The following is a 72,089-nucleotide window of genomic DNA, read 5'->3' on the forward strand; positions in this document are numbered from 1 at the left end:
AGAGTAGTATTAGATGTACTCCTTTTGTAGATGAAAGATTACCTTTGCACAATCTATTTTGGTGCATGATGTGGATTATAACAATTTCTTCTATATATTGATCAGCTACTGTTAATTTGATCATTTTTTATTTCAGTTTTAGCATATATACAATGCATTGAATCATTCTATTAGGACAACAATAACCACAAAAAAACTGTTGTATGTGCACAATAGTCACAATGACCCAAAAATAAAAACTGTCGTCTGAATGTAAAATAGATAATGGATATTTTGAAAAACTGTTGTCTGAATGAAAGTCACACAACGGGCATAAAATAAAGCGACCTCTGAATTGCAATCACACAACAGTTTCTAAAGTCGCCCGATGTCTGAATAATAGTCACGCAATAGCTAATGCTGTCGACAGGCTGCCGACATGCTGCCGACATGCTGCCGATCCCTTCACACGACGGTTCCCTACAATCGACCTTCATCAGACGGCGCCTCGATATACGACGGTCAGCCTGCATATCAGACGACAGTTTTTGCCCGTCGTCTGTTTCAATTTCTGTAGTAGTGCTGCTTTTTCTTTGGAGGCATTTCTATGTGGTCGATTGTGATCGGAGATTGGTTAAAGGACGATGAGTGCTTCTTGTATGTTTGGTTGGTGAGACATAAAAGGAAAATGAGATGGAGATAAACAGAAGGAGAAGATAGAACTGGAAGAAGAAGAGGTAAAAAGAAAAAGGACTAAATTCTGCTTACTACCCTGTACTTTCAAGGGTTCATCAGTTCAGTCCCTGCACTTCTAATTTAATCAGAAAAGTCCTTGCACTCTCCAATTTCATCAAATCGATCCAATCCACCACCACTCGGTCAATTTTCAGGGAAAATTTCCAAACTACCCATCTGCATTCACAACACTGACGCATCGGCGGGCTGCCTAGCGATGGGTAGTTTGGGAATTTTCCCTGTGAGAATGTCCCACATCAGCATTTTAACAGCGAAAATTGATGGAATAGTGATGGATTGGATCGATTTGATGAAATTAGAGAGTGCAAAGACTTTTCTGATTAAATTAGAAGTGCATGGACTGAATTGATGAACCCTTGAAAGTACAAGGTAATAAGCAGAATTTAATCCAAAGAAAAAATAAAAAAGAGAGAAAAATAAATAAATTAACAAAAAACTAAGTGAGGGTATAATAGATATTTTGGCGTGCAGGAAGTGATGCCACGTCAGCGATTTGATGGAGATTTTGATGGAGAGTTAACGGCTAGGACCTGCTGCGTGAGATTTGAGAGTCCCAGCAGTATTTGGTTGAAATTAGAAAGTGAGAGACTGAAATGTCGAGATATAAGAAGTATAGGGAGTAAACAGTATTTAGTCATTGTTTCTGTTGAAGAATACGGGACCTAAAGTAAGAAGCATGATGGGGAGAGAGAGAGAGAGGGACACAAGCATGTATAGTGGTTCACCTTGCCCTTGAGGCAAGGCTACGTCCACTTAGATATTTTACTATGAGGTCAAGTGACCTTTGTAGTGATACAAGTGTGGGGATCATGGATCCATCCCTTCTAAGAAGGGGAGGACTTCCCTTTATAGCTAAGGGAAGTCCCCATCTATTCTATATTTCCGATGTGGGATACAATGTACATATTGCTTCTCTTGAAGCCTCTTGGAGAGCATGGGAGGGTGGCCTCCTAGCAAGGTACCGGCCGACCTCCACCATAGCGAGGTAGCTCGGGTGTCGGACTACCGGATGCATGTTGTAGGCGGGACTAGCCATGCCGCGGGGCCCACCTATGAGGTCGTTGATTATGCTTGGCGGTATGTAATATAGGTGGTATGTACAGTCATATTCCAAATGTATGATATTTAGTGATGTCAATGGGTATAAGGTAGGTTGTTATATGCTATGAGTTTTTTCCGATACCTTGTCAAGAGGTATATAGTAGATACCTTGTTGCTTTGTAATTTATTATTTACCTATTGTATAGGTATATATTTATGGCACGTTTACTTACTTGGAATGGAAAATAATCATGAATCGGAGATAAGTGGAATGAGAGAAGAAAGGAATCGATATTGATTCCGGAGAATTGATTCCTAAACCCATCTCCCCCCTTCGTAATCAAATTCCTGAGTATTCGGGAATCGATTCCTGATAAGGAGGTGGGACCTACACCCATTCTGATTCCTTCATGTGTTAGTAAATGCAGCAATTCTTTTACCCGGAATCATTCCGATTCCTTTATATGTTAGTAAACGCATGAATGTTTTTACCCCGTAATCATTCCTTCCCATTCCAAGTAAGTAAATGTGCCCTTAATGTCATGGCTATAAGATATGTTTAATGTTGTGGCTATAAGGTAATAGACTATGAGGTAGGTTGTTTTATATATGCTATGAGTTTTTTCCGATACCTTGTCAGGAGGTATATAGTTTTAGATACCTACATTGCTATGTGATTTATTAGTTACTATTCTTGATGTATGTTATTTAATGTCTATAAGGTATGTTAATCTTATTTAATGTCATAGCTATGAGATATGTTTAACGTCATGGCTATAAGGTACTAGGCGTATTTCAAAAAAAAAATGTAGTAGGAGTGAGTTTCAAGTTCTAAAAATTTAATGTGTACTGACTTTTTTATTTTAATTTATGTTTTATATGCTATAAGTTTTATTGGTTACTTACTCTAAATGTATGATATTTAGTGATTGTCACACCCCGAATTTTTTATAAAGAAATTCAAAACCAAAAACACGATAACTCAATCATATGCCCAGAAAACATATGAACTTTTTTCAATTTAATCTAAGCAATAAACAATGAGGGACTGAAATGTCAAGACATAGGAAGTATAGGGTATAAACAGTATTTAATCCTTTGGAAAAATAACCAATGAAATTCAAAGCACAAAAAATAAAATAAAATAGAAAGTCAGTAGACATTAAATTTTTAAAACATGGAAGTCACGCCAACTACTTTATAGCCATGATGACTTAAACATATCTTATAGCCATAACATTAAATAATACACCTCTAGAATAGTTAACCAATAAATCACATAGCAATGAGATATCATAAACTATAGGGAGGTTCTAGTTGGACCTCCAAATTTGCTATTTGGACCTCACCTACTTAGTACACCTCTAATCTACTTTTTAGAATACTAGAAAAGCTAAGTGGACCTCTTTATTTTTACCAAAATATCCTTGAACATTAGATAGTAACTTCGCGTTTAGCAAAGGATTTCCAGGGTTTGGGTTGGGAGATGGAGGACGGTAAGGCGGCCTTGAGGAGAGACCTTGTGGTGAAGACGGCGGCGCTAGGATTTCGGGGTAGCGAGTTATTGCGGTGCTTGATTTCGTTCTCGGTTATGGCCGCTAATAAAACTCAGGGCTGGATTGGCTACTCCTTTGATCGCTACTAGGAATACAGGTTTCCATCTATCTCTCAATTTTGAATTTCGAATCTTGGCAAACAATTTCAATTAAATTTGGATTCTTTTGAATACATGTTCTGGGTACCTTGAGTATGCAATGAGCATGGAACCTGATCAAAATGGTGTTCTTTTAGAAGATGGGCAACAAGTAATGCTTCTATGATTTCATGAAAGAGACTTTAATCGGAAAGAATAACAATTTTAAAATTTCTACAAATGTATCATCTCGAATCCAAGCATGAGAGATTGAAGGGAGACTGTACATTGAAAGTGAAAAGAAAAACTGAAGAGATTTGTCATGGAAGTAAGATATTTTTTTTTTCTTTTTTCTCTATCTCTTTGTCCTTATCTGTCTTTTCATATGAGTTGACAAAGTCAAAGAAAAATTGAAAAAAAGATGGAGGTCCAAATAGCAGATTTGGAGGTCCAACTAGAATCTCCCTAAACTATATACCTCTTTACAAGGTATTGGAAAAAACGCATAGCATAAAACAACCTACCTCATATCCATAAACATCACTAAATATCATACCTTTGGAATAGGTAACAAATGAAACTGATGGCACAAAAGATAAATAAATAAAAAGTCGGTAGGTGAGACATAAAAGGAAAATGAGATGGAGATAAACAAAAAGAGGGGAGAGAGCTAGAAAAAGAAGAGGTAAAAAGAAAAAATAAAAAAAGAGAGAGAAAAATATATTAAAAAAAAGTAAGTGAGGGTATAATAGATATTTTGGCATGGAAAGGATGCCATGTCAGCGATTTAACTGAGATTTTGGCGGAGAATTAACGGCTATGACGTATTGCATGAGATCTGAGAGTCCGAGGAGTATTTGGTTGAAACTGGAAAGTGAGGGACTGAAATGTCGAGACATAGGAAGTATAGGGTATAAACAGTATTTAGTCCTTTGGAAAAATAACCAATGAAATTCAAAGCACAAAAAATAAAATAAAATAGAAAGTCAGTAGACATTAAATTTTTAAAACATGGAAGTCACGCCAACTACTTTATTGCCATGATGACTTAAACATATCTTATAGCCATGACATTAAATAATACACCTCTAGAATAGTTAACCAATAAATCACATAGCAATGAGATATCATAAACTATATACCTCTTTACAAGGTATTGGAAAAAACGCATAGCATAAAACAACCTACCTCATATCCATAAACATCACTAAATATCATACATTTGGAATAGGTAACAAATGAAACTGATGGCACAAAAGATAAATAAATAAACACTCTAAGGAGGTCTTCCCTTAATGAGTCTTTTTTTTTTTTTTTAAGACTATTTTTTTACCCTCACCCCCTTGTTACATAGAGAGAGAGAGAGAGAGAGAGAGAGAGAATGGAAGAGAGAGAAACCATAGGAGACTTCGCCGGAGTCCCGTCACCGGCCGCCGCCCACCGGATTTTTCTGAAAACCTCGCCGGAGGTCCCTAAAGAGGTTGTCGGAAATCTCATAGGTCGCCAGAAAGGTTTATTGCACCTCAATAGACCTCTATTGCCCCCTAATAGAACTTTTATTAAAGAAAAAAAAAAAGATTACATCAATTCAAAACATCTATTGCCCCCCAATAGAACTTTCGGTCGCCGGAATGGGAACTAATCTCCCTAAATTTAGACAAATAAAACTTTGATGAAAGAAAAAAATGATGAGATTACATCAATTCAAAACATTTATTATCCCCCAATAGACGTCTATTGCCTCCTTAGTAGTTTTTTATTGTCCCCCGATAAAACCTTTTTTTTTTCTTTTCTTCTGAGCTTCTACCCTCATTTTGATACAAAAAAAAAAAAATTAAAAAAAAATTTGGGCACCCAGATGCAGACTCATTCGCAAAATTGTAAATAAGAAACAAGGTTGCTGGGAATATGATTATGTCTTTGCATCGTGGCCAACATGCAAGCCCCTTCTGAATTCTCAAATATGTAAAAAGACACAACTTGTAGGCAAATTATAAAGGTCACAGGATGAGACTTCCATACTTTGCAGACATGTAGATTTACTCAAATTATTCATTCACTACCTATGATACAACGAATAGAAAAGCTAAAGCTAAGGCTAGCCATCATATTGCTAAGAGCAACTCCAACAGCTTCCCTATAATTTTTGTATAATAGGGAAGCAAAAGTCAAAACTTTAGCATTTTTTTCTTCTCCAACTCCAACAGATTCCCTATTTTGCAGCAATCTCTAAAATCTCCATATTCTTCCTTAAAATTTTAGAGATTGCTGTAAATATAGGGAATTTGGTTTTCTCTTTCCTCACTTTCTCTAAAATAGAGATAGTTATAGGGAATCTGTTGGAGCAAAAGATGCTCATTTTTCCCTAAAGTAGAGAAAAATCAAAATATAGGGAAGCTGTTGGAGTTGCTCTAAAAGAAGGAAAGTCTAGAGAGATGGAGCTGAAATCTTTCTGAAGCTGCACAGCAGCAACAATCTCATGACAAGTACCAACTAATGAAAAACCATAATTGTAGAAAGAATGTCCAAACAATAGCAATTGTTGGTGAGAGGCCACTAGAATAATCAATCTCAAAATTAGACCAATATATCCCATTATTACTTGAAAACTGAACCCATTATAGGGACCCCCTGTATCTCATTCATGATCATATGCTTAAAAATTATTCCCATTTGAGTCCATTACAATCTGGGAATCGATTATTGTCAATAGTGGTGCCAGGTATCCAACATGACGGGCCCTGCAATCTTGAAACAAACCAAGTCCAAAACTGCAACAAAGCCAATGCATAATAATTCAATGGTAACCAGATCACTGGAGGCGAGGAATCAAACCACTACAATGAAGAACTCAACCCCAGATCTCCACCACAGAACCACCAAAACCCCTATTATCAACGCAATTGAAGTCGTCGCAATCAGCACCGTCGTGTCTGTCATTGAGCCTCCAAACGAAATCGCAAGCGCCAACTCCAGCTTCCGCACCAAATCCGAATTCGAACTCATCGTGATCTTCGTTGGAAAATCTCTGGCTTCCTACGATGCTCCGACTCCGATGAAGAGAGAGAGAGAGAGAGAGTGCAGATCAGAGGACAGAGAGAGAGTGTGTGTGTGGCTGTGTGCAGATCGGAGGAATGAGAGACACATGGGTAATTGTTTAATTTGGTTGAGGATAAAATTGTCTTTTTACATTAGATTGGATTGGTGAGAATAAAAATCTATTACTAGAGTAAGTGAGATAATTTTGGTTCATTTTGGTACTTTGGGTCAAAGACCCTTATTTATTCTTTAGTTGATAGGTTTTTACTCTATTGTTGTATAATTAGATCTTTTCAATTCCCAAAGATCTGTCTTCTTAATTTTCTTCAAGTTTTCTTGCAAGTGGTTATGAATTATGAATATAACAAAATGGATTATGAATATAACAAAAACCATATCGACCAATTCAATAAACTTCGTGCGCAACTCTTCACCTGTATTAAGCAGTACCAGTCGTTATTTAAGAAGTCTTCACAACAAGAAATCAGATTTGATACTGCAAGATAATGTGACTACAAATAATTTTCACCCACTCATAATTTCCAATTTTCCATAGTGAAATTCGCAAGTCTTATATGTGGGTCACATACTTGGACAAAAATAAAATAGTAATTCAATTATGAATTATGCAGATGGTGTGCTTGCTCAGTTAGGACTTGGGAGCAGCAGCTCTTATATATACAAGACCGACATAGAAATTAAGAAACATCAAGGTAATCACTAAAGCTCCGTTAATGGCTGACAAGACCCTCCTACTAATCTTATGGATTCCATTTCTCCTCCTTCTCCCTTTACTACTGCTTTTACTGAGAAAGCAGATCAATAAGCCACAAAAGCACTTCCCACCAAGCCCTCCTAAGCTTCCCATTATAGGCAACCTCCACCAGTTTACTCAATCTGGTTCATCTCTTCATCAAAACCTATGGAGACTATCACAGAAATACGGACCACTCATGCTCTTACACATGGGTCGCAGACCGACCCTCATAATCTCATCAGCTGAAGCAGCAAAACAGACCTTGAAAGATAATGATCTCCACTGTTGCAGTAGACCGGCCTCCTCGGGATCTCGCAGACTCACATTTAACTATCTAGACATAGGATTTTCGCCTTACGGTGAATATTGGCGAGAGATAAGAAAGATATGTGTGCTTGAGATTTTCAGTGCGAAAAGGGTTCAGTCGTATAGGTCTATTAGAGAAGAAGAAGTCATGAAGATGATTGATTCAATCTCTGACGCATCAGCTTCATCTTCTCCTGTTAACCTTACTGAGAAGTTGTTTGCTCTCATGGGCAGTATAATTTTCAGGATTGTTTTCGGGACAAGTTTCCAAGGGAGCGATTTGGAGCATGAAAGATTTCTTCGAGTGCTTCATGATAGTGGAGATATGCTTACAGGCTTCTCATCATGCGCAGCTGATTTCTTTCCTCCATGTATCGGGTGGATCATGGACAGGATCTCCGGTAAACATAGAGAGTTTGACAGAGTTTCCAGGGAAGTTCATCGCTTTTTTCAGCAGGCGATTGATGATCATCTCAGGCCTGGGAGGACACAACAGGAGCATGAAGATATAGTTGATGTGCTGCTTAAAATGGTCAAGAAGCAAACTGGGATTGGAGCTGCTCAGCTTGGTCATAATAACATCAAGGCAGTTCTCTTGGTAAGCTGCGAACTAATTCAAATCACGGCCTCTTAATTTTTAATTAATGACGAAATAGAATCGTCTGTATGTTGTCATGTGTAATCCAAAACTAAATGATTTAATTTGTTTTAAACATCGTACTAGTGTGGACAAGTATTTGCGTCCTAATTATTAGATCCAATTTGAACCCATATGTCCAATATAACTCACTTTGTACTATATAAAACTCGGGCGTCCCAATCGAATCTATTTGATTATCTAAAAAAAAATAATTAAAAAAATTATAAAAAAAAATCGAATCTATTTGTTTGCCTTTTTTTTTATTGCACAACAATTAGCTAGTTGTCCATAAGTAGACTAAACTCAAGATCACGTACACTTGACTAGACCAATATGATTATGAACCCTTTAATGTTGATCACTAAGAGCCATGTATACTTTTCAATAAATTTTTACTTAGCTGAACTTAATTGTTATTCTATTTTAATTCAAAATTAGAGAATAATGAGGAAGTTGGAATTAGTTTAACTGAGTAGGCCCGGTGAACGAGATTTTATCACTAATGATCTCTATATAGTCATCTGCATGATGGTTTTTCTAGTCGGACCAAACCATGCCATACTCTATGTTAAAAGTTGTCTTCATGCCGATTGATTTTGAGTTGAATGTTATTTCAACTTTAATAGATTTAATATTTTAATAATTAATTAGTTAATTACTATGATATTTGTGAATCAGGATTTGTTTATAGGAGGAGTAGCCACCAGTGCAATTGCCATGGTTTGGGCAATGGCAGAGCTGGCTACGAATACAAGAGTGATGAAGAAAGCACAGGAAGAAATTAGAAACTGCATTGGAAATAAAGGAAAAGCCACTGAAATTGATACAGAGCAGCTGCACTACCTCAAGATGATAGTGAAAGAAACACTTCGACTACATCCACCAGGTCCCCTACTTCTTCCGAGAGAAACCATGTCCCACTTCAAAGTCCTCGGCTATGATGTTGACCCCAAAACAACAATCCTTGTTAATGATTGGGCAATCTCACGAGATCCAGAATTTTGGAACGACCCAGAAAAGTTCATTCCGGAAAGATTTGATGATAGGTCTGTTGATTTTAAAGGGCAACACTTTGACTTCTTGCCGTTTGGAGCTGGTCGAAGAATCTGTCCAGGGATTTATATGGCAGCGACGACAATGGAGCTTGCACTTGCCAAATTGTTGTGCTGCTTTGATTGGAAAGTGCCTGATGGAATGAATGAGGAAGATATCAAGATGGAAGAAACAACCCATGGGGTAACTATTTGCTTGAAAAATCCTCTCAACCTTGTCCCTATGAGATATTCCTGTTAGGAATTATGGTCATGACTTTTCTGCTCGGGTTGATTATCGTTCTGCTTCGCTGGTTTGGATCATTGTTATTTGTTTTATTGTTCAGGCTAGCAAGCCTACTAGAATGCTGTTTTTTTCTTTTGTATTGTTTCTTCAGGGAGGTGGTTTTGGCCTAGTCCCCCACCTCTTGTTATGTAATCTGATTGTTGCTGTTTATTAGTAATATATCTAGCAAGGGACGGGAGGTGGGCTCCCGGTTGTAGCGGTTCTCCTAGAGGATTTGCGGATGTCTCGGCACCCCTTTCAGACTACAACAGAGGAGTTAATATCGTCTAATCCTCGTTAGTAGTTAAAAAAAAAAAAAAAAGTGGGGCTTCCTTTTATCTGAGTTTTCAACACTTTCTTTCATATTGAGAGTTCACCATCAGCTCCAATTCACCACCCACATTCTCTCCTACCACCAACATCCATGTTTTCTGCCTCCTTATTCCTTTCCAAATGCCCCTTACCCTCACCCATGATTCCTAGCCCCTTGTACACCGTCCGTGGTGGTTGCACACCCAATGTGGCGTTCATATATAGACGATCTAATTACTCCTTGCTTGATTTCTTGTCTTTTCCTTATCAATTTACCCGAACTTTTTCAGATCTTTACCCTCCATGACCCAACACCTCATATCATTTCTCCACTACCTCAGATTGCTTCCATGAAAGTTCTCATGGCTACCTTTTAAAAGTGAAAATAAATTACTTAGGCAAATATGGTTGCTCACGCATGGGTTTCACAACCACTATTCTCCATTGTAATAATTCTTTGCTTTTAACTTATGTTCTCATTCAATGGCCACGACTCCTTCAAGGATGGTGCATCTCTAGCTGGTGAAGAAGAGAAAGTTAGTTTAAGGTTCATCCCCTCTTTCAGATATGTCTTTCGGGGTATTTTGGTTACGGAGTTACTCGGCGGATTATGACAACTTGGTGCGGCCTGTGACGGCTTCAAACGGTTTGTGATGGCTCTATGCTGTTTTTCTCAATTACTTGGTGTTTCTCTCTATTGAATTCAATTGGAAATTGAATTTCCTATGTGTTTATCCTTATGTATGGGCTTATTCATCAGATCTAGTTTAATGTATCTTTTTTAGCCCCTTGGGTTTACAACGGGGTGGCTTAAAAAAAATAATAAATAAATAAATTAGTAATGTGATATCTCTAAGTTCTAAAATTCTGTTTCTCATGTGGGTATATGTATCACATGGAGTGTTTGATCATATGAGTGAACACCACCAAATTCTCAGCCCACTTACAAAATGAATAATGAGGTTCTGTTCAACTGTTGGCATGGATCTAAATCTAATATATAGTAGAGAACAATGAGATAGATAGAAATTTAGAATGGTTCTATTTACCTCAATATTCTCCACCATTTGATTTAGATCTAACAACAATCGAGCACAACTATATAGATTTTTTTTCTTTTTTTGAATAAGTATAGAAAATTTATGAAGTACGAAAAAAACGCTCTTAGTCAGATTTGTGTTTTGTTTAAATGACCTGAAATTTAGTATTATATGGTCTAGTGGGATTAGTTTTCAAGAGTTGGGCTCCCCTAAATCCAATACTTAGTATCCAAAAGTCAAATAAATGATTATATTTTTAATAATATTCTATAAATTACTATATAGAGCCTAAGTAACACGATAAAATATTAGTCTTAGAATAACACTGATGTAATTTAATTTGGAACAACAAAATACATCATGTGCAATACATTCTTAACGAGTACACTTTCTTGACAAATTTCGAAAGAAAAACCCTAAGAGAACGCACCTCATGCGCACCCTAACCTATCCCAACCCTTCTCTGCATTCTTGCTCGTCCAGTTGTTGCTCCGTGCCTGCGTTGGTCTCTAGAGTCGTCGACATGTGACGAGCGTGGCCGAACAAGACTTGTGTTCATGGGCGACTCAATGGTTGAGTAGAGGGTTCAAATGATGTGGAAGAAACCAGGAACAGGTTGGTGGAATGACTGTTGGTGGTCCCACCTGCTAAGATTCGTGCTACCCTCGTGCGGTCACTCCCTGCCAAGGAGAATGCTCGTCCAGATACGTGGACAGACGCAATCCTCTGAAGTCAATAGCTGGCATGAACCCTAGTACACCCTGGCACCTATATGAAGGGGGGGGGGACCTCACTCCACGCTCGAGGTGACTCTTATTTCCTCTATTTCTACTCATACTGAGATTGGCTTCCGCTTTACTCATTCCTTACTTAGGCATCGGAGGAGTGAAGTTTGGAACACTGCAGACTTTCTCTTAACGATTCTTCTCTGTTGACAGATCTCAACCGAAGGATTTAGGAGCGGAGATAGTCTCAAGTTACACTCGTTCATTCTCGGCGCATCCAGATTCGTGCACTAGATTTGGTGCATCTGTGCTATTCTGGACTAAAAGCCAAGGTGCTTTATGGCTAAAGACGCACCAACTCTCACGCCCTCCCTCCTCCGTCGGATAACGAGACACCAACCCTGCAACGTAGGCTCTTCCTCGATCACTTTGGAAGATCAAATCACACACTTTGGAAGCAAACAATTGATACAATGATCTGCTGGAGAAATACAACCACTACTAGAATTTTGCTCTTAGACATCACGACAATTACATCGGTGAGGAATTCACGCGATGTAAAAAAATATCATTAACATGGATTCCTCAAATTCCGATTTATATGCATATCGTCAATAGCTGGCATGAACCCTAGTACACCCTGGCACCTATATGAAGGGGGGGGGGACCTCACTCCACGCTCGAGGTGACTCTTATTTCCTCTATTTCTACTCATACTGAGATTGGCTTCCGCTTTACTCATTCCTTACTTAGGCATCGGAGGAGTGAAGTTTGGAACACTGCAGACTTTCTCTTAACGATTCTTCTCTGTTGACAGATCTCAACCGAAGGATTTAGGAGCGGAGATAGTCTCAAGTTACACTCGTTCATTCTCGGCGCATCCAGATTCGTGCACTAGATTTGGTGCATCTGTGCTATTCTGGACTAAAAGCCAAGGTGCTTTATGGCTAAAGACGCACCAACTCTCACGCCCTCCCTCCTCCGTCGGATAACGAGACACCAACCCTGCAACGTAGGCTCTTCCTCGATCACTTTGGAAGATCAAATCACACACTTTGGAAGCAAACAATTGATACAATGATCTGCTGGAGAAATACAACCACTACTAGAATTTTGCTCTTAGACATCACGACAATTACATCGGTGAGGAATTCACGCGATGTAAAAAAATATCATTAACATGGATTCCTCAAATTCCGATTTATATGCATATCGTCAATAGCTGGCATGAACCCTAGTACACCCTGGCACCTATATAAAGGGGGGGGGGATCTCACTCCACGCTCGAGGTGACTCTTATTTCCTCTATTTCTACTCATACTGAGATTGGCTTCCGCTTTACTCATTCCTTACTTAGGCATCGGAGGAGTGAAGTTTGGAACACTGCAGACTTTCTCTTAACGATTCTTCTCTGTTGACAGATCTCAACCGAAGGATTTAGGAGCGGAGATAGTCTCAAGTTACACTCGTTCATTCTCGGCGCATCCAGATTCGTGCACTAGATTTGGTGCATCTGTGCTATTCTGGACTAAAAGCCAAGGTGCTTTATGGCTAAAGACGCACCAACTCTCACGCCCTCCCTCCTCCGTCGGATAACGAGACACCAACCCTGCAACGTAGGCTCTTCCTCGATCACTTTGGAAGATCAAATCACACACTTTGGAAGCAAACAATTGATACAATGATCTGCTGGAGAAATACAACCACTACTAGAATTTTGCTCTTAGACATCACGACAATTACATCGGTGAGGAATTCACGCGATGTAAAAAAATATCATTAACATGGATTCCTCAAATTCCGATTTATATGCATATCGTTTATTACTGTTGACCGATGTCTATATTTTGATTCAAAAATTTACAAAAACGCGGAAAGACTAAGTTAAAAACTTTCGGGAACGCGGGAGCAAAATTTTCATTCCCCACACACTTTGTTATTTTTCCTACTTTTACCTCACTCACTTTCATCATTCTCTCTCTCACTCTTGCCCGAAACCCTATCCCTCCCCTCCTTCCTCTCCATCCCTCTCTCCACGGCCACCATCGCCTTCCTCTCCGCTCACTCCCGCTACTATCTCTCTCTCATTAACCACCTCCACCACCTCGCCGTCGCTATCACCTGTACCCGCAAGCTCTCTCTCTCTCTCTCTAGCTCTCGAGCTCTCTAAGATCTCGGAAGATTTCAATCTGGCAACGCATCCTCTACAACAGGTTTTAATCTGAATTAATCGCGTTAATGGTGAGTCACTACGACTGAATTTTTTGTTTTCTGTTTGGGTCCTAAGAATTTTGGGGGTTTTCAATTTTAGGGTTTTAATTATAGATGGGTGGAGATTTGGGGATACCTGTCACTACTAGAAATCTGTTCATAGACATCGCATGTTTTAAATCGGTCAGACTTGTACACGATGTAAAAAAGTAATCTAACATCGTTTTACGAAAATACCGATTTAAATGTATATTATTAACATCGGGTCTTAAAATGACCGGTGTTAAAAGTTTTGTTTGAAAATTTGCGGGAACCTACTTTTGCAAAACGCGCTAAGTCTTTTAAGTGAATTGAAGAAGCGGGTACTAAATCTAAAAACTTTCACACTTAGGGGGGTGTATTGTATATGGAATTAGTGGAACTTTTAAAGAAATCTATGGAATTTAAAAGTCTGGGTGTATTCAATATAGACTTTTAACAGTCCATGAAAGTCTTGAGGTATTCAATTAGGATTTTTAAAGACTTCATGAATTCCACCAAAATCTAGGGGTATTCAATTAGGACTTTTAAAAATGAATAAAAGTACAGAGGTATTCAAAATATCATTCATACTTATGGAATTAGAAAATCATGGATAATCATGGACTTTATAGTGTTAACTATACATACCAAACTCCAATAATTTTCCAGCCTCCAGACCAAAGATTTCAAAAAATCTATCAAAGTTTCCTCTTCAAAAAAAAATAAAATAAATGGTCTATCAAAGTTCTTCTCTCTACGCACGAACAAGTTTGTCCTTCATCATCTCTCTTTCTTAATTTTTAATCTTTTATGATATCAACTTTTTTTGATACCCAACATGTTCATTGTAGTTGTTGAATGTGATTTTTGTTTTTTTGTTTTTATTTTTATATTTTTTTTTTCAATTGTGATACTTCGAACCCTAATAGCAATAAAAATGATTTATGAAATCCTAAAACTCAAATATTGTGGTCTAACCCTAAGACCTTGAACCATACTAAATTTTATCTTATTAATTAATTATTCTCATTAATTTGAATTTATATTATGGTTCAAAAAAAGGTTGAACAATTGAATATCAATTGATTGATTATAGATCAAGACATTGACCAATATTGCTACAATATATGTTAATCGGCAAAAACAAAATTGATGAGAATAATTAACTATAAACATCAAGTGATCTATATTGTATATTTATGTTGTTGGGAGATTAGGAATGAGAACAAACTCGCTAAACAGATTAACAATAATTTATTTGAGTCAATTTCTATTAGAAGATACTGGAGCATTGAAGAGACAACAAGTTATTATTTTGTTTTGTGTTTGGGTTGCATTTGTTTTATTTTTTTTTGTTTTTTGTTTTTTATATATTTTGTACATCCTAGGAAATCTGTAGAAGTCATTCATAATAAAGTATATAGATTTTCATGAATCAATAAAAGTCTGTTGCTAAAATCAATGGTTTTTAAAGAGTCTGTGGACTTTTCAAAAAGTCTGTCATTTAAAAAAAGTCTGCACAAATCCAAATACAATACACCCCCCTTAGAAAAAAAAATTAAAGCCCGATCCCAAAAGTAAAACAGAAACTAAGCTCTCGCCCGACTCCTTCATTGTGAACTCACCCCAAACTGGATCTCCTCCCAAACCCGACCTCCATCTCACTCGAACTCGCCGTCATTATTACCCTCCTTCCTTCCTTCATCTACGTCCTCAGATTCTTCGGCATCGACTTCGTCCAGTCTGTCTTCAACTCCCGTTGCTGCCCTCCCCTTGCCAAACCCATACAGCGCCGTTCCGTCTTAGCCTCTGGAATCGAAGCAAGAGAGCGGCGGCCAGTCGGCGCGACTCACTTCAGAGAACGACTCCGTTGTGGGATTCGAAGGATTTGCCTGTCGAAGGATTCTAGGAGTCGCCGGTCGGAGACGAAGTAATCTTAGTACGTATGATTGTTTTTGTGGTCTATTGTTTTCATTTGGGCGAAAATTATTGTATGGATTTGTGGGCTATTGTTTCTTTTCAAAATTGAATGCGTTTTATGTTTGAGGATTATTGATTAGAGGTGTTTATTGTGGATTAGGTGGTCCGGCCGTCGGAGATACACAGTCCAGATGCTTGAGATTGGCCGGTAAAAGTCCCTCCGAGGCGGTCGCCGTCCGGCAATTGCTTGGTCATCGCTTACCACTTGATGCACGGCAAGCCAAATCTGAATGGTCATCGCTTACCACTTGATACTTGGAATCACTAATCGTTAAGCCTTACATTACATGCTTAATCGATATTGTTTTTCTTATTATTCATTTATCTCGTCTCAGATCTGAGAATTGTCTTTGATGATTTTTCTTGGTTTTCGTTTATGAATTGAATTGATTTCATAACCACCAGGGAAGAGAGTTTGCCTCAGGGTCTTCTTCTTTTTCTGTCTTGCTTATATAATAATGTTTGTTAGCTGCAGATGAAAATTTTAATGGCATTGTGAATAATAGGTGTCTCTTGAAGCCTTAGTAATCTTTCTTTCCTTTTTTTTTTTGGTTAATTGTGTGTTGGTTAATTGTGTAGGTGCCGGTAGAAGTGCCTGATCAGAATCAAGTGTTCAGGGATCCAACATTGCCGCTCATGGTGGACATTGGAAGTGGTACCGTTCTTATTACTGATGGACTCTTTCTCATGTTTATCTGTAGCTGTAGTCCTAGTGCTTCTTGATTATGAGCAATTTCTTACTTTGAGCCTGTCATTTATGTTTCCACATTAATTATGTCCCTCTGTTTATTCTTATTAATAGTTAGAAGTGATTTTGTAGGTTCAACAAGGCATGGAATTGAGTTAATAGTTAATACAAGTTTACTGGTCCTCTATCTTGCCTCCCTTAGGAGGATGTTAGGCAGACACTTGTTTGATTACATAGTATTTTGGTAACACAGTTCTAACACATGTTATGTTGACAGGATATGATGGATGAATGTGGTATGGCTCTTGTTTTGATTGGACCCGGTAGCATTGATCAGGTCTGCCAAAAGAAATGATACATATATATACAATTGTTATACTTTTTGGTTTGAAAAACTTTGTGCACAAAGATTTACCAAGGCTCGTTAGTCTAGACTTTGCCAACTATTTCATATTTTGATATACTATTTTATGTAAATGCAATCAATCTTTTATATGTAATTGCTCTTTTCTATATGTAATTGCTGTCATTTTGGCTTTAGTAACTTCTCCTTTGCCTTCACCAATTATGTCTCTTTACGTTAATTTATATATTGAATTTGATGGGTTTGCATAGACTCTAAGATGGACACTTATGGGTGGATTGGTCTTGCCTTCATTATCCATTTTGCACAACTAGCAGGTGATGAAATCCTTGTAGTGAGGGGTGGACAAGGAGGGGTGAGGCATCATGCATCTTAATTGGAGTGGAAATTTTCAGTATTTTCTGTGCAGATTTAGAACTGTTTGAGTATTATCGAGACTATCTTTGCATAATACTTTTGAATATTGATGTGCATTTGCATTTGCATTTGGTTCTCTTGGGTTTCGTGCAGATTAGCTTGGTAGAAATGCCAGAGCGTAGCAAGAAAAAGTTGATGGCTTTGACCACTAATGTGATGAGAGATGATAGTGATAAGGTAAAGTGGTCATGCTTATTCTCACTTGGTATTCCGATGATTATTATCTGTATTGAGATTCATTTCCTTTTTAGTACCTTTTAAGCTCAGTCATGTCGGTATTTCTTTTTGTTGAGTTTAGTAATACCAGAAATCACTGTCATTAGGTTTATGTTGCACTGTGAAACTGACTTTGTCATTCTCTTGCAGGGCCTTGGATTACAAGTTGTGAAATATTTGGCTGCCAAATATGAAGAGCTAGGGTGTGGAGTGAAATGGATGGGCAAGCCTGATAAGGTGATCTAGTCACATTGGTTTGGTTACCGCTGTTAACTTCACTTCATGTGAACCTTTAGCTTAATACATATTTCTCTTGCACTTGACTACCAAGATGAATTTTGAGCAAGGCTAGTTTTTGCTTTGAAGCTAAGTTTGGTGTAGAAATTTTGTAGATTGTTACTCATATGTTTCTAGGCTATGCTTTGTAGGTTTTGGGGTTTTCTTTTGTGACATATGTTCAATTATGAATTTGGAAAGAAAATTAATGGAAAGCCCCAATTTTTGGATGATTATGAAATGCATTTCTTGTCCCAGTAGCAGCTAGATGCAAACTTAGCTCATCACTCTTGTCAAAATGAAGTGAAGTATATAAAAGCATAACAAAACAGTAATGCCAAGGAAAACGAAGTCACTTGAGAGATTAGAAATCAGTATCAAAATGAAAATCGATGTCTTATGATTATTAATGTATCGAGTCGTGTCTGCAGAACCGATGTACTCAAAACCAGTGCACATCGATTTTACAAAACAAAAGCGATGTCTACAATGAAACAACACATCGGTTCTAGAAAAAGCAAGCGATGTACATAAAACCATTGAACATCGTTTTGCTTGAATGAAAACGATGTGCTGTGTTAAATGAAACATCAGTCCTTAAAAAAAACTGATGACGGCTAAAGATACAGACATCGTTCCTAAGAAAATAATGTGCCAAGCTACATGTAAAAATGGCCACGAACAAACAATAATCATGGGAACTGTTGTCTAGAAGTGTACTAGACATCGGTTCTGAAAATAGAAATCGACGCAAATGTTCACGTAGGTATTGTTCGACATATACTTTATTAAGCATAAAATGTGAAAATATGAAGAATTAGACATAGCTAACATACAAAAATATGATGATTATAACGATTATACATCGATTTGTTTTTTAGAATCGATGTTGGTTGTTGTCTGGGACATCGGTTAAAAATGCGCTTATACTGATGTCTATATCTTTCTCTACACCCACTAAGACATCGGTCGAAAATTAGTGGGGAAATTACTGGTCCCTCCTTTAACTTTTGGTGTGTCGACAGTTCAGTCCCTGTTATTCCAATTTTAACAGATAACTCCCCAAACATTCAAATTTCACACAATTTGATCCAAAATTACCATTTTACCCCTCACTTTCTTTTTTCACATACACACACACATATATACATATATCTACATATACATACATACATACATACATACATATATATATATACACACACACACACACATATACATTATATATATACACACACATATGTATAAAATTATACATATATTTATATATCTACATATACATATACATACATATATATATAGATATACACACACACATTAGATATATAAAAGTTGTGAATTTTTTTTATAATATGAAACATAAACATAGTATATAGACTTACCAAATACATAAACACATTAGATATATATGTATACATACATATACATATATATATATACACATACACACACACACACACACACACACACACACACACACACACACATATATATATATGTGTGTGTGTGTGTGTGTGTGTATGTATATATCTGCATATGTATATGTACACACACATATATACATATAAATATATATAAAAAGAGAGAGAGAAGAATAAAAATATACACACACATATACATACATATATACATACATACATATATACTCACACACACACACACATACATATATATATAAAGAGAGAGAGAAGAATAAAAAATATATATACATACACACACACACACACATATATATTCATATGTATAAAAGAGAGAGAGAGAAGAATAAAACAAAAAAAAAAAAAAATAAGTGAGGGGTAAAATTGTAATTTTGGATCAAATTGTGTGAAATTTGAATGTTTGGGGAGTTATCTGTTAAAATTGGAATAACAGGGACTGAACTGTCGACGCACCAAAAGTTAAAGGGGGGACCAGTAATTTTCCCAAAATTAGTTTAACATCAGTTCTGGACTGATGTCTATGAACAAAATTCTAGTAGTGTGTGTTCCCTGAAGAAGACTGCATTCTTCAAGAGTGAGATTCAGAGGAGGTTGTTTGTGATGGCAGTACTGATCGATTGTGATTAGTCGTGTTGGTTTTTTTATTCCTCTGCCTGGGTTTGATAGAAGGTTAATACCTCAGGATTATCTCAGCTTTGTCGCGGGATCAGTTGGTGAGTAATTAATGCTCATAGTATAGTCAGACTTTGATTTTTGATATCTTATATTCATACATGTTCACTAGTTCTTATTGCTAAGTTATTCCTTTTGTCCCTTTCATAAGAGTGAGTTGGGTTTGATGTTAAGTCTGTTATAGGGTCATCCATGTTGTTTATTTGCAGATGAGCTCGGTGATTTTACAGAAGAGCTTAAAATGTCCTTGTTCCAGCTTGGAATCAGTCCTCAAATTATAGCATCAATTATAATCACTCCTCCCTCTCTCTCTCGTCTGTGCTTTTCTCTCTTGTCTAATGAACTAGACGAATGCAATAGCTAAACAAGGTTGGTTTGGATGCAGATTTGAGATGTAAAGGAGGTTGATTTTCTTTAATTTTGCCCCAAATTGAGGGTTTTTGACTTGGGTGATTTGATTTTACAGGTTCTTTCGCGAAAGGCTAGGAACCAGTATACTTGGAAAGGGTTTGGGGCAATCCAAATGCTTTACAAGAGCTAAAGGTATTTGATTTTTTACTGTTTATGAAGATTCAGATTTGATATGTTGATTTTTTGTTATACATTTTCTGGGAAATGTGGAACTGATTTTGGGTTTGGTGGTGTAATAGGAAGAGGGTCTGAAAGAGAACTTCAATTCTTTCCACAGCAATTTCCAGGGCAATAATGATCCAAAAGTAAGTGGAAGGATTGTTCTTTTAATTGTGAAAATGTGAAGTAAGGTTTTTGGTTTGGTTTTGTTTTATTTTTTAATTGTGAAGTAAGGTTTTTGGTTTGGTTTTTGGTTCTGTGAAGTAAGGATTGTTCTTTTAATTGTTGTTTCTTGTTTTGCAGTGTTCGCAGGGTTCAAATGATGAGGAAGGTGATGAGAGTGGTCATGCAACCGGGAGTCAGAATGAGAACCCCAGTACGTGTCAATCCCAAATCTTCAGGAAGCTCGAAAAATGGTAAATCTTTATTGTCAGTGCTCAATTCGCCAACGGCACAATGACAAAGCCACTACTCAATTCGCCTACAGAGCTCAATCTTAACCCCCATCCTAGTGGAAGATAATCCACCTTGAGTATTCGCTCAACCCAAAGGAACTGTGGAACAAGGGTGCTGCTCCTCTTTTTAAACGTGTGGACAAGAGCGAGCAAGTAGCAGACTCAGAACAAATAGTTCATTCACAACGTAAATGGCCAACCCAATTTACAAACGTTCAAACCACACTTTGCTTACAATGGATGCAAGATCTAGAGGAAAGGATACATCGCACAGAGGTAGCACCACAGTTTACCAGACCCAAACCTCAATTCACCAGGAGTCCAACTCCTTTCACTTAGTGGATTCTACAACCTGTCGGTGTTCCCGCCCCAAAACCTCTTAAAATAGCGCCATACGTCTGAAATTAGGATCTTTACACCTACTTGGAGTACTTCGAGTCAGCCATCCAGGGAAAATATCATGTGATGCAGTCATCTTTCACCTATTCCAGGAAACTCTATCCAAAGAGCCCATGGGTTGGTTCCATGAACTTCCCTTGGATCAATCAATTCCTTTCAGCAATTAGAAGACGCTTTCCTGACGCAGTTCGAGTTGATGGCATATGGCTTCCAAGACTCAAACCAATTATTCAAAATCCTACAAGCAGACGATGAGTCCATCCGCTCTTATGTCACACGATGGCGGAAGGCGACGTCTCAAGTCAAAAATCTGGACAAGGGGGTGGCAGCAATTGTCTTCAAGCAGGGCCTGCAGAAAGTACTTTCCTATATCATCTAAATGTGGAAATAGCAACACTTACTTATGATGAGCTTATGGAACGGGCCATCATACACGCAAAAGCAGAACATAACACCTATAGCTACAACCTTCCACTACCTTTCCTAGCCACACAGGTTGCACAACCAACTCCTGGTTATACTTCCACCCAGAGAAATGATAAAAAGCACGAGTGGTAGCAGGACAAACGTGACAACTACCAAAATAAGTATATGCGCAACAAATACTATGGGGAAGATAAGCCACAACATAATAGCAAATAGAGAGATGAGCCACAAGAACTACCCACTCCTAGATACGAAGTATTCACAATAATAAACACAACCTATGAAAACATATATGATCAATGCAAGGCTGAGATTCCCCCACCACCACCTAGAAAATATGTGAAGTAGGGTAAGCCAAAAAACTCTAGAAAATGGGGCAAATACCATAAGAACGATGGTCATGAAACCAACAAGTACATTGCACTCAAGGACATGGTCGAGTCCTTAATCCGTGAAGGCAAACATCAGTAGTTCAAAACACAGCAACAGGAGGCACTAGCAGTACCCTGAGGAAGAATAAATATAATCGAGGGCGGCGCCCAGTCCATACTACTTCCGCTCAAGCTCAGAGAAAACTCTCTAGAAGATACAATTGGTGTGAGGTAGCTAACATCTGATCCGATAGGCCAGCCGAGACCCCTAAAAGCGGTTGGGAACCCATCATATTCTCTAAGGAGGAAGAGAGAGGCATACAATTATACGATGACAAACTATTCCTAATCGATGCCGTTATAGACAAATGGGAATTCAGCTGGGTATAATGAAACCGATCAGTAGTCAATGTCATCTTTAGTAATGCATATAAGTAACATCAGCGGCCAAGCAGCAGATTGATCCAAGACCATGAACCCCTCCTCAGTTTTTTTAGAGATACTACGCATTCGCTTGGCTCTGACTCCATGAGCCTGAGGCTTGGACAAGGGGCCAGGTCCGCAGAGATCTATGCCAACTTTATCATGGTAGACTGTCCCCAATTCTTACAATGCTATCCTCGACCACCCATCGTTAAACAAAATGTGTGTAATCACCGTTGGATTCATATTGCTCCTGAAATTTCCCACCCCAACTGGAACACGCACCATCCGGGGAAACCAGTAGATAGCCAGGGAGTGTTATTCCACAACTATAGCTCGCTCATGAGCCCAAACAGAGATAATGTCAATAAAGGACCTCCCCAAACCAATGGACAAGCTGGAAGACCCACGAGACAAAGCTTAAACCCAATCAGTATTGGATTCAGAGGCAACTATGATTAGCATACTAATATCAGATGAGCATCAGAGCGAAAATTTGTCATTGGGGCATAACTAGATCCGAATGTCCGAGATTGAGTACTTCAAGGTCTTTGTATGGTCTTACACGGATATGCCAGGAATTTCCCCAGACATCATCTGTCACAAGCTAAGCATCAAACCATCATCATATCCGGTCAAGCAGAAACGCAAGGTGTTCGACGAAGTGAAATATCAAGCCATCCAGGCTGAGGTAAAAAAACTCCAAGACATTGGTTTCATTCGTAAAACCAACTATCCACAATGGATCTCTAATGTCTTCATGGTTAAGAAGGCAAATGAAAAATGGGGAATGTGTGTTGATTTTATGAACTTGAATAATGCCTGCCCCAAAGATAACTTTCCTTTGTGACGAATCGACCAACTCTTCAACGCCACAGCTGGACACGAACTTCTCCATATAATGGATGCATACTACGGATATAACCAAATAAAGATGTACCCGGACGATGAGGAAGCGACCACTTTCATCACGGACAAAGTTCTATACTGTTATCAAGTCATTCAGGAGCCACTTATCAGCGACTCATGAACATGATGTTCGCGAAGCACATTGGCAAAATCATCGTCATATATATGGACGACGTGTTGGTGAAGAGTATTAAGGCCAGCAGACGCATCAAGAATCTCCTAATCATCTTGGAAATGTTGCTAGCTTATTTGGAGTCACAATCAGCAAATTCCTTGGATACATCATCAGTGACCGTGGAATCGAGGACAATCCACTGAAGGTCCAAATAGTACTCAATATGAAGCCACCAGAAAAGAAAGAAGACGTATTCGTCTAGACCGGAAGGCTCATAGCTCTATCTAGATTCATTTCCAGGTTAACGGATAAATGCACCCCATTCTTCAAGTTGCTTAAACAGACTCACAACAAACTCGTTAATTGACACCAGAATGTGAGGCAACATTTTAGGGAATCAAAGCATATCTAGCTTCTGTTTCGCTTCTTGCCATCCCAAAGCCAGGGGAAATCCTATACATTTATCTATCTCTGTCATCTTCCGCAGTTAGTTCTGCCCTCGTTCGCCATGAAAGCATAATGAACTGCCTATATACTACACAACTTGAGGCTTCACAGATTCTGAGACACAATATACCCTGTTAGAGAAGTTGGCCCCAGCTCTAATCATGTCCGCCAGGCAGTTACCAACCTACTTTCAATCTCATGCCATTCATGTCCTTACCAATCATCCGCTTAAGCAAATCATGCAACGCCTTAAAAATTCTGGAAGACTGAGCAAATGGGCAATTGAGCTGAGCAAATTTGATATCGAGTAACAAACCTTGAACAACCATGAAAGCCCTGGCTGTGACAGATTTTATTTCAGAATTCACCGGAAGGAAGGACACAAACAATGACATGGAAACAACTCCCACCCAACCCTAGCAATCACAATGGGACTTACATGTCGATGGTTCCTCCTGTCAGACGGCCAGTGGAGCGGGAATCATCCTCACTGGACCCAAAGGGCTACTCGCTGAATACGCTTTGAAATTCAACTTTAAAGCCTCAAAACAATATTGCCAAATACGAAGCTCTAATAACAGGATTGTTACTTGCCATTAACGTTGGAACGGACAACATCAATATCTTCAGCGACTCTCAATTAGTAGTAAACCTAAATTGGTTGAGTCAAATTATTAATTTCTTAAAATAGATTGCTAAATTTTTTATCATTTACCAAACTTATTCATCAATATATTCAGTTACACATGGTCAGCAAACAGTCGCCCAAGAATCCAAGATGCCAAATCTCAACTAGCTTAATTTGGTTATACAATAATTCATACTACAGAATTGAAAGATAGGTTTTGGATTTAGGACCAATATTAATTCATTGAACGCTAGCTAACACCTGAAGATCACAAATGATGTATACACCTGTGACAGGATAATGGTTTTTCTAGTCTGCTATGTCATGGTCGTCGATCACAATATAATGTATTGGACATGTCATTGTCAAAAAGAATGAAAACTATTTTGATCCATTTGTTCTCGAACGTTTTTTTTTTATAGCTTTTTTTTATACCCCACCCCTCCCCATCATATATAGGCTAGGATTTCAGCCTCGCTATAATGCATATGCTCTTCCCAAGATTCGCCAACTATCGACACCACCGTCTCTTGCCTTCGACGTCATCCTCCTTCAAGGCTAGGTCGCATGCTGTGTGACAAGTCCTATGGCGACTCCATTCGTCAATATACCGCGGAGAGCTATCGTGGGGTGAAATCCCTCAATTTTGGCCCTGCCAATTTGGTTCTGACTTGGTTCAGGGTTTGGGATCCTAGGTTGCCACAATTTTATAAAACATAAACAATAATGAAATTTACAAAGCATGCTTAAAAATAATTATATAAATCGTAAATAAAATTCACAAAACATGCAAAAACTTCCACAATTATATAACACGTAAAAAATAACAAAATTTATGAAGCGTAAATTTAATAAAGCGGCAACTTTTAGAAATTTTTACTTCAAAAAAGTTTGATGGCAAGGCTAAAGGGACGCGAGTGTGCGTGAGCATATGAGACGAGGCGTGCAGTGCAGGAGTTGTGCGGGGGCTGTGTTGGGCTGGAGTGAGGCTGTCTTGAGGCTACACTGAGGCCACGTTGTGGCTGCGCTGAGCCTGACTTAGGCAAGGGGTTGCGAAGCCTAGTGAGGCTAACGGAAGAATTTTTTTTTCTTTTTTTTCTTTTCTAGGTTTTTGTTTTCTCAAAGGTAGGGTTAGGGCTCGTGCTGATAACATGTTTTAGAGAAAAGAGATTTGGGAGAAAGTAGATCTATTTCATAGATAATAGGAACTTCTATATATAGAGGATTACATGTACAATCGTCTTGCTTAGCAAAGATTCTATACATAAATAGGAGATCAATACAATATGTTTTCTTATAACATCTAGTCATCTAGGGTAAATAACCATGTTTGGGCCAGACACATAAATGCTAGATTTCCTGCAGCATATAGAGTACTGAGCATACAAAAACAAATTAGTCCTCATACAAAAATTTAACTGTGTCGTTACCATTACTCCTTAGTAAGCCATGTGGGCCACTTCCTTCGACCAAAATCTAAGTAAACTAAAAGAACAACATTTTTTTTTTTTTTATTTGTCAATCACACGGTGTCCTCAAAGGCTTCCTAGGCCCAGAGACTAATCCGTGCTCGGGAGATCTTGTCAGAACGCTTCCTCCCCCCTGGCCACCAAGAATATATTGGGATTTAACTTCAATAAGCGTCGGCGGGATTCGAACCCGGGTGTGGGGGTTCCACACCTGGAGGCTCGTACCAACTCGACCACCTGTGGTGGTTACTAAAAGAACAACATATCAAAGATTTAAGCGTTGTCCTAAGGCTCAAATCTAGGGTGAAACCTGAACTCCAACCCGGCTTGCATGTAGGAGTCACAAAATGAGGACCATCAGAAATAGTTGATCTTGACTAGTGAAGAGCTACCACTCTAGCCCTAATGCAAAAACCTGAACCAAAACCATTGCGAGTATCGTAGCCAAGAACACCATATTCATAAAGCAAATCTGATTCACCAATACCTTGAACCAGATCTTGACCATCACCATAAGCTGCCTTTTTTAACCACATTGATTGACAAACTAGTCAGAGAAACCGATACAAGGTTGAGGAAGCCTCTGAGTAAGCTCGTCCACCCTTTCACAAAGTAGATCATAAAAAGTTAGGCTAGGGTCCTACAATATTAAAAATTGGCCCTGTTGATATAATACGGACTTTACTACAAGATAACAAGAGTCAAGACTGAAGATCTAAAAGTGATAAAATGTAAAAGGTGAGTATAGCAGGACCAATAAAGTTTGGTAAGAATTGGTAAATCCACCTTGGCTAGCTTTATTTAGTAAATGATTTTGAAAAATTTATGTATTATATTCCATGAAATAATCTTATTAGATTTTTTTTACCTTGCGACAAAACCTTAGATGCTTGAGCACCTTGTTGCAAATTCTCGCCCAGTTTGACGGCACATCCCCAGGGCGCTGTCGTCGGACAGGCCCTTTTTTAGATCGTTGCTCCTCCACCTATTTGGGGTTGGGTTTTTGTTAGTCTGAGTACTAGTTTTGTTAGTGTCAAGGGGGATTCCGGTGGCAAGCGAGGGTGGGAGGATTGGTTAGCTGCGAGGACGGGCTAGCTTAATGGTGATGGTAGGTGGATCGGGTTCGACCGCACTGGTGGGTGGCTACTCTTGGTGTCGTATCTGTTTTCTTATAAACGCTATGGTACCAGGTATGAACAGGGGGATGACTTATCGACAATTGTGGTGAGCCGGTGGTGGAAGTTCGGCGATGGTTGGGGTCTGGTGGAAAGGGGTGCGACGTTGGTGAGGATACAAGGATAGATTTTTTTTTTTTTTTTTTTGATCGGATTTAGGCTAGTGGGCTGGGTCTCTTTGCCATTTTGGATGGAACTTGGGGCTTGGATTCAAATTTTTGGCCCAATTTGAGCTAAAATTTATTTATTTTTATGTTTTTCTACTTTTCTAGATTCAATAATTCCCTATCAATGTATTGCTGCACACTCAATATACATTGTCTGGCCTAACGAGGCAGTTATTTATTTAAAATGGATGCAACCTCCTAGTGGCATGATGAAATGCAGTGCCGCTGGATTTGGTTCTGTGCGGCAACATAGTAGGAAAACTGTGCTATTTGTAATTATGTTACTTCATGTAAGAGTTATCTTTTCATTATGTCACTACTATTTAAAGCAAATGGAGTAACCAGTAGAATACTTTTTGCTAATTGGTGTAGATTAGAATACAAAAATTTAGTAAAGACTCTTGATACTATTTAGGGACATTCTAGCTCTTGATCCTTACTGTAATATGGGTTCTAGGCTCTATGTCCCCCCTTTGTATTCTATGACTTCACTAACCAAGGTATGAGAGCAGCCGCATGGGCCTTTTTTCAAAAAAGGAAAAAAAAAAAAAAGTCCTATTAGAGAAGTTTATTTATTTAAATTTTTTTTTTGTTTTTTTTGGTTCATCTGTTTTGTATTTCCTTCACTGAATAAGTCATGACTTGAATAATACCTAATAGTCCCACATCAAAAAAGAATTGGCCATATTAATAGAAGACATGCCTTGTTAGTAGCAAATATTACAAACGCAGATACAACAGTGGTAAGCATGAGTACATATTGGGTACGTAAATATAAAACACTGAAGTTTGATTGGTTTAGTAGTGTTATACTAATTAAATTTATTTATCTTTAATAAAACATTTTGATATATTTTTCTTATTTCATTTCATACGGAGATGATGAATGTGTTCAATATAAAACACATGCGAATTAGTCAAGGACAGTGGTCACTAGTCAGTAGTCACTGCAAGTTCAGCTCTCCAATTAAGACCAAATACAGTGGTGCATACGTCTGGTTTCCACTTCCAAGCAAGCAGCTACATTTTATTTATTTATATATTTTCGTCTTTTTCTTGTTGCTTTCATACAAATGCGTATACGTACGTAGTCAATTAATCATATTATAAGATTACAACGAGACCCCAATCATAGTTTAATCCCAAGGAGCAATATCATAGACTGACTACTGGCATGGCTTGGACTTGGGAGTGATCGACAGCATCGTGGAAGTTGGGTTTCTCTCTATCTATATAAACCCATTCAAGTTCCATACCTCTCCACAACCATAAGTCCTTCACATCCCAAAACCTGAAAACTGAAATCACAAAGCAACTTACAGACCCAGCAAACTGCATTTTCATTCTTCAAACGTCATCATTTTTGTTGTTGAAGATGGTGTCTTACGAGTATGTTCTAGGTGGGGTCTTGGTTTCATTGCTGGGCTCTGTTTTCTTCATGATCATCAGCACTACTTTGGGTGGAAAGAAACCATGCAAGGCTTCAAAGGGAGGTGTAAAAAGTAATGATGGGTTTGGGAACAGTGCGTTTCAGCCTGAAATGGAGATGAAAAGTACCGATGTCGTCATTGTCGGTGCCGGAGTTGCCGGTGCAGCTCTTGCTTACACTCTTGCCAAGGTCAGTTTATAATTGATTCTCAATAGATGAGGCTTCTTCTTTTGGTACAGATGAGTCTTCTTTCAATAGATAATATGGAATACTTTTTCATCTTTGGATTTGTGTCTGCTGGGTAATAATTTGGTAGTGTAGTCCAAAATGTACTGGAAGTTTCATACTTCACAATCAGTAGTAAGACAGGACCGGAGTATTTTAGCTTTTGTTAAGATTTTCTACCTGATTGTAAGTAATATTTGAGAAGTTTAAGGAGTAGAATGTGTGAATCACATGGGCATTGACTGAAGTGGACAAATTCAGATTTCAGGTGTTGCTGTAGCGGTTGAGCTATTAGCTCTATCTTTAATTTGGGATTTTGAGTCGAGCATATGTGTGCTTCTTGTTACAGGAAGGTCGTCGTGTACATGTCATCGAAAGAGACTTGACTGAGCCAGACAGAATTGTTGGTGAGCTGTTGCAGCCTGGGGGTTATCTCAAGTTGACTGAGTTGGGTCTCGAGGGTGAGCAATCTCTCCTAGCCAATTTAGAACTCCTTTGTTTATTTATTGAATGTTTAGTATGAAGTGGCGAGACATTCGGTTTTAATCAATGTCTATTTGTGGCTGCAGATTGTGCAAATGAGTCAATTGATGCTCAGAAGGTGTTTGGTTATGCTCTTTACAAAGATGGCAAGGATACCAAACTGACTTATCCCTTAGAGAAATACAGTTCAGATGTGGCTGGGAGAAGTTTCCACAATGGGCGCTTCATCCAAAGAATGCGCGAAAAAGCTATGACTCTTTTAAAGTAATCCTCATTTCCCTCTAACTATAGTACAAGTCTTTTATTCTTAGTGATTGTTGTATGTGATTACTTTGGTGGAACCTGTTTCAAGTTTTAGTAGTTTACTCATGTCCCATGGAATTTCCATTGCAGTGTAAAATTGGAACAAGGATCAGTGACAACACTAATCGAGGAAAAGGGCATTGTCAAAGGGGTGATTTACAAGAACAAGGCTGGAGAGGAGATGAGAACATATGCTCCACTAACAATCGTGTGTGATGGTTGCTTTTCAAATCTGCGCAAGTCTCTCAGTGCACCAAAGGTAACAATGGGGTACCAACCTTGGGAAAATCAAAAATCAACAATTTTGAACTCAGATTTATCACTTGCAGGAGTGTTTGTTCTTTCGTGAGACCAACAGAGTTATTTGTTACTGTTGCAGGTTGAAAGTCCCTCTTGTTTTGTTGGTTTGATCTTGGAGAACTGTGACCTTCCACATGCAAATCATGGACATGTGATTTTGGGAGACCCTTCACCCATCCTCTTTTATCCTATCAGTAGCACCGAGGTTCGTTGTTTGGTGGATATACCTGGAACAAAAGTACCTTCAGTAGCTAGTGGTGAAATGGCTAACTATTTGAAAACCATGGTGGCTCCTCAGGTATCTTTCAATAACTTTCTTGACTTGATTAGTTTACACTTGATAGTTGATATACATATACCCACACGAACTGAACTAATCTGAGGGCTACTTGTATTTCAGATTCCCCCACAGTTGCACAATGCTTTTATGGCCGCAGTAGAGAAGGGAAACATCAGAACAATGCAAAACAAAAGCATGGCTGCTAATCCTGTCCCTACTCCTGGTGCAATTTTATTAGGGGATGCATTCAACATGAGGCATCCTTTAACAGGAGGAGGAATGACCGTTGCTCTTTCAGACATTGTTCTTCTCCGTGATCTTCTTAGACCCCTACATGATCTCAATGATGCACCTGCTTTGTGCAATTACCTTGAATCATTCTACACACTGCGCAAGGTAACTAAAATGTCTTTTTTTTTTTTTTTTTATGCCATTGTCTGTTACAATGTGACATTGTTTTTGATTTCTTCTTTGCTAATAGCGTGCTTGGTTTTGCAGCCTGTATCATCTACCATAAACACATTGGCAGGTGCTTTGTACAAAGTGTTTTGTGCATCACCGGATCCAGCAAGACAGGAAATGCGCGAAGCATGTTTTGGCTATTTGAGCTTTGGAGGCATCTGTTCATATGGACCAGTATCTCTTCTCTCTGGTCTTAACCCTCAGCCACTGCACTTGTTTCTCCATTTCTTCGCTGTTGCTATCTATGGTGTCGGCCGCTTAATGCTTCCATTCCCTTCACCTAAACGCATGTGGCTTGGGATTCGATTGATCTTGGTATGACAATGAAAATAATTTCCACCACTTTCTTATCAACTTGTTTGTCAATTACACATTTTCATGTACACATAACTGGCTGCTTATACAAATCTTTCTGGTCTTCTACTTTCAGAGTGCAGCAGGCATCATATTCCCCATTATAAAAGGTGAAGGAGTTAGACAGATGTTCTTTCCTGCCACAGTACCAGCATATTACAGATCTCCTCCTGTTCATTAACGAAATGGAAACTAGTATTGTGATTATATCTAAAGGAAGAAAAATTGTTAGCCAGATTTTTTTATTTTATTGCAGCAGTAGTTCCACCCAAAAAGTATAGATCAAGATGGGGGGTCAATGCTAATATTAGGGGATAGCAGAATATGTTCTCGATTCTTTTAGGATTTGTTTCCTGTTCTGTAATAGGAATTAGCTGGGTCTCACATGATACTTTGTAATCCCTCCCAGTTTCTGTTAAAAAAATAGAATGCAAATACAATATCCCATTATGACCCAAGATTGGTCACAATCTTCTTTTTGCCGAATCATAAAAAGAAAAATTCTGAACCTTTCATCAGCATAAACCAAGTTCTTACAAAAACATTGTAAAAACCGATGTATTCAAGTCCTTCCCATTCCATTGAGATATTAAGTCTCCACATTGAGCAATGGACAGTACAACTACAGCATTTCAAAAAGAAAAACAAAAGAACGAAAAAATTGTCTTTGAACAAGGTGTTCGACTTTCATAGCTGAAGAAAATATAATGTTATTCATGCCAACTGACAAAATTCTCTTGCACTTGCAAACATTTATTTCGATTTACAAACAAGGAACATATGCAATCGAAAGAAATTAACAAAAAAGAAAAAAGAAAATAAATATAATTTATACAGAACACCCAAGCAAGGTTACTCTTATACTAGGGAAACGAGGATTTGGCTCCAGATGTCTTATACACGTCTTCCTGTTCCATGTTCTGGATTCAGCAAGCCAGCTTCAGTGACTGTAGACAACTGTAAGTGGACTTTACAGGTCCACACAAAGATAAGAAATTATAGAGCCGGCCCTCCTTTTGGTCCTCTGGCTAACCTTCCACTTCTCAACCAGGACTTTCTTTATGTTGGGACAGCTTGAAACCACAGTGGCTACTCCAGCAGAAGTTATACCTTGGCAATAAACCATGTGACAGGATGCAAGCATTGTGCAGTTTTTGACAAGATGGTTTAAACCAACATCTGTTATTTGACGACAATGTGACAGCACAATCTCCTTGAGGTTTGGACAGCCTTCACCTAATTCAGCCAATGACATATCCCCCAAATTCTTGCAAATAAAGAAATAATACAACAGGATGAAATAAATGCCCAAAATACATATCTTGTATAGATATTACGTGCATCAATACATAAATGGAAGACTTCTACTGTTACTATCAAACTAAAGATGCCTCCAGGGCTTCACAAACAAGTAAATTAAATAATACTTCTCCTCCACAAGAAATGGTAAGGAGCATATCATTGGGAATTACAAACCACTAGTAGCACAAAGAGCAAGAAGTCTACTTGCCAAAATAGAATGCATGAAAGAGAATAATATAGTTGCCGTGTGTGCATGTGGCGCATGCAGAAAATGAGCAGGGTGAACAGAGAGAGAGAGAAAGGGAACACACCTGCAGGACACTTACATCTAGGTAAGTGAGTTCTGCGCAACCTCTTGCAATAGCTATCAATCCAGCATCCCCAATTTGGTGGCAGCCACTGACATTTAGGTATTGTAGGGAGCTACACTGACTAACAGCAATGAGGGCCTCATCCCCAACTCTAGTAGTAGAAAGAAAGAATATGATATGTTAGAGACACTAATATTCAATAAATGGATACACAAAGACTTTGAAACAGCGAATTCCCAATTAACAGACTAAACAAGCATCAACTTGAGGATAAAGAAATAGTATGTTAACAAGAACTAAAGAAAGAATATACAAACGTTGCGAAGAAAATTTTACCTGTCACAAAATCGGAGGCTAAGGTCGGTTAGAGACCTACAATGCTCTCCAATTGCTACAACTCCCTTGTTTCCAATCTAGACCAGAAAAAAAAAAATGTCAAATGTGACCAATCAGTCAAAGAAGTCCCGAAGAAAATATATCAGAAGTAAATGACTCAAAAGTTTCCATACAATATCTTTAAAAAGAATTGATTACGCAAACCCTTCTCAGAAAATTATTACATTTTCGAAAAGGAAATATTATTCGAAAACAGGACCAAACTTATGTTCTAAACTTTCAAATTTTTTAGCACACCCTCAACCTACAGTGCAAGAAAATTAACTAAATCTACATTGAGTAAACAGGAAATCTTGGCAAGATGGTTAATCGCATATGTGGTAAATGAATGGTTAATAGCTTCTGTATGGATATGAGCATATAGAGAATGAATGGGGGAGAGTACCTCATAACATCGACGAATATGAAGTTTCTTCAAATTCCTGCAGCCTTTAGCAATACTGCAAATGGCTTCATCTCCGATACTTGAGCAATCTACCAAGTGAAGAACTTGCAAGAACTTACAGCCACGTCCAATCTCACCAAGCGCAAAGTTGCCTATCCTCTGGCAGTACAACAATGCTAATTCAGTAAGACGCCTGCACACATTAAAGAGTTGTAGATTAACCAGTCATTTCAGAAGGAACCAACAAAAGTGTAACTAAGTATGACCATTGGATCGCATGAAATTACTCTGATGATGAAGCAGAATATTGCAGAACCTAACGGAAAATTCAAGAACGTATGACTGAGTTTATGAAACCCTTGTTAATGGAAGACGTGGTATGGCAATTTACTCAGCATAGTTGAAACCATGTTTACCTCATTGTACTTAAAAACATAACCATTAAATCCCCCAACTGAAATGAACATATAGTATTAACTTTGAAGGATATAACTGCTGGACGTAGATAATTTTCCAGCACGAAGATTACCAACTGTTGAATGTTCACGCAAAACATATCCATACGACATAATCAATGAAAACTACTCAAAGCATCTATATATTACCACCTAAAATACCAATTTGAGTTCAGTTGTGAGGGGAACATACGGGCAAGATTTCCCTATGGATTCTAGACCCAAAGTTCCGATATTGTGGCAACCGTTCACTTCAAGATGTGTAAGTTCCTTGCAGCCAATTGCAATTGATTCCAAAGCCTTGTCACTCAGGAAGTAGCAGTCACTTAGAGTAAGATTTTTTAGCTTCTTACATCCATTCCCAATAGCACGTAACCCTCTGCATTGTAGCATATGCAAAATAAATAAAAAAGAAATAGAGTTACTTAACTGTATCAGCTGAACTGATAAAATGAAAAAGACATCAGAACTCCATCATGTTCCGTTCATGTTGGTTCTTATCGCATGCATTTAGGTGCAATTAGTGTAAACCTAAGCAGGGGTTCAGCACTCTTTTGAAAAACAACTTATTTTAAACTCAGAACAGAAAGAAAATAACAAACCCATGTTTGATTTTCAAAGTAAGTTCCATTTATATCCAAATGAACGACTAAACTAGAAAACATCATCATGAGGAATAATAAGTACTAACTTATCGGTAAACCGCTGGAAGGTATACAGAGCCAAAAACTCCAAAGACGAACAACAATTTCCCACAGCTATCAAAACCTCATCCGTGACATTTATACATTGCAGCTTCAAAACTTTCAAAACAGGACATCCTCGGACCACAGCAAGCACCCCTTTGTTGTGAATGGACTCTGCATCCAACGACATGCTCTCGAGAGACTTGCAGTGCAACCCCACTGCTTCCAATGCAGTATCAGTTATCTTTACACAAGCTGCAATGCCAAGTGACTTCAATGACTTCCCAACACCACTGGCTAACTCTACCAAACAAACGTCAGTCAATCCCTCACAAAACCGCAAATTCAAATCTTCAAGCTGCTTGCAACACTGCCCAACAGCAGCCACACCCTGATTTCCCACATAGCAACCCTGCCCGATAAAAAGTACATAACAAACTCAGCTTCTGCCGCGTTTAGTTCTCGAAATGTACATCAAAATACAAAGTATCAAGCAAGAATTGATCTTTAATACAATGCGAAGCCGAAAGCATTGGAATTGAACTCTAAAACTAAATACAGAACAATGCCAAGAAATATTTACCTGCAAATCCAATGATTTCAACAGCCTACACTTCTCAGCCAGCGACGTCAGTCCGACGCTGGAAACATTAGAACACCAGATTAGGCTCAACTTTTCGAGCTTCGGAAAGCCTTCACCGAGAGCAACCATCCCGGCGTCCGAGAAGCTATTATTCTCAATCCCATCGTCGTCACTCTTACTATAACTCGAAGAACTCCCGCGCCTCCTCGCCAGGCTCCCCTTCAAAACCAAAACCAAAACGAAAACGTTTCGTCAGAAAGAAACGATTTCCAGATTGAATCTCGAAATTAGGGATTCGATTGGGTAAGAGCCAATAATTACGAGGTGAACGGGGAGAGAAATGTTGAGGCGCTCGTCAATGTGGACGTGGCGGACGTTGACGAAGCGGCGGGAGAGGAGGTTGACGAAGAGGTCGGGGTTGCCGGTGGCGCCGATTCGGAGGGTGGTGCGGCTCAGCCGCTCGAGTCCCAGCCAGCGCTTGCAGACGAGAGAGCAGGAGTCGTGGCTGGGCTTGGAGTCGAGGCGCCGGAAGATCTCGACGACGAGCTCGTCGGGAAGATACGTGTTGATCCGATCACGGCCTCCGCCTCGCATCGGTCGCATTTGATCAGAATTCCGGGTTTCCGATTTTGATTTTGGAATGAAGAAAGTGAAAAATGCGTTTTATATATTGATGGGTTCGGCGGAGTCGGCGGTTAAGCTGGGAGAGTGAATTGTCGGGAATACCCTTGCGGTTTCGGAGTAAATTGCCATTTTCTGTGAAGCCAACGACCTTTTCACTTTTCACCTTCTTTACTTTGGCAAGGTACTTTTGTTGCTCCCCGGATTTAAGGCAGCTGTGGAAACGGGTCGGGTTTCCTTTCCTATTATCTTGCTGGCAGATTTCTTATCTAGGAAAGCTATTTGAATGAAGTTATGAAAGAAGAAAGTGCACGTGTCAGATGGATATAAAAGTTTGAATTTTTGTAAATATTCAAGAACTCAAAAGTTGCCTAAATAACATTTCTAAAAATAAAAAATAAAAAAATTTGCCTAAATAAATAATGAGAAAAATTTTGCAACCGTCTCCAAACTATTGTGTCAAGGCCAATTTGATACCCAAACTCTCAAACGTACCAATGTGATACCCAAAGACTTATATTGACATCAACATGATACCTCCGTCCAAATTCTGTAACGGCTCCGACTATTTTCTGACGTCGTAAGTACGTGTCACGTTTGTGATATTTTTATCAAAGGCAGAATAGTTTTTCACTACTAACTAATTAAAAAAAAAAAAAAAGACGAAGCACATAATCTCTCTCTCTCTCTCTCTCTCTCTCTCTCTCTCTCTCTCTCTCTCTCTCTCTCTCTCTCTCTCTCTCTCTCTCTCTCTCTCTCTCTCTCTCTCTCTCTCTCTCTCTCTCTCTCTCTCTCTCTCTCTCGGTGAGACCCATCAACATATTTCAAAAAATCATGGCCACGAAGGTAGTGATGCATCTGAAAAACCCAAATGTGATAATTGGTTTCATCGAGTCGAACGGAAACAACAATACAGGCTTGATTTGGAGACGCCATCGATGAAAAGCTTGAAGATTGAATCTTGAGAAAGAATTTGTACGAAAAACTGGTGTTTGGACCCAAAATGAACATTTTGGCCTGACAAGGCATGTGTTGGAGAAATTGAGCCAATGTCAGTGGCTCAAGCTATATATTGTCGACAAGTTTGAAATATATATTTAGAGGCTAAATAAAGCCTACTATGAAAGCATGGAAGCATGGAAACATGAAAAGTCAACTTTAGCACATTTTCCTACTTCGGCTAGGAGAAACCGAGCTAAATAAGGAAGGAGGGGCGGCAGACTGACCAAATGAACTTGAAATGAGCTGAAACTCTGCAGATCCATTCTAGACAGCCCAATGATCATTTCTTATGAAGAGTGCCAGAATCAGCCTAATTTTCTACAGAAGCAAAACTGGAAAACTGGACCTGTAAGAGGTCCAGCAGCATTTTCGGCCCAACCACATGGAATAAAAATCTGAAAATTTGTCAGGATGATCTAAACTCATAGTGGAACATTTCATATGAAGAAGTCGAAGGCATATAATGAAGTCTTGTTGGAGAAATAATTGAAGGAATAAAGGGGCAGAAACTGACCTAAAACCAGCTCAATATTCACATGTTCATGTTTCCTACCCACATGAAGAAAGCTAGATGCTTTTCTCTTTTTCCTTGGATATATTTTTCTTCTACAATCTCTTTAATAGATCATCACCACTTCCATGTTGCTGCACCTTCATGCTTTGCTTTCATTTCATCTTTTCTCTATCTTTTCCATATTTTACAAGTGAACTTAGATCTACTTTCATTATTTTTCTTCCACTCATCATTTCACTCTTCTTTTTCTTCCCTATATAAACACCTTCTCCTCTCATTCTACTACACACATTCAACAACAACATCTCTAAGATGATCTAAGTTCTCTCTAGAGCAAACCTCTCTAAGAGCAACTCCTCTCCTTCTCTTTCTCTTACCGGTGATCATACTCCTAGTCCTAGTCTTCTCAGAAGCCGACTTTCAGTGCCACCAAACCCTCTGTCAACGTGCATGGTCTTCAAGCAAGTTTTTACTTGTTAGTGAATATTCATTTGTTGTCTATCAAGAATGTATATATTCCTTTCACCCAAGTAAAGAATCTGTAGCAAACATGATATCGTAGTTAATGTTCACATGTATTGAATCATCATCTATATCTGTAATGTGACAAGGGATCTTTGGGTTGTAAGGTATGTGTGCACTTGATCAATCATGGGTCTTGCTTGGCTTTGTGGAATTCTGCTAAAGTTTGTGTCTGTTTGGCTCCAATTTTGCTGCAGCTGGTCAACAGTCTCTTTTCTTGCGCGGGCGTGCCAGCACCGTTCGGGTGCGGTCGTCGGGGGTGTCCCTTGACCTGACTTCTGTTGAGCGATTGTAGACGAGGAGAGCACCAACCTCGTCGTGGGATTCTTTCTGCCTCGTGGTGAGGACTTTGCTGAAGTTTCTTCTTGTTAACACAATCGATACTCAATATTGTAGATCGAGCAGAGCGACATCACCGGGAAATGTTGAGATCTTGCTAAAGCGTGACTTTAGCTTGGCTGGGTTGCTAGGGCGTTACCCTTGCTTGGCTGGTTCTGTAACCGTTGTGGTCGCGGCACTACCGTCGGCTCCCGAGGAGACTAGGACCGAAGCACGTTGATAGAGGGTTTGGTGGCACTGAAAGTCGGCTTCTGAGAAGACTAGGAATAGGAGTGTGATCACCGGTAAGAGAAAGAGAAAGAGAGGGAGAGGAGTTGCTCTTAGAGAGGTTTGCTCTAGAGAGAACTTAGATCATCTTAGAGATGTTGTTGTTGTGTTGTGAATGTGTGAATTGTGTTTCAATGTAACCTCTAGTTATAGGCTACCATGCCAACTACTTTGGCATTAAACAAATGAAAGTGGAGCACTAATTGGAGATAAGGGAGGTGGAGGTGTAGGTGGAGCACTAATAGGAATGATGAATTTGGGAGATAAGGGAGGTGGAGATGGAGGTGGAGCACTAATAGGAATGATGAATTTGGGAGATAAGGAAGCACTTTCGGCTCCTTTATTCCTTCATGTATATCTCCATCAGAAATTCAGATTCTGGCCATGATGTCTTCATAAAAAATGTTCCACTATGAATCTAGATCATGCTGACCAAATTTCAGAGCTTTCTTCCATGTGGTTGGGCCGAAAATGCTGCTGGACCTCTTACAGGTCCAGTTTTCCAGTTTTGCTTCTGTAGAAAATTGGGCTGATTGTTTGAAAGCCTTCCACTCAAAAAAAGCTCTTGCACTCTTCATAAGAAATGATCCTTGGGCTGTCTAGAATGGATCTGGAAAGTTTCAGCACATTTCGATTTCATTTGGTTAGTCTGTCACCCCTCATTCCTTGTCTAGCTCGGTTTTTCCTAGCCGAAGTAGGAAAATATGCTAAAGTTGACTTGTCATACTTCCATAGTAGGCTTTATTTAGCCTCTAAATATATATTTTGAGCTTGTCGACAATATATAGCTTGAGCCACTGATATTGGCTCAATTTCTCCAAGACGTGCCTTGTCAGGCCAAAATGTTCATTTTGGGTCCAAACAGTGTCTTTTTAGTTGGTTCTGGTTTTTGGGTTTCTGGGTTTTGATGGCTTTGGAGGTTTTAGATGAGCTCACCAAGTCAAGGTGATCAGAAGAGCCTTAGCTTCATTAAGGATGACGAATCCCAATCCTTAGCGCTCGTCCCAACTATGTAGTAGATGGACAATTATAGCTTCCGTTTACAAATGAACAACAAAACCCAGAAAAGCAAAAAAAAAAAAAAATAGAAAGAGCCAAATCCCCAAATCCCTCCTCTTATGGTTTGCACATACCGCCTGATTCAGGGCTGTGTTTGTATTCAATCTCCATCTGTTTGCTTGTTTGGTTTTTGCGGCTATCAGTCTCTAGCTCTCTCCCCTTCTCTCGACCCCCGTCTCCTCTCACCAACTTCATCCTTGATTTCTTCGCTATCCACCATGCCTCCATATCCATAGTACCTATTGGTACTCCTCCACGGCCAGCCGGTTCGACGACACACTCTCCGGCCAAGTCCACTACGTCTTCGATAAGCTTCAAGTGGTTTGTGTGGTTGTAGATTTTTTTTTTAATAAAGGGCTAGTGCGGCTACCCTCAAGCCTTGATTAATGAAACTATCGAATACAAGGGGGGACATTAAGCCTAAACTCCTGATTACAATAAGCATCTAGAGAACATCCTGAAATAATATCATGTGTCTCTACCAAACAATTGTATTCAACTAGGCACCAACTAGCAAAGAGCGCACTACTAGCTGCTCTATTTGCTTTGACATAGCGGTGACATAACGGAAAGATAACTCGATATGTAACCTGATTACAATGTAGCATAATTACCATACGCACAGTTTTCCTACTATGTTGCCGCCGGAGGATAAATCCGACGACACTTAGTCTCACCCTGCCACTAGGAGGCAGCAACCATTTGACGAAGCAAGGAACTCGCCGCCTACCTAGAGCAGACAAGGCACATTGAGTGCATACATAGACATATAGCCCAACTAGCCCTACATGAAAACTGTAGGGACTTATTGCTCGCAAAAAGCGCCACCAAATTAAACAACATAAAAGAAAGGGAAAATTCCACAAATGGTCACTCAACTATGACTCATTCGACACTTTGGTCACTCAAGTTTCAAATATATCACTTTGGTTACTCAACTATTACACTGTCAATCACTTTAGTCACTTTGTTAATTTTTTTCTTAAAACAAAATTATTTGCCACAATATTAATGATATTTTCATCCAACCAATTGTGAAAAATTGAGAAATATGTATTAGAAATGATTGGGAGAAGTGATTAAAGTGAGAAAAAAAATACTTCTTGGGTGACTAAAGTGATTGACAGTGTAATAGTTGAGTGACCAAAGTGATATATTTGAAACTTGAGTGACCAAAGTGTCGAATGAGTCATAGTTGAGTGACTATTTGTGGAATTCTTCCTAAAAGAAATAACAACATTAAAGTAAAAATAAAAAACTGCCAGGTCAAAGCCCAAGAGATGAGCCCAAACCCACAGACCAGCCCTGATTGGGCCCAAATTCTGAACTCAGGCCCAAACCCGAGCACCAGCCATTCTGCCAAGAAAGTGAAAAGACCACAGCCCACCATCGAAGCCTGTCTCCAACCCAACACGGCCACCCCCGACCTGCTATCTTCTCCACTGCACGACCACCTCAGCCATATCAAATCCAGATCGCGCCAGATCCTTCCCCATATCAGAATCTTTCCCAGATCGAAACCAATTCCAACCCAGATCGCACCACCAGGAGCACTCCAGATCAGACACCAAAGAGATTGGATTAGCCACGGCCGCCGGTCCGAACCTAGCCACGCTGCTACGCCACGCCACCACCCCCGATAGCCGCTGTGATCTCTCCCATTCCTCACCTCACACACCGTCGCAATCTCCTCAATTCAAACGATCAATCGAGGAGGCCAGCCTCACACCCAAGCAGGGACGACAAAGACCTGTCCGACAACGACGAAAAGGCTCGCCGCCGAACAGGGATGAAGATCTCTTTGTTTTCTTCAGGCGCGTGCAAGCGCGTTCTGTATTGAGTGATATATTTTGTGGTTTTAGATTTAATAAACCCTGAAATTTGGCCTTATATGGCTTGATTTAGAAAAGAAAAGAAGAAGAAGAAGAAGAAGAAGAAAACAAAGAAAAAATGAATTAACAAAAGAAAAGGGTAAATCGGTCATTTTATCCTTTTTTGGGGGCTTACGTGCTTGCCACGTCAGCAAATAGATGGAGCCGTCACGGAATTTGGACGGAAATATCACATCGATATCAATATAAGACTTTAGGTATTATATTGGTATGTTTGAGAGTTTGAATATCAAATTGGCCTTGAAACAATAGTTTAGGGACGATTGCTAAAATTTTTCTCATAAATAATTTGAAAATTACTATTTTAACCTAATAACTTTTTAGGACACGCAGAAGCAGTTCACATGTGCAAAATGTCATTTCTAATGTGATGATGCAAATGCATATATTTTTTTTTGATTGAATAGATGCAAATGCATATGTTGCGACATTTTTACTTGCTGAGTTTTCATCGCTTTTATATAAAAAGGAAAAGTAAAACTGGTAAATTAACAAAGAAATAATATGCTAGATTAGGGGTTCGATACTTCGATTCTCCTCCAACGTAACTAAAAAAATAAGAAGATAACATACTAACATAATATTTTTCTTTTTTATCACATGATTGTGTCTTGCTATACATCTAATACATGCGTGCTCTAACACGTAACAACTACAAAGAAGAGAAGAAAGAGTAATTTTATATATACAACCTTTAATCTATATAAAATTTAATCCCCCAATTGCTTGCAATATAAAAAGTCATGTGATGCCCAGTACCAGTTGGTTTAATGGCATAGTCTCTCCTTTGTAAGTTGGAGGTTGTGAGTTCGACTTACAAAAGAAAGACTTGTTGTGGTATTTGAGTTGTTTATCTTATTAAAAAAAAAAAAACATGTGATAAAAAATTATATACACCACCTCAATTGCACCTTGTATGTACAGTTATACACCACCTCAATTGCTTGCAATCTTTAGCTGCCAATGGAAAGGTCTTAACAAAACAAAGACCCTCTTCTTCATTTCGACCGGGTTCATCCCCTTGTAACCATGGATGATTATATTAATCAAAAGGTAGTTTGTTCTGCATTATTTTATTATTATCCCAAGTTCATTTTGATAAAAACATTCTTTGTATTTCTAGTTTCCTTTTTGGTCGAAAGAAAATGAATACATATTCAAGAAAATGCCGAAAACAAAATTACCATATCCGTCACCTTCACATTTTTACAACACAGGTGTAAAAAGTGAGATTGAAGCTGCACGCTGTTAACGGATCCGCACTGGCACGAAAAAGACTGGGGCTCTTTTCACAATCGTCCTTCTTTCACCAACCTCACAGCTAGCAGCTGTAAATTTCTTCCACAGAGAAAGAGACAGAGCCAGAGAGAGAGAGAGGGAATTTGATTCCCCCATCGATCATGTCGTTCTCGTTCTTCAAGCCGTCGAGGCCCAAAACCCCTCAGGAGGTCGCCAAGGCCATTCACGACAGCCTCACAGCCCTCGACACCCAGACCGTCGCCGAAGTTAAAGCCCTCGAAAAGGTCTTCCTTTATTTCTCACCCTCTTTGCCTCTCGCTGTTTTCGTTCCCAATTTCAATTCTTTCATCTCAATTTACGTTTCTGATGCCTAAAGCTATGTTCTTGCTGTGAATTTGCTTCTTCCATTGTATATAATTGATGTATTCTACTGTGTGGGAAAGTGCGTGCTTGCTTGGTTTGTGGGGGTAATGTGGTTTAACATTTACCAGTTGGGATTGTCAAGCAAGTTAGTTTAGTCTTGAGTGTTGACATTTATGCTTAGAAGTGCTTTTGCAAGTCCAGAGTTGTGCAACCATGTGCTATTACTAATGACATGTTACGAAGCTCGATAAAGAGTGCATTAGCCTGATTTTTTCCTAAGAAGATGATTTACTTTTTGTGACAGGCGTTGGAAGAGGTTGAAAAGAATTTCGGGATTATGAGATGTATGCTTGTCGGAGATGCGGAGACGGAACCTAATATGGAACAAGTTTCGCAGCTTGTGCTCGAGATATGTAAGGAGGATGTTCTTGCTCTTCTAGTTCACAAGTTACCTATACTGGGATGGGAAGTAAGTTATGGTCATTTGTCTCGTACTATCTGGCATATGAAACATTTATTGCACAAGATGACATAGTCTCTTCAATACAGGCAAGAAAAGATTTGGTCCATTGTTGGTCCGTGTTATTGAAGCAAAAGGTTGAGGATACTTATTGCTGCGAACAATACATTGAGGACCATACTGAGCTGCTAGACTTTCTGGTCGTGAGGTGCGTTTTGTAATGTTTTTGTCAGTACTACTGTATAAAGTATAAAGCTTTTTCTTCCCATCCATTTGTTTGTTCAGGTTTGAGCTGTATATATTAGGTTGATCTCTCTCTCTCTCTCTCTCTCTCAAATATGTGGAGAATTGGTGTGGCTATGTTTAATTTAGAGTTGTCCTGAGGGAAGGTGATCAGAATGCCACTGTGTGAGCTGTGTAGCAATTATGTTGTTGTTTGTATTAGAAAGAAGGGGTAATGATGATGTTCTTGCAAGAAAGCTGATGGAATAGGAGTTCTCAAGTATAGGATACTGAAAGTACATATTACAATACTAAGCAACACACAGATTCTAAATCGGCACACCTAGAGTGATCTTGTCCAAATTCTAGAATCTTGTCTCTATTAACTTCATTGCTGTTTTTTTTTTTTTACTAGAAGTTTGATGCTTTCATTAGTTTTAAGTAAAAATGATGGACTGATGCATGCAGCTTATTATAGTGACCAGCAGCTATGACAAACAGAAAATTGATTTAGTGCTGTATACTTGTCATCATTCTTTTTCATTTGGTTTAACTTTGCACGGCACTTATTGATTCTTTTTTAAACAGCTATGATAACAAGGAAATTGCCTTAAATTGTGGAGCTATGTTGAGGGATTGCATCAGATTCCCTATTCTTGCAAAGTAAGACATTTCATCATTTTTCCTCCCCTCACCCATATTGGTTGTTGGATGTCAGTTCATTCTAGAACCCATTCTGTTACTCCTCGTAAGAGAAGAAAATTTTGAATGATTGCCGAGTACATGTTTTGTTTTGCAAAGATGTTGAAATCATCCAAGTTGACCTAAACACAGCATTTGGATGGGGGTTCATTCAAATCTGACCAGCCACCCAACTCCTCTTTTGAATTTGCGTTTCTGTCACTAAACAGATATAACAATAGCTGATACCGTCCTCTGCTCTTTTTTAGTTTACGCTTGTTCTAGATGGTGAGCAAGTGTCTTTTATTCACACTTTTGATTTTTGTAGTATTTTTCAGATACATATTGGAGTCTGCAAGCTTTGTTTTGTTCTTCAAATTTGTGGAGTTGCCTAACTTTGATGTAGCTTCTGATGCATTTTCTACCTTTAAGGTAAGAATTTTGAGCTTCTTTGATGTTGTACCTATCTGAATGTCACTCACTTTTAGGTCCCAATCTTTCTTTCATACATCCCTGAGCTAGTTCTTGGCAGGACTTACTTACTAAACATGGAACGGTGGTATCTGAATTTTTGACTGCGCACTATGATGAGGTTTGCTCGAACTTTGTCTTAATATATTTTTCTGTAATAGTCTAGCCAGTGGCAAGTATTGCTGCATGGTTTTTAATATGATTATCTTGATTGAATATTCTAAACCTAGGATTTTCCTTGGCCAATATGCATCTTGGAGGACAGTTTGATAATCTGAATGTGTTATTCTGGGGACAAACTAAATCTAAGACCCTGATTTTTACACCTGCATGGCGTAGGCAGTGAAGATAGCTTTCTTCACTATTGTGTAGGTAAATATGTAGTGCTTTTAATATTCAGCTTGTCTGATAGAAACTTCTTGTTCCAGTTCTTCGATCTGTATGAAAAACTGTTGACATCTCCTAACTACGTGACTAGGAGGCAATCTTTAAAGGTCAGTTATGGTTATGCAACTTTTTGAGTTTGGTTTGTTATTCTTTTAATCCATTACATTTGCTAATGATAGAAATTGTTTGTTGATTTAGCTTCTTACGGATTTCCTATTGGAGCCTCCAAATTCTCATATAATGAAACGCTACATTTTAGAAGTTCGGTTCTTGAAAGTCATGATGATGCTGCTGAAGGTATTGACTTTCTTTTAGTCCTTATCACTGTGCTATTTACATTTCCAACCACTGGGTGATACTATACATTCAGTTGTTGCTGGTTGGGTTTTTGTTTACACCCCATAAAATTAACCAGCTTTGACGTATGATGTGTGCTTGGAAAATGAAGTTTTTGATTTTGTTTCTTTTTTGTGTTCTCATTGTTGCTATTCATTACGAGCAGGATTCAAGCAAAAACATCCAGATTGCTGCCTTCCACATTTTCAAGGTGCTGGCCCCCCTCATTCTAACTTTCTTGCCACTCTTTTGGTGTATTTTGTATGTCTGAATGGGTGTGGTTAGAATATGGAGTTCTTTGTGGAGGCTGTCAGTTGAACCACCATGAGAATGGCATGTTTGAGTTGAATGTCAAGATTCACACTGTCTCTTAGTTCCTCATCTTTCTCTTTTTTTTTATTTACTTGTTTTTGCAGGTCTTTGTTGCTAATCCTAATAAGCCTCGAGAAGTCAAGGTTATTCTGGCTAAGAACCATGCAAAATTGACGGAGTTGCTCCAGAATCTTTCTGCTGGAAAAGGTGATGCTTTTCTGGCCATGTAAATCAGCTGTAGTTGAATGTGATTGAGCTCCAATTATGAAAATCTCATCTCTGTATTTTTCTTTTTGGGTCAGTAAATCTCATGTCCTTGTTATCGTTGCTGATTTATGGTTTTCTAGCAGGTGATGAAGATGACCAATTTGAAGAGGAAAAGGAGCTAATCATCAAGGAAATTGAATTAGTAACCCAACAACCTAATCTTGGATACTAGTTTGTGTCTCCTAGTTGCCTTTCTTCCCAAGTCCTATATTCGAATTTTAATGCTTTTACTGTGATGATCTTCTGACAAACGCTGTTTGCCAACAAACAAGGAGATAAAAAGGAATTCATAGAACAGGATGGTTTCAATGCACTAGCAGGAGTGGATGTATCAAGAACTGTATCCCCTTGTGATCTTGTTGAATTAAAAAAGAAAAGAAGGAAATTCTTTTCGATACACACATTATTGTAAAAGTGGTTGTTATTCAGTGATTTTGAGCACTGTATGAGTCATACTCAGTAGTTACTTGTTCTACAGGTTTTCCATTTTGAAGATTTGTCATTACTTGATTGATCAAACACATCCATCAGATCGGAGAATTTCCACTTGATGTGAGATGGACTACATCAAAGGTTGGTTATTGCAGTTGGCCACAATCTATACGAGTATGATTCTCAGAAACCTGCAAAAAATCAGATTTACTGACTGAAGATGGAAGGTTTATCAGCAAAGGTACGGATGAAAGGTTCGTTGGTAGAATGTGCCATTTTTTTCGGAGAATTGGTTGCTAAAAGTGTTTAATAGCGCATAAAAATGTCATCAGAAGTTGATGGCTTTTTCAAAATGCCATTGAACGCCTGAAGCGACGATTGTCTGCAGCTAAAAGGCGACTGGTTTGCCAGATTCAGCTTAGAATGGAGATGTTATGAATTTTCTTTTTGTTTTCTTTTGTTTTGTTTGATATAGTAACTTGCTCTAACATAACAACCCTTATCGGCTAACAAATATTCTTTTGCATTGATCACAAGATACTATTCCATGTGACAGTAGCTTCGATGTGAATAGCCAAAAAAAAAAACTTGGAGCCTCGACGCAACGTTCTAAGGTTCGGTTGTAGATCTAGATATTACTCCATGAGACAATAATTTTTTTTTTTTTTTTTGAAGGGAAAGACGACAAACTTTATTAATAAGAACTAATTATTACAAAGGATCTCATCAAGTGCAGGAGGGACAATCCCACTCCAAGACACTTGCAACCCTGAAACAAGGGCACTACTAGCTAGCTTGTGAGCAATCTTATTAGATTCTCTATAGACATGGCAGAAGAAAGAACCAGCCATAGAAATCAATGCCAAAGAAATGTCATCTATAATCCTCCCAATCTCAGAAGTATCCTCTCCAGCTGCCTAAACAACCTGAACCAACCGTAGACAATCAGACTCCACAATGATGGGAGTCAGCCATGAGACAATAACTTGGATGTCAATAACTTAAGAATTTGGAAATTTATGAGTAGCAATTCCAACTTAGTTTGAAGTAATTCAAAATATGAGAAGTCATTAAATCATCCAAAAATTGAGAATCTAAAGCATTGTGGTTCTTATGTGAAAATATTCTTGACAGCCTCTCAGAGACACGGTTTATATGAGTCATTGACTAAAGAACCTTGATATCGACCTCGACCCCAGCAGGTGGGCAGAGTTATTGTTGGTACAATTGGCCTAGACGCCTAGTAGGTACCTTCCTGTGATGGTTTGGCCAAAGGTTTGGTACCATGGGTTCCGCAAGGTCTTTTCTCCTACCATGGTTGTTGGTAGGGTTGTGTTCATGATTATTGAGTTGGGTTGATTTGGGCATTAGTAAATGAGTGGGACTGCTCGAAACAGGACATCCGTACCGGTCGTCGGCATATGGTAATAACAAACCCATAGATTAGGTGACTCGTTATTTTAACTCATTGCTTAACCAACGTTCCTCTTGATCACTGACAATTACATCGACTAACCGGACGTTTACTTATTTGCCTAAATGATACTAATTAAATCGACGACAAACTGTAGTGCCCGATCCTTTATTTTTTTAGAAATTAAGAACTTTATTTCATTGAACTGAGATTACAACTAGTTTTTTTTATCAAAGAAATATTCCTACATTTACATATGTATTAAATTCCTAGCCCCAAAGAAAGGAAAGGTCGTATTGACACGAATATGGACTATATGTATTAAATATGTATGACAAAGATGGGTGCAATTACGTTAATTATTTCGACTCTATGCATTAAATATGTTCTTAACTTAAATCGCAATTTAGGATATTTATTATAAAAAGTCACCAATCTAATATTGGTAAATAAAAATAAGAAATAAGAAATAAAAATAATATTTATTCTCGTTACGCCACCAAAAAATAACTCCCTATTTATATTTGATAAGGAGAGCGAGGACTCCCGACTCATCTTGGACTCTAATATATAAATATCTCGCCACCGCCGGCCTTATTCTGATATATTCAAGTTTCACCAAATATCAAACCCCCCTCCCATGGATTTCTTCAAGTCCGTCTTCTCCGACGATCCCGATCCCTCCGACGACGACTCTAACTCACTCACCCAAAACGACGCCGTCGCCGCCAGCCACGACCCGGAGCAAAGTCCGCAACCGGACTCCGGTACCGGCGCGTGGAGCTTCGGGGGTCTGATGACGACGCTGGCGACGAGGTCCGAGTCGGTGCTGCAGACCTACCGCCGCGATCTCGCGGAGCTCGGGTCGGGGCTGAAGAAGGAGACGGCGGTGATCCGGGAGGTGGCGTCACGCGCCGTGAAGGAGCTCCCTGCTAAGCTGGATGTCGGCGCGTCGGTGGCGCAGGTGTCGCTGGAGTCGGTCGGGCAGGCGATCGACGACATCGGAAGCAGCGTGTGGAAGTCGACGGCGGAGATCATCTCTCACGGTAGGGAAGCTATGGCTGATGATATTGAATCTGATAATAATTCTGAAAATAATGCTAGTGAGAGGAGATTGAGTAGCAGTGGTAGATATAGTAGGTTTGAAGCTCAGGTTAAGGCAATTCAGAGTAATATGAATACTTACTTGGAGGAACCGGAGGATTTGGAGAGCTATGGAGAGTGGAAATTAGGGTTTGTGTTGGAGGAGAAAGCAGAGGAAATTGAGAATTTGATGAAGGAAAATGGAGTGATTGGTGAGATTCATGAGGAAATTGTGCCTGTTAAGGTTGACAATGGGAGTTTCTGGAGTAGGTACTTTTATAAGGTGCATAAGTTGAAGGAAGTGGAGGATGCTAGAGCTAAGCTTGTGAAGCGTGCCATTTCCGGTGAAGAAGAGGATTTGAGTTGGGATTTCGATGACGATGAGGACGAGGAGAAGAAGAAGAAGAAGGAAGAGGGTGATGGGTTGGAGTCGGAGGCTGGTCCTAGTGGGAGTGTGGAGTTGGAGAAGGGAAACCAGAGTTCTGATGATGCTGTGGGTGTTGAAAGTGTGCCGAGGCAGTCCGTCAGCAGTGACAAGTCGGAGGCGAAATCAGAGGGGAAGACGGATAGTGGCGATTCTTGCAAAGAGAGTGATATTTCGATTGTATCGAGCCAGCCGTCAATGCCAGGGGAAGAAGATCTAGGGTGGGATGAGATTGAAGATATTGGAAGCAGTGATGAGAAGAAAGGGGAGGCTGTTGGGAGCACAAGTAGAGTCGATTTGCATAAGAGGCTTAGTGCTGCAGAGGAAGAGGAGGATTTGAGCTGGGATATCGAAGATGATGATGAAGATGATGCTATTAAATCATGATAAGTTCTCTATGATAATTGTTCATTTGGTTCATATAGTTTACCACGTACATAATTGTTCTCAACATATGTTCTTTTCAGTACATAAGTGATTGCATTCACATCAATGCCACATTTTATAGTTCAATATAGAAAATTTGGTTTCGTGTCAATTCACCTTAATGCATTCCTTGCACCCTTTTGAATTTCTTGTCTAACATGTTGGTTTTTTTATTCTCAAGCTAAATTTAGATGGTTTGCCATTGTTCCACTGTGATTAACAGACTTACAGTTGGAGCAAAGGAAAAAGATCATGTCAATTGATTCTTTGCTCGTTGATCTATGTTGAAAGTACTTATTTACTTCTAGTTTGTGGATGAGTATCTCTGCCATACACGACTAACCTCATTTAGCTTTCCAGGGATCCTCGTAAAATGAATTATGATGAGCTTAATTAATGAATTACCAGAAGTAGTATTGATGAGCTTAGTTAATGAATTACCAGAAGTAGTGGCCAATGAATCGTATACTAAATATTCTGTCTCTTAAGTACAATCTAGTTAGTTGTTAGAAATTTTTTATTTTTTCAAACTATTTTTTGTTGTAGAAATGTTGCAAGTGGGTCATGCTTAAAACGAGAAAGTTTTGCCATTTTCAATCTCTAGTTTTCAGAACAAAACAAGTTTGGTAACAGCTTTCTGGGAAGAAAACTAATCTATTTAAAAACAAAAATTCAGGCCAAGTGAATGACAAGAAACTTTCGAATCAAGTTTGAAACTATCCTCGCCGGTTTCGTTCTCTCGCATTCCTCTCTAGGAAACCCACTACCTGTAATCTTCCTCACTGAATGCATCAAGAGGGAAACAGTCTATTAAATCAAGAAATCAATTGGAAGTAAATCAACTGAGATCCGGTGCCCTGAGACATCGGAATATGTAGGTCTTGGTCAGTTAGTAGTACACATGATAGGATTATAATGAAAAGCAACCTCTCTGTTTAGACTGATTGACACATCAACTTGCACAAAGAATGCTTTTTTGTATATGGACTCCCCAGGTAAATTGGATTACAGAGAACCACAGTTTATCGACGATATCGATCTTTGGTTTTCGGAACAGAGACAATGTGCATATGAAGACCTGTCATGAATTCCGGTGTAGGAAATTAGGTGAATCAGACCACACAAGAAGAAGAGTCACCCCCTAGCTCCAGCTGTTATGGGCATAAACCACATAAAGAACACCTTCCATAATATAGGAAAGTCATCTAAATCAGCATCTTCATTTGCTTCTCTTGATAACTACAACTTGCAGAAATCTGACACCCTAAAGAGTGTTTTTCTCTTTGAACATCAAGTTGAAAAGCTCATGAACATGTTGATGCTCCCTCCTCAGAGACTCAGAGAGTGCTGAAGATAAGCATGCATTGTGCTGCCTTTACCAGGATTTTGATTTCGGAAATGAATGGATATAAATGGAGTTTTGGATGATGAGATTGCAACTATGCGCTGCAAGCTCCTTTTATTATATCCCTGTGGACATTTCGAGAGGGGGTAAATAGGTAATGCAGGAGTTTTGTAGAACTAGATGGTATTCAGGAGTAAGGTTGAATCCAACTGTTGGTATATTCGTTGGTCGAGCTCCAAAGCAATGATCAGACCTCCGTTCCTCCATAGTCTTAAAAAGAAAGGTGAATCCATTAACACATAGTAGGACAAGAGTTTTGGTTCTCTGTTGTGTGACTGAATTTTCTCAATGAGCAATGAGCATGAAATTTTGGAGAGAGCCGAAGCATCTACTAGGAGGGAGGACCTTGATCTAATACCATAACTGCTTTACAAGTGATAATTTCGATATTACTTGTGGACCTGTGTACCAGATCAAGTACGTGGAAGTCATATGAAGATGACCCTTTCCATTGCATAATCCAACAGAAGAATTCTTAATCTTATTAGAGTACTGGTACAATAAACGTGCAACATTTCCATGCTCTGAAAATATTAACTGCAAAAGTGCCTCAAGCCCTTAAAAGCAAATTGCAAAAGAGCAGCAACAAACTGATCGAGTTTCCCATGTGCTTTCATGTCCTCTATATGACATAATAGCCATGGACTGCCACCCAAGAAGACCACAAAACATAGCTCAGGACATGACCGTTCGCTTCTGAAGAGGGTCTAAAAGGAGAGGAGGTGGTAAGGTACTAAATATACTTTGAGATATACATATGCATAAGTTTAGCTACATTTCTGTGTCGCAACTTTAGTTTTTCTTTCTACCTCTGGCAGTGGATGATTTGTAGGCAAATGTGGTCTATCTCTTGCATTTCTCAAACATTAACTACTCTTCTATTGATATTCCCTAATACTAGTAATACAGCATAGGTAAGTTCAAGGTTTTAGTTCTACTATGAATTTTTACACTTACATGGACGTTTGGGAAGGGGACAGAGCGGTCACTGGTTTATTCAACTCATTTGGCATGCTTACCGCATCCAGCGAAAGAGACGTTAACAAATCTCAAACTGTGCTGAAGGGAGTCATGATTTTGCTGGTTGCCGCATGCCTCCTCACAAATCCACAAATTCATCTGTGATGCCTATCTATTTTCTGGTGCCCATGTGCTGTTTATTGCACCCTTATCCCGGTATTAGCAATATGCAAAGAAAGCAAACTGGGAAATATTTGCTATACACTTAACTACTTAAGTTTGGACATAGACACTTGCATGAGCTTGGAACTTATTAAGGTCACCAGGATTAGTCAAAAACTTGTTTCTCACTTGCTAGAACTTTCACCTGCTGTTTGCTGTTGACATATTGTGATGCAGTTTACTATATGATGATATGCAGGGTAAGAGAGGGTAAGAAATCAGACAACCATTTTGGTTATGATCAACAAAGTAGGGATTGTGCTGGTTCTGGGTTGTCATCGATCCCACACAACCACAAGTTCACAAAACTCAACTCAGGTTATGGATGCCTATTTCCCTTCTCCTTCATTATTAGGGACTAGGGTAGTCAGAGAGGTGAAATCTTGGCCTTTAATTTCTATCATTACCAAGTGTTAGATCGTGACAAGTGGCAAAACCACTCTCTCACTCAACCTGCCACTTCGGCAACCCAAGATGTAGTCTCATCAATCAAGTAAGAGTATCTTTCAAAATTATAATAAAACATACTAACCCTAAATAATTTTACATTTAAATTCGTTTATTTTTCGAGAAATACCCTCCCCAGCTTCATTCATGAACACCTAACTATTCATGTTTGGGTACTTCTGGCTCCTTTGGTTATGTAATGTTATGTCCAATTGCTATATAAGTAGCTCAAGTCTCTTTTCGTATAAAAAAAAATAATTATTCTTAGGATGATAGAAGAGCTAAAATCCTCATCTCATCATCATCATCATCGTCAATCCCATCCATTAACAACATATGCTTTAGGACATATGGTTAACAAAAAATCCTTTAAAAAAAAAAAATCAAAAATCAAAATTTTGCCCCTTATTAATTGTGTTGGCTTAGCGTATAAAGATATTGTAATTTTAAAGAAACGATACAAAATTTTGTTGGCTTTGTCGTATTCCAACTGACGCGATCCAAAGTTTAAGAGATGTGCGTAGGGCATTCCTTGATGAGTTCATAATTGTTTCAACCGGGTCTATACTCTAAACAACCTCACCTAGATACGCCGACTCCCCGAGGAGAGTATGCGAGACTATGTGATCCGCTTTCAAGAGATTACCACTTATATGAGGGGGTAGATGAGAGGATAGAATATGCTGCCCTTATGGGATGATTTAGTTCCGGTCCATTCTTGTTTAAAATCATGCAAGACCCACTAGGTTCTTTCAAAGCACTCATGTGTGAGGCAATAAATTACTCTAGGATAGAAAATCTTAATTGCGCAAGAAACATGATCATAGACCCTCGACCTGTCGTGGGGACCAAGAGGACCAATGATACTTCTTTTGGAACAAAGGCCCCAACAAACGATAACAAGATGCCCATGCCCATCACCGTTGGATGGAACCCTAGAACTATGCCACAAGTCCCAGTATCGCGATATGGGAAATACACGTCGCTAGTTATTGAGCAAAACTTGTAAATAAATATATCCAACACAATTTAGCTCTATTTTATTGACGAAAATAGAGTTTTTATTATAACAAGTTTGACCATTCAAGATAAAGAAAATCTCTTAATTACAACCCCTCACTTTAAGGGAAAACCCTTTGATTCCAAAGATAAAGTTAACATATGGAGATGTGTTGTGGTTGTGGAAAATCGCGGCTGCACATGGGTTGTTTTACAGGTTGCCTACGTACCCTTAGAGGGATCAAGCCACTCGTAGTTCAACTTTGTTGCTTTGGGGTTTCAACATATAGATGACCTATCAAAAGGTTTTGGTTAGGTATTTGAGTGAATTTGGTTTTGAAAGAACCAAGGATTCGATTTAAGTTGTTGTTGCATCCAGATTTAAATCCAGATAGCCTACATACCCTGTGATGGGATCAAACCATTGTAGTTCAAAACATTTGGGCATTTGGGATTTTTTTTTTGGTTTTGTACCAAAAGACTTTTTTTTTTTTTAGGTTCCGAAGGAAAATTTAATGCAACAGGATTTCAGGCATTTTGATTTGGACACCCATCACATCAAGAGAACTCCCAGAGAGCGTTTCACAGTTTTCAAGCATCTTCTTCTGGATTTACTATGTGCACCCAATAGTCTTCTCAGTGCCCAACTTTGATACGGATACTCTCAATATGTGCATCAAAAGTTAATAATGATGAGAACGGAGACCCTCTTTACTTTTGAAGATAAGTTCTATCATATCCTCACAAGATGCTCAACACCAAGCAAGATTGGTCTACTCATCTTTGTTTTCGAGGTCGTTCTACATTTGAGATAGGCGTAATGGAGTGGACAAAATTCATATTAGCTAATTTCGGAGAGACACTGAATCAGGCTTGAATACATGGAAAGAATTCTTAGAACTGTGGGGTCCTTTGACGAACACTTTACACCATGGGAATGAGTATATGGGCATATCATTGTATGACCTAAAACTTATTGGTGGTTTACCAATTTCAGGAGTTGATCCTTATGAAGAGTTTATTCTTGAGAACAAAGAGTTGCACCGAGATGGGCCATACCTTGCTACGCTTTCTGAGCTTTTATGCATTCACTCCCAACTAGGTGTCTCAAATAAGCATAAATTTGTACGTTGGGAGGGATGGGTCAGACAATTTTATAGAGGACAGCTACTATACTCAACTTATGGCGAGGACACACAACGAATAAGCCATGCACAGCACGAAAAATTTATGAGTTCCCGACCTACTTTGAAGGTTTCGAGAGAAGAGGAATTTGCTGCTTTCCTAGCTTATTGGCTTAATAGGTTTGTCTTGTCTTCTTATTGCTTTAAAATTAGACCTGAAACTTTTTACATGGCGTGTTTGATAGCTTGAGGAGTTAGAGTTTCTCTTGCACCGTCAGTATTGGGCCATATTTATCATGGTCTTGAAGAGATTGTGACTGACCCACAAGGTCCTGGAGAGTCATGGAGTTGTTTTCCTGTTCATTATGTGATTGGCTGGTTGGGAAGAACACTTTACCTGTTTATATAGCCGACATGCTGATAATGGGTTTCCTGAGAATTACCCCTATTAGCTAGATACGCCGGTATTAAAGCTCAAGATTTAGATATTACTTCAGCTAGGCTCGTCTTCAAAACTAAAGACTCAGTAGAGTATCATCCCAGTCCATTTATCCAACATAAAGGCTATTTTTTGATTGATGACGGGATCTTGCTGGAAGAGAAATTTGAGTTGCTAGTTTGTCTATGCTCTGCATTACTTCTTGTATGAATTGGTGACAATCTTTGCTTAGAGCCATATTATCCAAATAGATTTGCTCGCCAATTTAGCTTTGATCAAGGAGTTCCATCAAATAAACTTCAATTCAACATTGAGGAGAGGAAGAAGTATTGTATCGAAGATCTAGCAAAGGCTCAAAACGTACTTCTCAAAGGTAGTACTGGTACCCATTTTTATATTCCTCGTTCCTCATATGATGGAACATGTGCCTGGACGTATTGTATGTGGTGGATGAGAGCGTGTGCACTTTATTTAGGTCGATCCATGTCTTTTGTTTATTTGACTCTAAAGAAACGCCCCCTTGAAAGGCATGACAACCATCCGCGATGGATTGAAAGGGCAACGAGACCTTTATTAACATAGCATAAAAAGAAGAAGGTTGCCATTCGAACCTTGTAAAGAACGAACTGCTCATCTTTTCTGGAAATTACTTCTGATGTGTTGCAAGGGTCTCATCTTCTTTCTCTCTGTGGATTTTTTTCCGTTCTCTCCTCCTCTATATATAGTGGTTATATGAGGCTGAATTTGATTTTGAATTGATCAACAAATGTTTGTCTTCAACTCAAAATGCAATGGTCAGCAGTTTGCTCTCCAAGTGATGTACTCGTGAGGCTTTTAAAGTCCATGTAGGATGGAACGGCCTGAAATACTTATCCCAAACTTCTCTTCTCTTCTTTTTTTGTTTTTTTTTTTGTTTTTTGTGAGATATGATTGGCATGACCAATAATCATGTTGGCTACAGTTGCTAGAATTCTTTGCTACATACTTCTCTGGTTTACAGCGACTTGCCTGTTTTGTAATTTTTTTTATTTTTTTATTTACTTATTTGTTTATTTATTTATTTTTTGGTTCAAACACTAGTTGGCTCAAAATCGTAGATCTTTGCTGTCATCGAACGAGACTTTCTAGAACCTAAAAAGATCAGGCCTCTGACGAAAGGAAGAATGGATGAATCACACTATTGCCAATACCACAGGGAATATGGGCACACTCTAGAAAAATGCGTGCATTTGGCAGATGCATACCTAGCTTTGATAGACAGAGTGCCCCAAGTATACAACGCTTCATTATAATAGATGGGAACCAAGCTGGTAATAATTCAAGACCTATGGGTCAGGAGGCGCTTTCCCAACAACGTACTCTCGGGCGGTCATCAACACAATTTCTGGAGGTCCAACCCTGTTAGGAAACTCTAATAGGTCTCACAAGGCGTACGGTCGTTTGGTCAATGCAAACATCTTTTCAGTGGATGCCAGACCAACCAAGGTGAGACAACTGGTACCAGCGCCCATCACCTTCACTGAAGCCGAACGGGAAGAACTTATTTACCCTTATAACGACCCAATCATCATCATTGCATTGATTGCAGACTGCGAGGTAGCTTATGTTCTGGTCAACGACGGTAGTGTGGTAAACATTATCTCGGGTGTAGAGTTTACAAAATTGGGGGTCGAGCCAAGAATACTAACACGAGGAACCGCGTCACTGACCGCTTATGGAGGTGTAAAGATCCAACACATCGGTCATATGTCGTTGACACTCTCTTTAGGGACTTGGCCTAACGTTGGAACCTGCACAACCTTGTTCGTGATAAGTGACTGCCCATCAGCTTATAATGTCATTCTTGGACGACCAGCACTTGGAGACCTGATGGCTAGAGTCTTATACTGTTACCTAACATTGAAGTTCCCAACACCAAGCAGTGTAGGGAATGTTAGAGGAGACCAAGAGCTAGCATGAGCTTGCTACGCTGCGGACTCCAAGCAAAATGTTGGACCTGAAAAGATGGACACCATGATGATATCAATAGAAGACACTCAATTAACTAATGAGGTGATCCCGGCCCAAGAGATGTGTGAAGAGAAAAGAAAGCTGAAACCCAAGCCAGTAGAAAAGTTGATCATTGTTGTTCTTTCAAATGATCACCCTGAAAGAGTGGTGAAAATTGGTGCAAACTCAACGGTCACGTAAGAGAGGATATCATTAGCTTCCTTCAATGAAATGTCGATGTCTTCACATGGTCCCATGATGACATGCCAGAAATCAAACTTGAGATTATCATACATAAGCTTAGCATTGACTAGAGGACTAGGCCGATCAAGCAACGGCAGAGGTCGTCCGATTCAGAAAGATACGCTACCATCAAGGGGGAGGCTGACAAACTCCTAAAGAATGGATTGATAAGACAAGTGGACTACCCCCGATAGTGTCGAACGTTGTGATGATAAAAAAGGCAAATGAAAAATTACGTATGTGCATGGATTACACGAACAACACCAAGTAGTGGCCTAGTGAGTATAGTGATGAACAAGTTTGTTTCCACCAAAGCACTAACAAAATGCAAAATTGCATCAGATTGACAAACGAGACATCACACAAGACATTGGCTAGTGGAAATGATAACTGAAATGGGAAGCAATTAATATTTTGACCATAAAGATGAGCTAAAGAATTGAGGATATCAAACTACTAATGAAATATGTGCTACAAGCACCAAAATTGGCAAGGGAATCATTAGACAAAGCTCATTTAACAAATTTTCCAAATACATTTAGACCAAGAATCTATGAAAGAAAAGAAACATATTGATGAGCTTGAAATTAGTGAATTGCAATTTTGGGGTCAAATTTCAAGCCAAGAGCTGTTAATTCCATCACAATTCGAAACCCACATAAAATAAAGTGGGTTGAACCCGCATGATTAAAAAGTGGGTCAGCTGTATTTCAACCCACCAAGACCCATTTAATAAACGGGTCATTTGCATGTCAATCCGCTAACACTAAATTACCCCGTGTAACCCATTTATTAAAAGAATCGAGTCTAGTTGTTCACATACAAGACCTATTAAAAATAAGTAATCATTTAAATATTCAAGGTTAGTCATGTGGTGAAGTTATGTACTATTATTTCAAAAATTTATCATCATTTTCAATCACATGTCTTAAATGGGGACCTATTTATATGGTTTAAATGGGTCATTGAATTCAACCCGACATAACTTGTTTATTAAACGGATTAGGTGAGGTATCGCGGGTCACCCGTTTAATAAACATGTTGGGTTTGAGTTTGTACTTTTAATACGATTATTAAATGAGTTGGGTTTGTGTTTGTTTATTGTGACACATTTAATACCTTGACACGACATGAACTTGACAAAACCCTACCCATTAAAAGCCTTCAAGCCAAAGAATAGAAGAATATGTCATTGACATAAGAAGTGAATGTCACCTTAATATATTTATTATCACATAGTTTCAAACATTAATCTTAAAAAGCGAAAGTCCCTAGAAAGACATTATCAACGACATTCATAAATACACTCAACTGCCCTATGGACAAATGATGCACCCATCCGGCACAGTACAACATTTCATTAGCAATCCACCATCCAATTCATATCAACAGCCACCAACGAGCAGAACCAATTAGCATATGCATTTCAAACATAGCCTAAAGGAAGGTTGACAAGATACAAGTACCCATAACCTAACCAAAATTGAAACACAAACAACACCAAGACCAAAGGTCGTCTTCACAACTAAAACTCAAACGAAGAAACATGACACATAAGGAAAAAAAAAAACAATCATTAAACAAATGAAGTCACCACTAAGTAAAGAAACACACCATACGAGTAATTTAACCTGTGATGGTTAATATGAAATCTTAATGTTGAACAAATAGTAAGTTATCAAAAGAATTGTTCTTTACATAGACCTTAGCTCATTTATTGGAAATAGAATAATAAAGCACCTAAAATCTGATGTAAACTATTATCATCCTAGAAAAATTGACTATGTTTTTCGTCAATGTATTTAATTTTGGTGCTCACAATATAGTAGTCTAACTGAGACTCAATGTACTAATAGAGAATAAATCAGTTTTTATGAAAAATAAAGTAAAGAAATGTAAAAGGAGACTCGAACACTTTTTTTGATGCCAAACCACAATGCAGTTGGTCTACAACCGAAATTAGTCTCTTTGATTATAAAGATGGCCGAAAGTCTGCTAGTAGAAGCCACTCCAATATGAAGAACATTGACTTGAATCATTTTTCCGAGATCCCAAATATCTAACCCAAAAAACTAAATGCCCATTAGACTAGTCCAAGATTGACCTAGATTTAAAAAGCATCCAACCCCTACTATGGACACCGACTAAGTGTAGGAGGAACCTGCATAAATTTCATATCATAATCCAATACCACGGACTTCTACCACTAGCCCACCATTGAACAATTAGCATTGCCATGATCCCAACAAGCTAGCACTGTCAAAAGCAAAATCCGAGAAGCATAGCAACCATTACCCTCCATACATAGGATCAAAGAAAAACTACCCAAGCCTGAGAAACCACGATATGTAACATAACAAAGGTATCACTGATAGCCTTAAGGTTAGGAGAAACAACACCTTCTTATCGACATGTGGCATGATCCTTGGCCACGCAACCCGATTAACTTCCAAGGAACAACCCAATCCTCAAAAATTTTGGTCCCCAAGAACCTTGAGATGCGCACTACTCAGTCAGACCTTCCAAGCCAAGCTATCAAACTTACCATCCACCACAAGCTCGCACTGGCGAGAGTACTCCTCAGTGAATGGAGGTTCAAAATTCAATGCACTTGGTTGGGTAATCACCGAACTAGAAAGACATTGGATGAGCAATGAAATAGTAAGATGCTGATAAAAGAAAGTCTTCTGGGTCTAGCATTGTACGTAGTGGTTGAAACTCAAAGCCATGACAACTAGAATTTGGGAGGATTCCTTTGCATATGAGTTCATAAACTGTTGATAATTAATAAAAAGAAAAAGTGAGGGGCATAAAAGAAAAAACTCTAAATTTCAAAGGAAGAAAAGAAAGAGAAATTGTTATCATAGATGAATAAGAGATCCATATCTTTGCCGGGGACAAAAAGATGAGAAGAATAACGGTTTCTCTTACCAAAGCATTGACTTTAAGAGAAAATCTTATTCAAGCAAAGAATGATGGTTTTCAGCATATTTAAGTAGATGGAGATTCCAAACTTATAATTGATTGCATTGACAGTGGCGGATTAAAACGGTTATCCAGGATTTCTCAAACTCAAAGATTCATTCTCTTCATGTTCTTTAATTTCATCATATTTTCGATAAGCAAATTTTATGAGGGATATATATTGGCAAATAATGGTCATCCCTTAAAGACAATCAAATTTTACAACATGATCTTCCTCTATTTGCTCTCTCAGCTTTTATTTTTTATAACTTGCTTGGCATAGGATGCCTTAATGAGTATTGTATATAATTTATGTTATTTACAATTAATGAAATAAAATTACAAGGAAAATCCTCTTAACAACCAATATGAAAGTTATAAAAATTCAAAGCATTACAAGCTAGCTCAAAGGGGAAAAGAATTCCTCCAAACATTGCATTGATATTGTGATCGGTATCTGCAATAGCATCAGCTCGAAATTTTGCTTCATGTGCTGGAACTTGGCACTGTGTAGTTGTCTTGCTTGATGTTTTGAAGGATGAATTTAATACGCTGGGGCAATGTTTGTTTCACAGGTTTGTCATGTCCCATCTTAATTTCTATAGAGTCCTAGACTCTTATAACCTAGCTTATGCAAATACCTGACTCATGTTTGGTGCTGCATATGACTAAGGAGCAGATTAATAACTAATACTAGGTAACAAAATCCAAATATATCCCACATTCTACTATATTTATCCAGATGCAATTTGTTAACATACGTGCTAGAATGTTGGGTGGATTCAAAGACAAACCACTTTTGATGGACTTAAGACATCATATAAGTGTTGATCATGATCATACTAATTCTAAAATCAACATTTGGTTATACAAAGCTAAAGCTAACAAAAACACTTCCTTCCTCACTAGTTATAACATATAAAACCGCATTGTAAGTATAAACATCAGGCTTACAATTGAAATCCTTCATCCTTGCAAAAGTCTCCAGCTCTCGGCAATGCTCAACTTATCATACCCTTTGATCAGCACAAAAAATGCATTAGACCTTATTCGAATCCTGTAATATCTGGACTCCTCCAATAGATTTTGAAAGCATTATTGTCCAGCATGAGCATGTTGATCACTGTTAAATGACACATTCGGGTGCAAAGCTTCAATTCTTGGGTGGCCCAGATAAAGAGTCGAAAAGCCAATTATGGGTTTGTCTAATGTTCTTAGATCAGAGAGATGATTTTGTTATCGGAGAGCAGTGAAACCAAGGATTCGATCAACACTATCCGATTTCTCAGTAACTCGAAAGAAATGAAAGGCTTTCTGTGAGGAAAGAGCTTTACAATTTGAAAGGGGAGAGGGTTTAGAGGATGGTGAGGAGGTCATTGGCAGTGAGAGCTAGGTTTGGTTGGGTGTTGAGTAGTGGCGTCACCATGGGGGTTTGGGAATGAAGTAATAGATGGGGCCAAGTTGAATTGCAGGTTTAAGGAGGTAAGAATGATGAGAAAATGATAAAATGAAGTACAGAGTAGAATGAATGAGATAAGCTTCCACAGTCCCGTGATTTTTGGTGTTGATATGGTAGAAGGAGTTTGGGTGTTTTTGGGACTATACGTAGAGCTTCATTTAATAGTCCTTATTGTTGCCAAACACAAACTATTTTGTGTTACACTAGATAGGGGTGGGCATAAAATAGGGAAAATTCGGTTACCGCCCGACCCGACCCGAATAAAACGGGTCGGAAACCGATCCGAATACAAAACGACGTCGTTTTGCTTTAAAACCGCACCGACCCGATAAAATTGCGAAATTGCAGTCTTCTGCCCTAAAAATAACCAAACCGTCTATGAAACATGCTTGGACTTGGAAGGAAATCCAGATAAAAATTATCAACAAATAAATTTCAATACCCAGAACTAAGTTTAGTGGAGGATTTACATGAACTGTATTATAAGGGATGAAAATAAGTACAAGAAATGCAAAGAAGATAATAGATGTATATTTATAGAAGAGTTGTATTGAAACACTAAAACCAAAAAGGGAATTTAATTACCACTGGCGATAGATGTTAAAGCAACAGTGGTTAACTCACATTATTTTGACAGTCTTAACAATATATGTAATGCAAAGGCATATTGGGTTAGAAAATAAAAGTATATATACGAACTACATATACTAATCATCACTTCTCTCACACATGTAGGGTTTGCCTTTGAGAAAGATGCAGCAAACTGTGCACCTATCTTGCAGCAATATTTCTCTAGGTTAAACAATTTTAAACCTCTAGAGTAGTCTTCAGGAAGAACTGAATAAAGTTGTAGTCTTCAGGAAGAACTGAATAAAGTTGTAACTTAAAACCATCATTTACACAACACAGTTTTCACTACTTAAGTCTCTCTCTCTCTCTCTCTCTCTCTCTCTCTCTCTCTCTCTCTCAATGAATATTATATTATAGAATAATACACATTTTATGTTCAGCTTTGCAATAGATCGATGCCAAGCTTGTCTTGCACAAATACACAACAACCAAAAGAAGCTTACCATTCCACAGAGTCCTAAGCTGAATATGCAAACACCAAAACTGGCACTAAGCTTAGCTCTTGTCTTTAATAATCATTAGATGATTCTAAAGCAAACAGAAGTAAATATTAATCAATTGATAAATGTCACATGCATTTTCAAATATGCTTGGCATAAAGAACAATAACTAAAAGCAGGAGAGATATAATACTTACTAGAAAGAAGGCTATCTGTGTCGGTCAAGTCAGGATCCTCAACATCATCAAGTTTGTTTTCTGCTCTGGGTGAACTAAGACAAAAGAGTTGATGATACTTGAAGAACTAGCGAAGTAGCTAGTGTCATTCAAAGATAGGGAAAATGTTGTGTGAACAGTGCCAGTGAAGAAAGAAAAGCAGTACTTCATTGATTGATTATCGGATTACAATCACCTACTTGCATACAATAAACTGAGACTCATACTTTGCATACAATCAGCCCTAACTAACCCTAGAATCTATTGTTATGGTAGATCATTGATTCATTGCATGGGGCGGATACAGATATCAAGAGGCTGAGTAGCCCCTTTTGAGCTGCAATCGATAAAAACAATGAAAAAGAGCGCAAAGACCCGACCTTGGCCAATTTCAAAGCCATGTCAGAAGGTGACTGGTACATGAACAACAACAACGTCCTCAACCAAGACAACTTTTAACTGCTTCTCTTCCAACCCTTTTCAAATGGACTCCTCCGCTTCCTGTTCTCCGTACAGCGCATTCACTCTTTTCAATTCAAATCCCAATCCCAATGCCAACTCCAAATCCTGCTTCTCTTCACTCCTGATCGAACACTAATCCATTTGATAATAATTTCAATTTGGTGGGCGAAAGTGGGCTTTTGGCCCAGTTTCAGCAGGAAAGTGAAGCTTTGATAATAATTTCAATGCATTACGCTGCTCAAAAGGCTCAGTCTCAATTTCTGCGTATGTCCAACCCTTTTGCTTTCTGATCTGCTCAGAAATTAAACCCGAGGTTAAAGATCCGAAGCAGCTAATAAGCTGCAACGCATGACGCTGCTCCGGAAAATATGTCTTCCCCATTAATCCCCGCTGGATATTTTTTCTAACGTATTTCCTCATCCCGGCCAGGCGGCCACTACATACTCCTCCAAACTCCACCACCTTTAGGATGCACACTTAAACTGAACACAAAAAAAAAAAAAAAAGGTTTGAAATTCAATAATAAAAAAAGAAGAAGATAAAAGTTGATATTGGATGCAGAACGATTTGTATTCGGTTATGCTATCTCTCGATCTCTCTCAAGACGTTGACAACAAAGTAGTATATTAGAGACTTCAACGAAGAACGTAATCAATAACAATGAATCATGAAAAACCCTATCAACACAGTTCATATGTTCAAAAAGAGATCTACCTCTAGTAAATCATAGATTCGATTAATTGAGGCTCTCCGCTACCGGCACCATCTTTATCTTCATGTTCATCTCCGTATTCGGCTTCGGATATCTCATGAATAACTATCACCATATTCGAACCAGTGAGAAGAGACGGGGCTCTGAAACAGAAAGGAGAAGAGACGAGGAAGGTGTGATCTTCTCGGCGTCTTCAGTGGTGCTTTTATAGGGCAATTTCAAGGGTAAATTTGTCTGCTCAAGTCTAGCTGTAAATACTGTGGGCGACTGTGGTTTTTGGCGCTTGGATACAGTTTTCAATTTGAGTGGTTTTCATAGATGCATGCACTTGATAGACCGTCACTCCGTCAGTTATGGTAAATTTGCAGCAGATTACTGGTTTACAATTACAATAAGAAAGAGATACACTACCACTGCTATGATCTTAGTCTAATGTTAATGTATTGGTGTAACTATGTGAATGGAAATATTGAGATGCCATGCAATATTGCCGTGATTTCAATTTACGTAAAACTAAAAAGTTAAGATTTTCATACCAAAGTAGATGCATAAAAGATGGTTTATAACAACGATACTATATATTAAGGTACATATTAACGCCTTGAGCAATAATTACAGTCGATATTGAAAAACTCCTATTAAGTTATTCGATACAGACTATTATATTGAAAAAAGTGCCTTCAAATAGAGTATGGCATCATTTTCTAACGAGAATCTCTATAACAACTTTTATTAAATTACGAAAAGATTTCTAAAAATACCCAACACATTTCCATAAAACACCCTTTAAAGCCTAAACTAAGGGACTAACGAACACATTAATTTTCTTGGCTGCCACCTACGACAATTTATCAACACTTAGATTTTGCGACCATTGATGGCGAAGTCCTTCCCAGCGTCTTGATTCCATCATTTATTAATTAGCAGAGACGTCCTTCTTTTCTTTTTTTTTTTTTCTTTTTTTTTTATAAATTAAAAATCATATAAAAAACCCCACCCCATTCCCACCCTTGATGGGGCTCGAACTCCTGACCTCTTATATATGAGACCAAAGCCTTACCACCCCACCAAACACACACACCCAGAGACGTCCTTCAATATCTCGACATTTTGTCTAATATATTGTTGGTTTTTTTGCCTAAAGTGTAGTGAATTAATTGCATCGAATCTTTTGTAGTCTGTCATCTAATTCTTCTTCATTGGTGTTGTTAGAAAGGCCTTTGCAAGACCAATACCTGCTGGCATCCGGCCTTGGTCTCCTTGGAGTTCATGAGGTTTTGTAGATGGTCTTTGCTTGCATAGTCTAACCGAGAGAAATTGGTGATATCAATACCTTGTGAGTTCCAATTTATGCCTCGGCAAACGGAGTTTATTACATTAACAATTAGGAATTACAACCAGTTTTTCATGAGTCGAATTCACAACCTTCCACTTATAAAAAAGAGACTTATGTCAGTACACCAAATCATATTAGGCCACAATTCTCTATTAGTACTCGTATAGTTCCTTGAGTAAAATTAGTGGCAAATATATTTCGTTGTTATTCAGTAGATTAATAATAGAAAAAAAAATAATTTACAAGTTTATAATGGTTATTTTAATTTTAAAAGTACTGTAATTAATGCCAAATCCATACAATCAATGCTAGAAAATCACATAAGAAAATAAATCCCGAGAAAAATTGTGGGATTAAATTTTCTTCACTATTTTTCTTTCTGGGAACTAATTTCCAAACCATGCAGTTACGTACCAAACATGAAGCATGAGAAAGGCAGCACGTTTTCGTTCCTGGACTTCAAATTAATTCACAAAGGCTTAGGAACAAGGAGTTTTTCTTAGTTTCTAGGCAATTTAAGTGAGTTCCAATATTTCCAATATTTTGGGTGCCTTCCATTTTGTTAGCAGTCACTACCTTTTGCATATTGTTCTACTCCATTCTGAAGCATAATAGTGTTGAAATACAGAAGACTCTTCCTAGCCAAGTTGTTGTGTTGATCTCTTGGAGGTGTTGCTGTTCAAGATGTCTTCTGTTGCTCAGAACATGGATTCACGAATAATCCTAGTTCCTTTAGGATTACTTTAGTTATGCAGATGTATATGTATATGTTTATGTGATTGTGCAGATTGATATGTGTTTTGTCTATTTATGAATTGATCTTTTGATTGAATTGTTGCATCATTGTTTTACATGCAGTTCACAGAAAAACAACGAAAGCATTAACTTTTCTTTCAAGAATCAAAAATCCAAAATTACCACAATATTAGTCTTGCTTTTACATATAGGAAGACCCTCGAACTGTTTAGCAGGCAATTTCTCACACAAAGCCCCAACGTAAAACTCAACCAAATCCAGTCCTCCTTCAGGTATGGATTATTGCATCTTGTCATAGTACAACAACAACTCATAAAACAAAGCCAAGAAAATCTAATTTAAAACCAGTAAACAAGCTAAGAACATCTCATCCAGGAAAGAGTGACAAATTCATTGGATCATATATCCCTTAAAAATTCATACTCCTCAGGATACAGAAGCATTAGAACTTCATGAGAGCCTTAATTACACTATCCAACACTGACCAGTGACCACCATAATCTAAGAAAGACAAATACTTCGCAATTAGTGACTGCTAACAAAATGGAAGGCACCCAAAATGGAAAATGGCCTAACCTCATCTTATTGCGAGCAAAATGAATATTCACACCACACACAAACACACAGACAGAAGCAATAGATTCTAATGTATATGTGACCAAAAAAAGAAACAGGTCATATCTGTATGAATTTTCTACATAGCTAGCCAACCCCATAGTGTCCTATATATTGAAAGTGGGGGGAAGACTAAAGTAGGACACCAACAATCTGTACCTATGGAATACAATTATAGACCATAACATTCATTCTTTAAAGGCCTAGTTAGTAATTCAGTTAAATCAAGTCAGGAATTCTGTCTACATTCAAAATCTAATGTTACTTACAACCAATTTACTTTTTCTCCAATAAACATTTTGTTTGCTGCAATGTTGCAAATGCCATAAGAAACACTTTCTTCTATCCTGCAACGTTGATCAATGTGGATTGATGGTAGTCAGATGTTAGTTTCTCAAGTAAGTCTAATTTATCTCCAGATGAAACATTATAAATCACAATCCATACTGTAATTGGCCTTTTTTACCTAAGGACCTCTATCTGTTAAGAGTGGACTTTAACAAAATTAAATGCATATTCACTTGGAGGGGATTGCAGCTATGGTGGTAGTGAGCATTTAGACTCATACTTAAGGCTAGAGTACTTTGAGCCTTACCCTGCCCTTCCACCTTTCCTTTGAATTGGTTGCCTTTGTTACAAAAATAAAAACACAATACTTATGCAAAGTTTGCATAAGTACTGTGTTTTGTACGTACGCACTGATTTGTCAAAAGCAGAAGAAGATAAAACAACATTTTCTGAACATCAAGATAATGACATTACAGAAGGGATCCAAATGGTATGTGACCTTGCATAAGCTGATAGCATATAACTGTGAATAATATGTCATCTTAGTTACTTTTTTTTTGGATACATCAGAGGGTGCGAAAAACTTGGACCACAAAGTTGTGCAGGAAACAAATTGTACAGCTGGAGAAAAAGTTGGGGCTGGAGAAACAGCATTTGCATTTTAGAAGAACTTGCTCTTGAGCCAGAACACCTACCAATCACACGACCAGTCTCAAATGTTTACCGATACTTTTAAAGCATAAAACATCATGAAGGCACGTTCTACCAGTGTTGGTGCGAAAAAATTCGGGAGAGGGATTACCCAACATAAATCTCTCTCCTTCAATCTCCGAGAAGCCCTTGACGCATCCATCTTGTAATCGATTATGGGAGAAGGGATCTGCAAAACAGAAAAACACTCCGACGCCCAAGTAAATATCAATTCGAGAAGATTACAAAAGAAATTGGATTGATACCTCTTACCATTCCCCCCCTCTTTTCTCCATAAGCTTGTCAATTTATAGTCATTGATTCCTTGATCCTTACTTCATGGTTCTTGGCCCTCACTCTACGTTGGTAGTGGGAGGAGTAGTGTTTGCACGTTCTCCACCACCTGATCCGTTTTTACTGTCTTTCACTTTAGCAAGTTATTAGTCACTTTTGGGCTTTGATTAGTGGGCTTGGTTTAATGGGTGGGAGCCCAAAGCCAAAATTTTACACCCCCACAATGCCCCCTTTTTCCTTTCCATACGATCTCCGAGTGCGGGAAGGAAAAACAATCGATACTTAAATAGAAATAAATTGTTAGTCCATAAGGATAGATAATAGCAACAACAACTCCATGCGTCAAGTAAAAAATTAAACAAAATTTATCAAACGTACACAAGAATAGTTAACGGCAAAATTAAGATAAAGGGTGAGGATTCAAACAGCATTTTTAAGGGCATGTGCCTGTTTAACGTCGCGAGGACAACCCTTTTAAAGTCCGGGGACTGTGCCTGTTTAACGTCGCGAGGACAACCCTTTTAAAGTCCGAGGACTGTGCCTGTTTAACGTCGCGAGGACAACCCTTTTAAAGTCCGGAGACTGCCTGTTTAACGTCGCGAGGACAACCCTTTTAAAGTCCGGAGACTGTGCCTGTTTAACGTCGCGAGGACAACCCTTTTAACGTCCAGGGGACGATCCATTTAACGTCGCGGGGACGAATCATTTTAACGTCACGGGGACGAATCCTTTTAACGTCCATGGGACGAACCATTTAACGTCACGGAGACGAATCCTAACGTCCATGGGACGAACCATTTAACGTCGTGGGGACGATTGGTATGCCGCCTCCGAAGCGGACACAAATTTTGAGTTTGGCTACAACTCCGTCAAAACGATGTTGCCCCCAATCTAGGCTTTTGTAGCGCCTTAATCTCTAACTTGAGTAATATTAATGGCTGAAAAATTGAACCCATGTTATGAGCTAACATCAGATTCTGCCACTGCTGCAACATTATAGCGTCAATGCACGTTAATCGCAGGCTTCTTAATTATCAATCCAAAACATTATGATATAATTCAACGTACGTACACACATGGGTTAGAAAAAACTAGAAGACTAAATAAGACTCATTTTCTAATGCTACCCTTGATCATAGGTCATTCAAATATTTAATTTACCATCCCATAAAGCAATACATGGCTAACCATTACTTGAATCACCAGTATATAGATACATGTATATAGCAAACCACATTAACCAAAAAGGCAAAAACGTAACCATTCAAAACATACACACACTCGGTACGTTGCTGGACCTAGACCTATATGCTTTGCAATTACAAGAATTTGAGCAATTATAACTATATATATCAAATAGTACACAGATGCCATAAGCAACTAGAAACATAAGCATTGATTTAAACATCACACAGTAAATCAAATAGTCAATAAGAAACATATAAAACGTCATGTGGCACCCACCATGCAATAATGAGCATTAAGCTAGATTGATTCAACTCATACACCCAATATATATTGCAAAAAAGAAATTCTCTGAGAGTGTGTTTGGATGAGGGAAAAAATGATGGAATTTAATTGAAAGTGAGGGTTTCATAATTCCTAAAAGTCAATTCCCTCGTTTGGCATTATCAGATTTGAAATTTTAAATTTCTCTGTGGAAAAAAACGAAGGAATTCGTTATTTAAATTCTTCACTTCAATTTCCACCAAAATAGGTGTCTTTTACGAATTCCTTTGCAGTATTCAATTTTTATTTCCAAAACAAGACTTTTTTCTATTTTATCTTTTTATTTGTTTTAAACTTTCTTAATTTATTACACATTTCAAATCCTAAATAGATGCAACCAAACAATAGAAATTGCAATTAATGGAATTTTAGATTGATGGAATTAAAGATTCCATCATTTATAAATTCCTACGGATTTTATAATTTTCTCATCCAAACGCACCATGAGAGAGAGCACGAGGACAGACTTTAATTCAACGGGGTATACATATGTATTCTCATATCTAACTAATGACGCGAGCTTCATGCTTCACGCAGGTTTTGGATTGACATGCTAAGTGGGTGAAAACATCAATATTATGAAAAGAAAATGAGGAACGCAGCAAACCCTTACCTTGGTTTGTTAAGTAAGCAAACTCATACCTTGTTCAATGAATTCAGCTAAGAGATTACCAATCCTCATATGCGAACTCCATGCTCGGGTCGAACCGGCCACGAATTTGATTTCTTTTTGTTTTTGTGATTCGATCAGCCTCTGCTATGGCCCTTCTTTGTCAGGGTTGAGAAATTATTGGCTTCATTAGTCAATATCAAAGCCATAGAGTTGTAATGGGTTCGCTCTCAGCGGAGAATAGCTAAGAATTTTCCTTCCTGCTCGGCACGTTCTGGGTTCGATGTTCTTGGAATTCGGCAGGCTTTCTGTTGTTCGCTCACTGCTCACCACAGGTCCACAGCGGGCTTAACGATTTGCTCAGCCACAGTTGGTCTGGCGGGTTTCATGCATGTGCTCGTTGTTCGATCCATGACTGGCAATAACGGCTTGGTCGTGCTGTGCCGTAGCTTTGGCACTAGGAAGCCGTCGTTTCTACTTGCGGCGTCTCTTCTTATCTTCTGTATGTGAGATACTAGAATATGGAATTAATCAACAAATAGCAACAGTAGAATTATATCTCATGCACCAAATTACAATGAGAAAATTCATCGCAATATAAAGCACGAAAATTTTCTTGTCGTTCCACGAAGAATTTGCTCCTGCCCCCATTCACTTCTGCCCTAGTTTTAATTGTTGCATCCATGGCTTCTCAATCTATCTCACAGCTTTTTGTTCAGTTTCCCACAGACGGCGCCAACTGTTGGTGCGAAAAAAATCGGGAGAGGAATTACCCAACATAAATCTCTCTCCTTCAATCTCCGAGAAGCCCTTGACGCATCCATCTTGTAATCGATTATGGGAGAAGGGATCTGCAAAACAGAAAAACACTCCGACGCCCAAGTAAATATCAATTCGAGAAGATTACAAAAGAAATTGGATTGATACCTCTTACCATTCCCCCCCTCTTTTCTCCATAAGCTTGTCAATTTATAGTCATTGATTCCTTGATCCTTACTTCATGGTTCTTGGCCCTCACTCTACGTTGGTAGTGGGAGGAGTAGTGTTTGCACGTTCTCCACCACCTAATCCGTTTTTACTGTCTTTCACTTTAGCAAGTTGTTAGTCACTTTTGGGCTTTGATCAGTGGGCTTGGTTTAATGGGTGGGAGCCCAAAGCCAAAATTTTACACCCCCACAACCAGTGACATTCCTGCTAAAACTAAAAATATA

General features: G+C 38.6%; 5 protein-coding genes and 1 long non-coding RNA gene across 10 annotated transcripts in view; 5 read left to right on the top strand and 1 right to left on the bottom strand.

The window, feature by feature from the left end:
- The window catches only part of LOC133710896 (uncharacterized), a 5,444-nt gene extending 5,314 nt beyond the window's left edge, over nucleotides 1-130 (top strand). For all 5 annotated transcript variants that reach the window (XR_009846952.1, XR_009846953.1, XR_009846949.1 and 2 more), the window contains one exon: nucleotides 1-130. This exon is cut by the window's left edge and continues 232 nt beyond it. This is a non-coding gene — a long non-coding RNA (uncharacterized LOC133710896).
- Nucleotides 131-7,131: 7,001 nt separating this feature from the next.
- On the top strand, nucleotides 7,132-9,697 carry LOC133710663 (cytochrome P450 71B26-like). Its single transcript, XM_062136798.1, has 2 exons — nucleotides 7,132-8,109; nucleotides 8,830-9,697. The coding sequence occupies exons 1-2, from the start codon at nucleotides 7,183-7,185 to the stop codon at nucleotides 9,442-9,444; spliced, it is 1,542 nt and encodes a 513-aa protein (XP_061992782.1). The 5' UTR covers nucleotides 7,132-7,182; the 3' UTR covers nucleotides 9,445-9,697.
- Nucleotides 9,698-28,595: 18,898 nt separating this feature from the next.
- On the top strand, nucleotides 28,596-31,689 carry LOC133709123 (squalene monooxygenase SE1-like). Its single transcript, XM_062134757.1, has 8 exons — nucleotides 28,596-29,001; nucleotides 29,387-29,498; nucleotides 29,607-29,784; nucleotides 29,914-30,082; nucleotides 30,203-30,421; nucleotides 30,524-30,799; nucleotides 30,902-31,180; nucleotides 31,296-31,689. Exons 1-8 carry the CDS (start codon nucleotides 28,759-28,761, stop codon nucleotides 31,398-31,400), a joined length of 1,581 nt encoding a protein of 526 aa, XP_061990741.1. The 5' UTR covers nucleotides 28,596-28,758; the 3' UTR covers nucleotides 31,401-31,689.
- Nucleotides 31,690-31,880: 191 nt separating this feature from the next.
- On the bottom strand, nucleotides 31,881-35,982 carry LOC133709122 (F-box/LRR-repeat protein 4). The gene is made up of 8 exons (XM_062134756.1): nucleotides 35,659-35,982; nucleotides 35,338-35,556; nucleotides 34,760-35,166; nucleotides 34,262-34,447; nucleotides 33,614-33,806; nucleotides 33,169-33,245; nucleotides 32,833-32,983; nucleotides 31,881-32,486 (listed from the first exon to the last, which is right to left on the bottom strand). The coding sequence occupies exons 1-8, from the start codon at nucleotides 35,938-35,940 to the stop codon at nucleotides 32,190-32,192; spliced, it is 1,812 nt and encodes a 603-aa protein (XP_061990740.1). The 5' UTR covers nucleotides 35,941-35,982; the 3' UTR covers nucleotides 31,881-32,189.
- A 6,847-nt stretch (nucleotides 35,983-42,829) lies between these two features.
- On the top strand, nucleotides 42,830-46,766 carry LOC133712097 (uncharacterized). The gene is made up of 11 exons (XM_062138179.1): nucleotides 42,830-43,076; nucleotides 43,460-43,624; nucleotides 43,705-43,823; nucleotides 44,426-44,500; nucleotides 44,857-44,950; nucleotides 45,051-45,110; nucleotides 45,418-45,483; nucleotides 45,575-45,673; nucleotides 45,879-45,923; nucleotides 46,129-46,231; nucleotides 46,375-46,766. The coding sequence occupies exons 1-11, from the start codon at nucleotides 42,954-42,956 to the stop codon at nucleotides 46,461-46,463; spliced, it is 1,038 nt and encodes a 345-aa protein (XP_061994163.1). The 5' UTR covers nucleotides 42,830-42,953; the 3' UTR covers nucleotides 46,464-46,766.
- A 1,920-nt stretch (nucleotides 46,767-48,686) lies between these two features.
- LOC133710304 (protein DOS2-like) lies at nucleotides 48,687-50,182 on the top strand. The gene has a single exon (XM_062136344.1). It carries the CDS (start codon nucleotides 48,778-48,780, stop codon nucleotides 50,029-50,031), a length of 1,254 nt encoding a protein of 417 aa, XP_061992328.1. The 5' UTR covers nucleotides 48,687-48,777; the 3' UTR covers nucleotides 50,032-50,182.
- The last annotated feature ends 21,907 nt before the right edge of the window (nucleotides 50,183-72,089 follow it).

Source organism: Rosa rugosa, chromosome 5 (assembly GCF_958449725.1).
Source record: "Rosa rugosa chromosome 5, drRosRugo1.1, whole genome shotgun sequence".
In the NCBI taxonomy this organism is placed as follows: Eukaryota; Viridiplantae; Streptophyta; class Magnoliopsida; order Rosales; family Rosaceae; genus Rosa; species Rosa rugosa.

Coding starts and splice junctions, on each gene's coding strand:
- LOC133710663 (XM_062136798.1), top strand. CDS start 7,183: ATGGCTGACAAGACCCTCCTACTAATCTTATGGATTCCATTTCTCCTC. Junction 8,110..8,829: donor ACATCAAGGCAGTTCTCTTG/GTAAGCTGCGAA, acceptor TTTGTGAATCAG/GATTTGTTTATAGGAGGAGT.
- LOC133709123 (XM_062134757.1), top strand. CDS start 28,759: ATGGTGTCTTACGAGTATGTTCTAGGTGGGGTCTTGGTTTCATTGCTG. Junction 29,785..29,913: donor AAAGCTATGACTCTTTTAAA/GTAATCCTCATT, acceptor TTTCCATTGCAG/TGTAAAATTGGAACAAGGAT. Junction 30,800..30,901: donor CATTCTACACACTGCGCAAG/GTAACTAAAATG, acceptor TTGGTTTTGCAG/CCTGTATCATCTACCATAAA.
- LOC133709122 (XM_062134756.1), bottom strand. CDS start 35,940: ATGCGACCGATGCGAGGCGGAGGCCGTGATCGGATCAACACGTATCTT. Junction 35,167..35,337: donor TGAAATCATTGGATTTGCAG/GTAAATATTTCT, acceptor TTTATCGGGCAG/GGTTGCTATGTGGGAAATCA. Junction 33,807..34,261: donor TCCATAGGGAAATCTTGCCC/GTATGTTCCCCT, acceptor TAATGTGTGCAG/GCGTCTTACTGAATTAGCAT.
- LOC133712097 (XM_062138179.1), top strand. CDS start 42,954: ATGTCGTTCTCGTTCTTCAAGCCGTCGAGGCCCAAAACCCCTCAGGAG. Junction 44,501..44,856: donor AGATTCCCTATTCTTGCAAA/GTAAGACATTTC, acceptor AGTATTTTTCAG/ATACATATTGGAGTCTGCAA. Junction 46,232..46,374: donor GAATCTTTCTGCTGGAAAAG/GTGATGCTTTTC, acceptor GTTTTCTAGCAG/GTGATGAAGATGACCAATTT.
- LOC133710304 (XM_062136344.1), top strand. CDS start 48,778: ATGGATTTCTTCAAGTCCGTCTTCTCCGACGATCCCGATCCCTCCGAC.